General features: G+C 35.3%; 1 protein-coding gene across 1 annotated transcript; it reads left to right on the top strand.

Annotated features, from left to right (window-relative positions):
* Positions 1–14742: 14742 nt before the first annotated feature.
* Positions 14743–44709, top strand: LOC116854496 (rabenosyn-5-like). Its single transcript, XM_032836406.1, has 2 exons — positions 14743–14817; positions 43117–44709. Exons 1-2 carry the CDS (start codon positions 14743–14745, stop codon positions 44707–44709), a joined length of 1668 nt encoding a protein of 555 aa, XP_032692297.1.
* Positions 44710–72089: the final 27380 nt, after the last annotated feature.

Here is a 72089-nt window from a genome sequence, read left to right as displayed (position 1 = left end):
TGAAGGCCTCTACCATAGTTGGGAGGCTTCTTGATTAGGCCCCAATTCTGCTTCCTTGGAGGAGCACCCTGATCTATTATCTGGGGTATCTGACTCCATTCCTTTGGGGTTTCTTTTCGGCCCAGTTTGAGTGGGCATTGAGGCTTATGTTCTCCTGAGAATTTTGCTCTTTCTGCAGTCTATTTCCTGGTTTAGGAAGCACAAAGGATAGTTTTAAAGTAAAACAGTCAAAAACATTTTTAGTCCAGAAGCACAGGTTCTTTCCGATGTAATATGATTCTCTCAAAAACCTGTGTTGTTGGTGAGTGCTGTGAAGTTTGTAAACGTGGAGATTCACAGACCTGTACCCCTGGGGGAAAAAAATATATATATATATATATGTTTATAAAAAATAAAATTATAAAAAAAAAAAAACCTGTGTTGTTCCCCATCTGCTGTTTCTTGAAGCCCTATATTCTAGTAAACATCTCTAAAGTTCTTTTTCCTAGGTACAACTTTCAAACCTGATATTTCTTTGTTTCCTAGGTCTTATGGTTTTTCTTTTTTCTTTAAATGTAATGGTTGTCACATCAAGACTATTTGAGATAATGGATAGGAATCTTCCTAAATCTGATTTTTTTTTTTTTTTTTTTTTGGCCTCACAGTTGTTACTTGCTTGATTGAGAAGTTTTGGGGTCCTTCCTCACTAACTACCTTTCTGGGTCTTAATTTTATGGTTTCAGGTATAAATGCAGTTGGAATTTCTAATCCCATAGGACTCATGATCTCTGGGCAGTCTCCTTTCTATTTAATCTTTGCTTTAAACAAAATAACTTCTTGCCTAAGCTTGTGAATATCTTTTTTTCTTGTAAGGCCTTACTGAAGGCATCCAAGAACAGTCAACATATACTTATCCTCTACTCCCAGAGCTCAGGTTTAATAGTCTACCAGGTAACCTTAGGCATCTGAACAAATGCAGTGCCTCTGGATGGTATGGTTTTCCGGGGTTCTAACCCTGTGCTGTATAAATTCTGGGAGATTGTGTGTCTTTCTTCCAAACTTGTACCCTCAGAACTGTGACTTTCTTATTAGATCAGCTAGATTTTATTCATCTTCGTATCTCCAGTGCCTAGCCCATAAGCTCAGAGTGTTAGCATTTAATAAATATTTTTGTGTTGAAAATGAATAATCTTGGGTTAAAGAACTAGCCATTAGGTAGCTGGGTAGATCATTAGGAGGATTCTTATTTATACTTATCCATTCTGTTCTTTTTTTTTTTTAACCTTCTTAATTTGTTGTTTATTCTGATCTACATTTATTTATTTATTTTTTATTTTTTATTTCTTTTCAGCGTAACAGTATTCATTGTTTTTGCACCACACCCAGTGCTCCATGCAATCCGTGCCCTCCCTAATGCCCACCACCTGGTTACCCCAACCTCCCACACCCCCGCCCCTTCAAAACCCTCAGGTTTTTTTTCAGAGTCCGTAGTCTCTCATGGTTCACTTCCCCTTCCAATTTCCCTCAACTCCCTTCTCTCCATCTCCCCGTGTCCTCCATGTTATTTGTTATGCTCCACAAATAAGTGAAACCATATGATAATTAACTCTCTCTGCTTGACTTATTTCACTCAGCATCATCTCTTCCAGTCCCGTCCATGTTGCTACAAAAGTTGGCTATTCATCCTTTCTGATGGAGGCATAATACTCCATAGTGTATATGGACCACATCTTCCTTATCCGTTCATCCACTGAAAGGTGTTTTGGTTCTTTTCACAGTTTAGTGACCATGGGCATTGCTGCTATAAACATTGGGGTATAGATGGCCCTTCTTTTCACTACATCTTTATCTTTGGGGTAAATACCCAGTAGTGCAATTGCAGGGTCATAGGGAAGCTCTATTTTTAATTTCTTGAGGAATCTCCACACTGTTCTCCAAAGTGGCTCACCAACTTGCATTCCCACCAACAGTGTAAGAGGGTTCCCCTTTCTCCACATCCTCCCCAACACATGTTGTTTCCTGTCTTGCTAATTTTGGCCATTCTAAGTGGTGTAAGTTGGTATCTCAATGTGGTTTTAATTTGAATCTCCCTGATGGCTAGTGATGATGAACATTTTTTCATGTATCTGATAGCCATTTGTATGTCTTCATTGGAGAAGTGTCTGTTCATATCTTCTGCCCATTTTTTGATATGATTATCCGTTTTGTGTGTGTTGAGTTTGAGGAGTTCTTTATAGATCCTGGATATCAATCTTTTGTCTGTACTGTCATTTGTAAATATCTTCTCCCATTCCGTGGGTTGCCTCTTTGCTTTGTTGATTGTTTCCTTTGCTGTGAAGAAGCTTTTGATTTTGATGAAGTCCCAAAAGTTCATTTTTGCTTTTGTTTCCTTTGCCTTTGGAGCTTTTTTTTTTTTTTTTCTCTCCTTCAACCATATAATGAAGAGTTTGGATGATTAGACTTTCAGCCCCAGTGTTTTACATTTCTAATGGTCTATGCTTGTAATCTCGTCTTTTCACACTCAGTCAGCTTCTTACTGGATAGGAAACAAAAAGTAAGAGAAGTGAAGAGCAATGAAGAAAACCACGCATATGTTTTCTTTCCTTGTTTTCCTTTCCTTGCTCATTGACTTGTAATATATTCCTTTCTCTGGCTAAATTCTGCAAAGAACTTTCAAAGGTGAGTAAAACATCTTTCATGTCTTCAGTGCAGTCTCTTTAAAATTGTGAATATAGTCTTATTACCAAATTAGTATGTTCTAGCATTTTATGTGCCATTATAGGGATTGGTGCAAAGTGCCAGGGAAAGAAAGATTTTACCTTCCAAATGGAGATCAGGTAAGAATCGAGCAGAAAAAGAGCTGAGCACTGGAAAATAAGTAAGAACTTAACAAGAATAAAAGTACAGAGAGGGGCATTCCAGGCAAAGGAGTAGCTTGCACAAAAAAACAAAACAAAACAAACAAAGAAAAACACAAAAACCAAAAAAAACACATGGAATTATACAAATGAAAGGCTTTGCTTCAGGATTGAAATCCAGGTGGGGTGTGGAAAGACTGTGACTTGGAAATTTCTTTTCTTCTAAATAGTTTTGTTGACCTGTTTTTATTCATTCCTTTCTCTCATGTTCTGTCCTTAGTAAAATAAACACTGTGGCTTATGAAATTCCTAAAGATAGGTGCTTGTTTTTGGATAACTTCCATAATCTTTGATTTGATTTTTTTGCATATAAGGCTTATAAAAGTTCTTGCACGCTGATTCCAAGATGAACATATAAGGTACTAATGCATAGTATTGCATATTTAAGACAAAATTCATAAATCTAGCTTTCTTACTGTTTCTTCCCCTCAAGTGAATTTACTGTCCCTCAGCCAGTACTTCTGTGAGAAGAGGAGAAGGAGCAGGTAATAAGTCAGCATTTCCAAAGAAAAACAAAGTAAACATTTCCTCCCAAGAGGCCCATTTAGAAGGGACATGAACATCAGACAAATGATTCTGGAATAGAAGAACAATTTGAAAATTGGGATGGGTGTACAGAATTACTGCCACAAAAAACTTTTGGTAAAGGGGGATCAAAGTTGTCAGCTCGGATGTAAGCAACCAGGAGTTAAGAGCCATGAAATAAGTACTTCACGGTGCTGATTATCCTTCCCCTCTGCCCCCTTGGCCTATTCTATTTTTGGTGTGTTATAATCATCTATCTTGCAGACCTGCCTCCTACTTCTAATTAATTCCAGACTCCAATCTCAAGAGCCCATTTCCTTTCCACCTTGAAGGAGACTGAAAAATATCAGAAGGCATTTGGCTAGTTCAGGCTGTGACCATTGAAGGAAAACCTTCTGGGAAGCATTGATGCTACTGGCTGGCAGGAGCCAGATGGGAAATAAACTGGTTCAAAAACTCAGAGGCAAGCAATGGAGCTATACTCTCAGAAGGGAGAGCAAAGAAAAAGCTTTGGTGTTTGCTTTGAGCTTTTGAGCCGTGATATGGTGGGGGTTGCTGTGGGGTAGGACAGAAAGTGTGTGAAAAGATAAAGTAGAAAAACTATCCTCAATTTGCTTTGCATTGGCTGTCTCTGTTAGATGTCAGGAATTTCCAAAACTAAAGTGCATTTTCTCTAATCAGGCATTCTTATTGGCTCGACATTTAAGAATTTTGAGATTTTTCAGTATGAATCTGCCTGGCATTTATTATTTGCAAAATGAGGGCTCTGGGATGGTCCATTTTTAAGATCCTGCCTACAGATGTGATAAGAACACTCCTCTGCATACATGTGTTTCCAGCGATCCAAAGGAGAGGATAAATTCTTATTTCTTGAAAGTTTCTGGAGAGTTTTATGTCCAGTTTCTCGTGCTTGAAAATACCAATTATAATTATAATACCAATTAACCACCAAACTCAACTTCCTTAATCAAAAAGAGCTACAAGTATAGTATTGAGCAAACAAAAACATAACTTCTGCGTATATTCATTCTCTGTTTTGTAGGAAAAGGATTTCAAACTGAATATATTGTCAGTTTACTCATAGCATACTTAGTACTTTTCGTAACTTCACTTATTGTCTTTCTTATTCTCATGCACTGTCACACACATTCACATATCCTTTACACACACACACACACACACACACACACAAGGCTATTCTAGGGAAGAGGGAAATAGCAATGACTAATTCAAATAATAAGGTAGTAGCACACACACACACATACATACATATGTGTATATATATACATATGTGTACATATATATACATATGTATATATGTTCTGTGTTTCAAATAAGTTAGTCCAGTTTTTTTATATTTTATATTTATATATATTTATATTCTCTTGTGTTTCAAATTTTATACATGGACCAATCTCTGATTTTATCTGTTATAGTAATCAGAGCTTAAGGAAAACTGGACAACGAATTAGTATTTTCAGTAGTTTCTTACAGTCTGAATTTATCAACCAAATAGAGAAACAGATATCTGTTCATGATTGAATTTCATCTCTAATTTGCTAAACGTTTGCAACAGTTAATTTCATTAGAAATAACATTTTAATTGTAGCTCACCATTTATAACCAAGTACTTAATGACAAACAGAAAGAACTCAGTTGTCTAATATGAAGAAAATAAGGAAATTAGAAATGAAAGGGATGATTAAACTTGCTGATTAGTTTGAAGAAGGCAATATGGAAATGCCCACAATTGAGGAAAAAGGGACAAAAACAAGAAAATAAGTGTTTCAATAGGAAAAAAGTTTAATTTGGATTTCAGGGATAAATTCAGAAAGATCGGTATTCAAAAAGACAAAATTAATGAAGAAGAAGAAGAAGAAGAAGGAGGAGGAGGAGGAGGAGGAGAAGAAAGAAGGAGAGGGAGAGGGAGGGTGAAGGGGAGAAGAAAAAGAAGAAGGAAAATGTTACATATTGACAGAAGTAAAAGAAAAAAAATATAAGAAATAAGAAAAAAAATTTTTTTGAAAACAAATGTTTTTAAAATCTACCTGCATATAAATTGAATAAAGTAAGCAAATGTAGAAATGAAAAGAAACACTAAAACTGTATAAGATCCTGACATGAACACCCTTGCAGAAAATTTAAATTCTGTCATCTAGACTTTAATATAAATATATTTAGTATGGACTTTCTCAGGATTACAAAGAAATATTGATTGTGCCGCAAGCACTACATGATAAACACAATAAAACAACAACAACAACAACAACAACTCTGAAAGCCCTAATATCAAATGTGATTCAGGCAGAGGTGCCTGGGTGGCTCAGTGGGTTAAAGCCTCTGCCTTCGGCTCAGGTCATGATCCCAGGGTCCTGGGATCGAGCCCCACATCGGGCTCTTTGCTCAGCAGGGAGCCTGCTTCCCCTTCTCTCTCTGTCTGCCTCTCTGCTACCTGTGATCTCTGTCTGGCAAATAAATAAATAAAATCTTTAAAAAAAATGTGGTTCAGGCAATAGTGGATGCTGTGGTCTAAATGTTTGTGTCCTCCCAGAGTTCATATATTGAAACCCTAATGCCCAATGTGATGCTGGTATGTGGTCAAGCCTTTGAGAGATGATTAGGTTAAGGGTGGAGCCCTCACGAATGGAATTCATGGCTCTAAAGATAAAAGAGGCCTGAGAAAGCTTCTTTACCCCTTCTGCCATGTGAGGACATAGCAAAAAGATAGCCATCTGAAAGTGAGCCTTCACCAGAGCCTGAATATGCCAGTCCTCAGATCTTGGACTTCCCAGCCTCCAGAACCATGAGAAATAAATTTCTTTTGTTTATAAACCACTCAATTCCTGGCATTTTGTTATGGCAGCTCGAACCGACAAAGACACTGGACAAATTTTTTGGAGGTAGTTTGTTGGTGTTTTACTAGTCACGGAGGAATGCCTAAATCCTAGTCCTTTTTCACTCCTCCTTATGCAAAGCAAGTTCTTTTGAAGGAAAATAACAGCCAAGTGGGAAATGAAACATCTGGGCAAATAGCTGGTAACTCCCAGTGAATATATCTGGTGAAGACTCTGTTAGAAACTTGGCATCAAGTCTAAGTGAGCCATTCTGCTTACAGCAGCTTGTCAGATTACTTGGTTTAATGATGTTAGCCGGTGCAACCCAGCTGCGGGCACGCAAGTAGAGCAATGCACAGGGAGAGGTCGTGACTCTTGGGCCCTGTGCAGATATGTTCTACCTCATTTGCCTACTTAGGGGCACAGAGAACAAAGCCAGAATGTATGTTTCATGGCTGTTGACCTTTAAAATTCAGTAATCCAACACACCAGTAAAATGCCACCTCTACCCCCCCCATCTTTCTAAACTGATAGAGAATATAAATATCTTCTCTCTACTCACTGGGTCAAGGCATAGGGAGAAAATAGTCAGCATTGCTTCCCTATATAGTAAATTAGAAAAAAAAGAGATTGAACATACTAAATGGAGAGAAATAGTATGGATCAAGACACGAGAATGAAAGTGGTATATTTAGGGAAACTCCCACAGTCAAACTCCTTGAAGAGCTCTGGAGACATAGCAGATAACCTGCCTTACAGGTAAAGACACACTGTGTGTGATGAGTGATTACAAAACAACCATAAAAGTCTATTTTGGGGGGGGCCCTGGGTAGCTCAGTAGGCTGAACATCTGACTCTTGATTTTTGTTCAGGTCGTGGTCTCATGGTTTTGGGATTGAACCCCACCAAGGGCTTAGCATTGAGTCTGATTTTTCCTCTCCCTCTGTTCCTCCTCCCTCTTGTACTCTCTCTTTCTCAAATGAATAAATATTTTTTCTTTAAAAAGGCTACTTGTCTCCCTAAACTTTCTGTTCAGTGAATTTTTAATTGCACCTTTAAGTGCATCAAAGCCTTCATTGCCATGGTTAGATTTTCCTGCATACATATCACTGGAAAAGTTAACACATTGCCCTAAATACAATGCAAAGTACGAGTTAGAAATTCCAAAACATTTAGGCTTAAAGGGTCAGGAAAAAAATCAACAATAAAAATAGTGGAGGGTAACGACATACGTGGTTACCTACATTTTATTATAAGAAGTGAGTACATTAAAACAAATTTATACATATAATAATAATACCATTATGATGCAATAAGCAAGGGGTATTATATAAGACTGATGAATCACTAACTCTATCTCTAAAACTAATAATGTTCTATATGTTAGTTCAATGAATTTAAATTAAAAAAAATTAAAAAGTGTTGAAAATGGGGGAAAATAATAAGATCTTCATAGAATGGATATTCTATTGTGGGTAGAATTAGTCCATGAATTTATATGTGGATGAGTTGATAAAGTTTTCCCTAGATAGCTGGACTTTGTTTTTTGCTCTGCATACATAGTATAAATAGTACATATCTTCTTTTTCAAACTGAAAAGCAAAATATGATCAACAGGAAATCATGAGTAAAATAAATGTCAACTAGAATAAAAATCTTTTAGTCAATGAAGCAGCTTTTTCTTAGAAGTTTTTAGCCAAAAAGTTCCCAGAATATTTAGCAAATAAAATGAAATCTCAAGGATATTCATGTTTAATCACTAATGATAGGTCGATGAATGGTATCTGGATGTTATAGAAAGGAAAATCTAGCAGAGGTTTTGTCTGTAATTTATAGATTAAACAGTGCTTGAGAATTAAAAACAAGTTGGTCAATTTTCCTGCTTCTGGAAACAATTTATTTTAAAAAAAAATCAATCTGGGAGCACCTGGAAGACCAAATGTTAAGTAGAAGTGAAAACAGATTTGTCAGAAACAATTCCTCTCGAGCAATTCTAAATTTTGTCTCTCTCTAAATGATTTACTTTGTAAATGGGGAAGAGCTGGCACAAGTAAATAACATCCATTTCTATTTTAATAAGATATAATTAAAATATATCAAAATAAGCATAGAAAAAATATGGTCAAGTTAAACAGAATGATACTTGTATTGCAAGTTTCCAATTGCATCTCACACATGTAGGAATTATTGAAATTTATCCAACATACATACAAGAATGATGTCAGTATCTCAGTACAATATTAGACAAAGATCACAGATTTCTTTAAAAGTTTATTTCATTAGATTGGTAGAAACACTAAATTTTTAAACAATATTTTGTACGTTTATAATTCTTTTACATCCATAAAAAATTGAAATCAAAGCATAATTACAAAATGATTTTAACTTTACAAATCTATTATTTTATTATTTTTTAAGATTTTATTTATTTAAAAGAGAGAGATCACAAGTAGGCAAAGAAGCAGGTAGAGAGAGGCGGGAGCAGGCTCCTGCTGAGCAGAGAGCCCGATGCGGGGCTCGATTCCAGGACCCTGAGATCATAACCTGAGCTGAAAGCAGAGGCTTAACCCACTGAGCCACCCAGGTGGCCCACAAATCTATTATTTTAGTATCAATTGGTGATACAATTGGTGGTATAAATCTAGGTATCGAACCCTGGAAGAAACAGGGATGATACCACAAACTGCAACTTTTATTTATTTTTTTATTTAGTGCTTTCTTTGAATATATCAGTCCTCAAAATTCTCAGATATATTTTTTTATTCCCATATCCAATGGTCTTAAAACCAATCCATATTTCACCTCCTGTGATCTTGTCTCCCACTGATAATATTTTACATTTAGATAGAAATCTAACTGGAAAAGTACTAAAACCGTTACATATGTAGTTTACCCAACCTCTCCATTTGACAGATTCTACGTAAATGGGACTCAGGTTGAATTGGCTTAGCCAAATTCACATTGTAAAACTGTGATATGGTATTTATTTGGGGTCTTCTTATTGGAACCCTGTTGTCCTTCCACTTCATGCCCTTGAGCTAATGTAAGCCCTGGTATTGGAGACGGAAGTGGTGAAGGGAGAGGAAGGCATGCTTCTAAGTGAAACTTGGGGGTCTGGAGGAACCTGTCAGTCCATATTTTATCAGTTCACAGGTGCCACCTAGAGGTAAAGAGAATGAAAAAAATAAAACCATTGTTTTCCACATTTGTCTTACGTATTTGTTTTAGAGAGAAAAGAAACATCTATTGTCCAACTTCTTACATTCGAGGTGTAAAATACCACAATTAAAATGAAGATTATAGAAAGACAAAATATTGAATAGATTTTTATTAACTGTTAAGTTATCTTCACTGAATGCTTACTTTTAAGTTTTCTTTTGTCTAAGTATGTTTGTCTGGCCATTTTTTTAAAATCTCTGATCCACAAGTTTTAAGCAATTTCTTATTTTTCTTTCAAATTGAAGCTTCTTTCTCTATTGAAGTGTCTACTCTCTGTGTCACTTATATCTGTTCTGTCCCTTGAAGTTTGTTTTGATATGCCTTTCAAAAGGATCATATACCATTTCATTATATATGTATCTTGACTCAGCTCTTCATAACTCCAGATTCCTTTAAGTATATGGCTTTTTGGTGCCCAAACTTGTACTTTTAATATTGTAAAAGCATGAGCACTTTAGAACTAGAATAAAAATTCTTAAAGCGAGTTTCATCATCTTCTCTGGATTAGCTACTCAATGTCAGCAACTTTAACTTCCCATGTGAGTTATTAGAATGTTTAGATACCAACCTAAATATGAAAAACTTTATTTTGAAATAAAATTGAAAATTTAAATTTAAAATTTTGATTAAAAGTACAATGATATGAGGAAAAGGATTTTTTTTTTTTTTTAATGATAACTCAGCAATTCTTTCTTTGGTTCCTTACATGGAGGAGTAACTTGTATATGGAAAAAAATGCAAAGTGCATTGATCATAGTAGAGTTGGGTGAACTGTTCATATGTTTGCTCATGTGTCAACAATCCAGGTCAAGTAGACGACTTCTAGCACCCCAAATGGCTTCCTATGTTCTTTCTCATTCAATATTGTCTATCAGTGAGAACTACTATTTTGATTTCTAAAGCCATACATTAGTTTTGTCTATTACTGAATTTCATAAAAATTGGGTCCTGATGCTTCTATTGTATCTGACTTTTGTGCTCAATATTTTACATGTGAGATATAACCATTATGTTTCGTGTGGTTGTGGGCAGTGCGTTCTTACAGTGTGTAATATTTTGACAGCGGAAATCATGATTCAACATTTACATTATTTGTAGCAAAACATGAGAAAGATAATATATGTTAATATCAATATGTTAATCTATATGCTAAACAGTTTATGATAATAAAATCTTGAAACTAAGAAAACATATTTTACAAAAGCATTTTTAACATGATGCACTTGCTTTGTATTTCATTTTTTGTTTTTATAATTTTCTTTGTATTTTGGTAATAAAGTGTTTTGTTTACTTTCTCTCTCATGACTAGAGTTATTATTTTCATTTTTCTAGGAGAGACTATGAAAGAATTGATTGTTCCCCTGAGTTCTATTTAAGATGTACTTTCATTTGTAAAATGAGATGTATTCTTTATATGTTCTTTATATGTAGTATTTACAATACATGAAATTATCAGTAATTAAATAAAGGATAAAAGAAAATACAGTTTTTACGCTGGATGGTAACTGAAGTCTGAACATGCATTATGAGTATTATCTAACATACTTGTTAGACCATAAAAAAAATCAATATTAAAAAAATCACCTGATATAAAACAATGACTAACAATGCAGACATTACTGATGAAACCTTATTGTCAAAGATAAAAACTATTATAATGAACAAATGAAAACTTAGGATTGATCAAAATGAGGGAAAAATAAGACAGATTATTCTTAAAACTGCACACAGTTCAAACTTCAACCCAAGAAAATTTAACTATGCAGAAAAAAAAATTCCTAAAATTTACTCAAAATGGAAGAAGTTATATTTGGTAAAATCAGATGTAATTTAATAAATTGATAAATGTTTTATTGAAAATACATTTAGAAATAATTTACCCAGAAGAGTGTTTTGTAAACTTCAAATAAAAATAGATAAAATTAAAAATTATCAATCAGAAATCAGTTCTATAGCAAACAACTAAAACCTGCTTATAATCAGTATAACTGGTGAATGTTTGTTTCATGTAACAAAGTGTAAATTTAACTAAATTTGGTTTGGACCGCAATACTGAAAAGAATCAACCTTCTTCTATTTTCATGCTCCAAGACTTATAATAGTTAATATATTGTATTCTTCAGGATGGTAAGGTAGTTGCTGCTTCTCCAGTAATCCCAGCCACAAACAAGGTAGAAAAATAGAGAAGAAAAAAGACACAAAGTACAAAACCAAAGCAGCATTCTAGCTAAGTCTATCCCTTGAAAAGAGCTCTCCTATAATACTCCTCTGTATCTTCCTTTTATATTCACTGGCTGGAACTAGATCACATGGCCACTCTTAGCTGCAAGACAGCGGGACAAGTGAGTAGTACAATTTTCCCATGTGGGTAGCAGAGGAATGTAGAGGAGAAGGGGACTCTGAATGATTTAGGGCAAGCAATTCAGTGTCTACTATAAGGTTCCACTGTTCTCTTTGGAAGTCTGAACAAAAGATTAAATTGGCCTAATTTCACCTTACAGTAAAAAAAAAAAAAATTGTATTAAGGTTTGAATAGTTTTTTCTAAATATCCTTCATAAACACAGTAAAAAAAAAAAATTCACATTGTAAAGTGGCAGAGTAGACACTGGTCCAAATGATGGGCAAAAAATGGGAACAAGTTTCTAAACACTTGCTAATTGTAAAAAAAAAAAAAGCAGGATTTTAAACCTCTTTAGTGATAATCAATGAAATTACAGAGTACAGTAAAAACTTATCAATTTCAGAATCCATGAAAACAAATTATTTAGAGAAATAGTGGAAGCCACGGTAGATGGTCTTCCTATAATAATGCATCAAATATAGATGGAGGGCTACTAATTTCTCCTAAATGTTAATTGTCTTTAATTTTGTAGCTGTTTAGTGCCCTGTATCATGAGTACATGGAGATAATACTCTGTTTAGTTTACTTGTTGGTGATAAGTTTGTATTACTTGTCTTGCTGACTTTATCCATGTTGACATACACTGCTTTGCTTTGCTATCTCACGTTTTCTGTTAGTTTGTTTGTTTTGCTTTCATGACAGCTTGCCAGTAAGTGATAGGAGAAAGATAATAATTTTATTTCCTTAAAATATTTATAATCTTTATTTATCTTATCCTTAGGAACCATTCAATTTTCTTTTGTTAAGGACATGATGCTCTGTACTTATCTATTTCTAGCTGATATTTTTATTTTAAGGTCTCTGGGGATTTGTTTCTATTACTAGCACCCATGGAGAGAAGCAGAGTATCTCTTTACCTAATTTCATAGCAAGTCATTAAATTCTTCTTCTTCTTTTTTAAAGATTTTATTTATTTATTTGACAGAGAGAGAGAGAGAGACAGAGAGAGAGAAAAAAACAAGCAGGGGAAGTAAGAGAGGGGGAAGTAGGCTTCCCACTGAGCAGGGAGCCCTGCTCAGGTGATCCCAGGGTCCCAGGATCATGACCTGAGCTAAAGGCAGATGCTTAATGACTGAACACCCAGGTGCCCTTTCAAGTCATTAAATAAATCTTCTTGAGATAGTTTTGAAAGATGTATTATTTCCTATATTGATGTTCATAGATATGCACTATTGATACTGAATTTAATAAAATTTGAAGAAACATACGAGGAACTACCGTTTTCTTAAATTCTAGTGACACCTAATAAAAACCATATGTATGCACAATAAGAGTATGCCGTCTAAATAATCACTACTTGAAAGGATTATTGAGTTCATAGAATCAAATGGATTTTGTGAAAATTTCTTTTTTTAATTGCTGACAGATCTTTTTATTTTACTCCAAGAAATGGGGGTCTTTATTAGATAAATAAGGAGTTTTTCCCCCCTAAAGCATGAAAGAGGAAACATTCATTCTGATATTAAATAATGTGGTTTTTGTATTACCACTCATTTGAAAGTTTGTAAAAATGGTATTATGTATAAAAAATTTATTTTTCTTTCCAAAGGCCAATGAATCCAGAACCTGGAGAATATGAATTAATTTTAGGGATTTTACTAAAGACTATTAACATATGCCTTGTTACTTCCAGGATTCATTCTGTTATCTGAGGCAGCATTAAATACCAGGTGATTTCTCTTCATAGATCCAGTAAGAAGTAACATGGAAAAAAGTAGAAAAAAAAAAGAAGCAGAAACTGGAGTTGTTTGAGGCACTCCTTGCATTCAGTGAAAAGTCCCAAATGTCCTGCTTGTGTGAAGAGTCCTTAGAATATATATCAGAAATGTGTTTATGTGCTACTATGTGTACATGAGAGCATGTGGGCTGTAGACCTTGGGGTTTGGTATGCATAAGGAACCTAGGGTTCTCAAAATAAAAGTAGTTAGATATATTGGGGAAGATGGGATCCTCCAGTGCCAGGATATCAAGATGCATAAATCACCTGTTACGGCTCCCAACACTATTTTGGTTGGTTAAGAACCACAACTTGGGAATTCAAACCTTGGACGGAAAGATCAGTAGGTTACATAATGGTTCATTCCTTCATTTACCCAGCAAATAGCTGCAAGGAAAAAGTCAACAAAATTCCCACTATCCTGGGCTTATATTCTAGTGGGGGTAAATGTGGAAAAGACTGGAAGTAATACATGTAGAAGGGGAAAAGTTCTTAAAAATTATACAGATTGATATGATGAGGATGCATTTTTTTTTTAATTTCTTCTAATATTCCAAGGTTGAGGCAAAATTAAAATCTTACTCTCTGGGAATCTGCTCTCAGAATTTGTTCCACAGAATAATAGTTAAGTCTGATGTAATGATTCATAAAAATAAGGAAAAACAATCTTTTAAAAAATTGGGAAACATTGGGATAAACAAAATTAAAAAGTTTTGTTTTTGTTTTTGTTTTAACCATATGACTTCTCAGAGTTTAAGTTACTAAAGTGCATGGTAAGTCACTATGGGAAAAAATAAATAGTCTACATTGATCTCAAACTCATTTGACTGTAACAACCTTTTACTTCTAAGGGAATCTCATGAGGACAGTTTCCATTTGAGGAACTACTGCTTTAATGCAGACCCAGAGAGGCCTGTAAAGTCCCAATACAGGCTGAGATGCTGACTGAAATCCTAAAATATGCTATGGTCACAAGGTGCTTAATATTAATTTCATTCTTCTGAGCACCTAAGACTACATTTTTGAGACACGGCATTTCAGCTGAGACCAGCTAGGCTCTTGTCAACAGATGGGAAGTGAAAGTGATGTATTTGCCTGTCCATATGAAATCCTGCTTGATCTCTCACATTTTCTCTTCTCTTGTCGCCATGGCCCTGAAGGCTATGCTGAGGCTGGTGGCATCACAGGATGATAGGATCTGGATTGCAGAGTCACTGTCTGGTGTACATCTGCATAGGACAATGGTCTAATCTTACTTGTACTGAGTAAGAAACTTAATGTCATAAGCCCTGAAATTATGGAGTCTAATGTAACTGCATCATTATCTGGCCAACACTGCAATTCCATTTAATTCAACCCACTGAAGACATACCATGTTCCTAATATGGGAATGTTTCCAAGGCATTCTGTTAGTAACACAGCTGTTAGTAGCACAAAAAACAAATGAGCCAATATTCTGGCCTTCAAGGATTAGCAAACACAGATGGCTCACACTCTGGCTCACTCTAGCGTTTTAAAACACAAGCCTTTTGTTTTGGCTGTGTTGGCTTCAGATTGCATTCTGGCCCTTCTCCCCTCTTGCAATAGTCTTAAATAAGGTTTATTCCTCACCTGTTTAACTTTACCAGTGCAATTTTTGCTTGACAAACTAACTACTAATATTATGCTTTAAATCGGGAAGTATGCTACTTGTCCCAAAGTGTCTATATGTCCTTCTGAACGAGTTATAACAGAAAGATACCTTATAGTCACATTCTGGCTTTGTGTACCTATTGTTCATGGTGGAAAATATACTATTAGTGGCTTTCAGTATTTTCGACCCACTGTTTAGGACACACGACTTCAGTTCAAGACGGTTGGGCATAGTGGACCAGCTGGGCTGCTCTGTGAATCCTTGCCTAGACTGTCACCCTGATAAGACAAAGCCTAGATATTGAACCTGGGCCTATTTTCTGAGGATGGGGGTGGAAACCGTAGTTACGCATGCTAGACTATCAGAATGCAGAGTATGGAGTTGAAATGGGATGAAATAAAATTGGAAATTAAAAGCAAATTCAGGAGACATTTGCTGACCCTGGAAGGCATCTTCATAGTGTCCCCATGGATTGGCTCTGGGTAAAGAGCTCTTAGGGGAGTTGTATTGTCAGATAAACTCTCCTAGCCCATTCCATTTTCTCTTCTGTGAATTGTTCTACGAACCCATGCTCTTGGTTTCTGCACACTGGCTGCTCTGCAACCACTGCTGGAAAAATCCAAATAGTATGGCAGGTGAGTACTGCTAAAATAAAATTAGGGCTCTACAGCTTATTCTGAACTTTGCTATTGTTTAATTAATTTTAACTGTTGTCATATGTTTGTTTTTTTCAATTTTCTAGTGTGGCTCATCTAAGTCTTTTTCTTTTTCCTCATTTTCAACAAGATATAAAAGCTCAATGGAATAAAGTCACAGTATGCTCCTCACCTCTTCTCCGCTAAATTTATTTTTATTTGAACATATTTTCCTTTTTTTTCCTCCTCCAGTCCCAAAGCATTCCTTTTCCCCTACCTTCACTGAGACCTTATTTCATTCTTTCATTTCCTCTCTTTAATATTTTAATTCATCACCTGATTCTTTCCAATTAGCATAATTATTTTCCCTCCCTCCACTTTCCATTCTTTCTCTCTACCTCCCTCTTTATGTATTTACAACCCCCAAACACACACATACACTTTATGCCTCTTCTATTTTTTTAGTAGTTTTTCATTTTTATTTTTATACTACTTTATTTTTTAGCTTTTATTTTTACTACTATTTTTTAGCTTCCTCTACAATTTTTTTAGACCTGCCTTCATGGTAGGTCTTTGGAAAGAGTAATCTACATTTGTTATCGTCACTCTCCTACTTTCTTCTTAATCACAATTTATTGTCATTTTGCTTCTACCTTAAGTCCACTGAAACTACTACTGCCATCAGTGCAAATGATCTTCCTTGTACTAAAGCCAATAGATCAGTTTTTATCATTTTACTTTATTTTATTTTATTTATTTATTTTTGATGCTTTGCCCATTTTGGTAATTTTCTTCTTCCAGCTCTCTCTTTCCTTGATTTGTACCATAGAATTAAATCTTCATTCTCTTCCTATTTAATTGTCTTTTTTTTTTTTTTTTTGGTTTTTAAATTATTGTTGTAGTTGTTTCCTCTCCTTCTACCTATGTTTATTCAAGTACTGAATTTTGATTTGAGGTTCTTTCTCTAGCCCTGTCCACCTTTTCATATTCATACCCTCTGTTGGCCACATATTCATTGCCTGTGTGCATCTTTGAAATCTATTCCTTCCTTTATATTCCTTATCTGGGATACTGGCCTGTTCATTCACAACTCAAACAAAAAACTAAGAAGGATTAGAAACCTAGAATATCCTTGTGTGATACTGTGATTTATAATTAGGAATATATAATTGGTCCTCATCATGGTTCCAGGCACACAGGTCTTAAAACCCTCCCAATTTTCAATACAAGAGCCAGAGAAACCTTATTTGTTATAATACTTAGTTTTGTTCCCTGTTCCTGAAATAGCTCCAGAGCAATACAAGTGAAATGGATGTTTTTTGTTATTTATAACAAGCCTCTTTCAACCATACCTGTTTATGTTAATATTGTGACAGTTAGAAAGTCACTAAGGAGAAGGAATGGTTGCCAGGGAAACCAACCTAGTGATTAGAGGGTTGGGATTAGGAGACTCCAGGTTGGTGAACAGGAGATGATGGGAGAGTAACACACCCAGAACAGGTAGGGAAGCTCGGAGCCCCTTCCATATAACTTGCTCTATGCATCTTTTCCATGTGACTTTTTCTAAGTTAAATCATTTTATAATAAACTGGAGATCTAGAAAGTAATATTTCTCTGAGTTCTGTGAGCCACTTTAGAAAATTAACTGGACCCAAGAGGGGATCATGGGGCCCTTTGATTTATAGCTAGGAGCACAGGTAACAGCCTGAACTTGCCATCTGCATCTGAAAGGTGTCTAGAAGCAGTCTTATAAAACAGAACCTTTAACCTGTGGGATCGGACTCTATCTCCTGGTAGAAAGTGTCAGACAGAATTGAGTTAAATGTGTCACAACTGTTGGCAACATATGCACTCAAATCACTTCTTCTTTTAATCTTCTTTATTTGAATGACTAGAACCCCTTTGCACAGAGCAATCCAAACATAAAATCTGAAGAATACTGAAAAATTAATTATATATATTTTTACAACTCCTATATCTTCTTGGTAAGAATTCCTTAAAATGAAAACTTCTGCTGCACTCCCAGTCTCTCTTACACTATTCTATTTTCCAACATAACATACAATTTACTTTTTTAAAAAATTATTATCTATAAACTGTAAGCTTCCCAAGGACAAAAATGTTTTGACTTTTAGTCACTGAAATATCTTAAGGATCTAGACCCTAACCCCTATCCTAACCCTAGCCTGGCACATTTCAGTGACTCAATAAATATTTGTATAAAGTGAATTTGTAGAAAGAATGAATATTTGTAGACTGTAGAATGTGTGGTGTAAATGCATTTTTTTCTCAGTTGCTCTTACAGCTTACACTTCTTTGAGGTCATGGGTGCTTATTAAATATCTGTTGAATGAATTGATGACAACTAAACAACTCAATTTCCATAAACAAAATTTTCATGGACTCCTCAGTGCCATGGATTTTAAGTGAGATAAACTAAGTAGACATAATAGCCATCATAAACTACAGAAATTATACTACGATTTAGATTTTGTCGTTTCTGCTTGAATTTTATTTTCTAATTATCTAATAAGCAACAGATACTCTGTCATCAGTAACTGTCTCATCTATATGTGGTGGTAATAAATATATCAAACATTTTCATAAAAGACTTAGGCATGTAATTTCACTCTATCCTTTGATCTGGATGACAAATGAAGTCATATTTTGTTAAATATGCATCAAAGTTTGATTTTACAAATTTCATTCATAAATTAGCCAGATATGTTTTACTCCTAGTAGTCAAAAGTTTGGATATGAGAAATTATTATTATTACTACTAATAATAAAGACAGTGTGCATGCACCAATGGAGGGAAGGGACAGATGGAGAGAGAGAATCTTAGGTAGGCCCCATGCCCAGTGCAGAGTGGTTGTGGGGTTCCATCTCATGACCCTGACCTGAGATCAAAACTGAGTTAAAACCAGAAGTTGGATGCTTAACCGTCTGAGCCACCCAGATGCCTTAAGAAACTATTTTTTAACACATTTTTCATTCTATTTGAAAAATAAACTTTATTTAAAATGCAACATATCTGACTTTCCTGAATCTGCTGTCATTTATCATAAGTATTTTTCAACTCCAGTTGAAAATATTGGAGACTATATAATCTGTCATCCAATTTGGGACTTATTTAAGAGTGAAAGAAGACACAACTAATTATTCTGGGGTTCTGGGTTTACTTAGACTGTCCTTAGGGAACAGGGATTTCAGATAACTTATTGTTAAATCATTTCATTTGCATTTTGGTCCATGATAAGACAGTAGCACAGTTCAATTACACAATGGTTTTCATATAAACCATTATAAGCTAGAAGAATAATTGATGATTTTCATGTTTTGCTTCAACCAAAATGTAATAAATATCGTCTTCTCAGCACAGCTTACCATGTTATCTCAAGTGGTTAAAATATACATATGAATTTTTTAAAAAATAATTTAATATGATTTATAAAATAAATTTATCCAATGATCATTACATTCAAGCTATGATAGGTATTTCAGGACCCAAGAGCAGTAAGGGACTACTAAAGTACAGTGTTTTGTGAGGATGGTAATATTTTATTGCCTTTACTTTGGTCTAAATGCCAGAAATCAAACTATGATGAAATGAATAAGTTTTTAGAGGATAGATATTTTAAGAGAAGTGAGTCCAGTCAGTATATATGAACAGAAACCAGTGTTGCCGAACAGTGCAGAAGAATAGAGGAGCTCCATGTCATTTGTTTTGCAAAGGGAAAAAGTGACAAGGACAATTCTGATTGATTTCATAGTTTGCTCATTCTTAGATCTGTCTATGGGTTAAATATTATTAATCTTTAAGAAAGCCACTCTTTATAATTCACTTCTCTTTTTACTTAAACAAATCTTGTTTCAAAGAGCAAAAAGTTACATTTATCCAATTCTTTAAATTTTAACATACTGTTTTCTATTTCTACAGGTTTGATTGCATGTATCTTCACATGTCAGTTCTGCAAATAGTTGACGAAGCATAGTGAGTACTAGATAACTGAAATAAAATGGAATGACTCCATTTGATCTGCTTATACCCAATGGGATTACATTAGGATTTCTCGAGTTGTCTGTAGTTGTATTTCAACCACATGCTTGATTTTTTTTTCCTTTTTCTTTTTTAAAAATTTTTATTTATTTTTTAAAATTTCTTTTCAGTGTTCCAGAATTCATTGTTTATGCACCACACACATTGCTCCATGCAATACGTGCCCTGCTTAATACCCACCACCAGGATCACCCAACCCCCAACCCCCCTCCCCTCCAAAATCCTCAGTTTGTTCCTCAGAGTCCACAGTCTCTCATGGTTCATCTCCCCCTCCGATTTCCCCCAATTCCCTTCTCCTCTCCATCTTCCCTTGTCCTCCGTGTTATTCCTTATGCTCCACAAATAAGCGAAACCATATGGCAACATGCTTGGTTAATGATTAAAAAGATAACGAAAATGCATATTCTAACCTCTATTTATTGTACTTAACATGTTAAAAGTGGATTTCTTCGCTAAAGAATTCCTAATTTTGGTTTCTTAATATTCAAAGTGCAACACAGCCTAAAGGGCATTTATTTTTCTGGGTCAAAGCTATAACACATACTGAGCTAAGCTGACAAAAAATGTAGACAAAATCCTCCAAAAACAATGTAACTAAAATAGAATTATATTGGAGCCCCGGGTGGCTCAGTTGGTTGAATGTATCATTCTTCCTTTTGGCTCAGGTCATGATCTGGGCTGTGAGGGGATCAAAAGGAGGGTAGGTTCCTTGCTTGGTGGGGAGTCTGCTTCTATCCCTCTGTTTTTCCCCAGACTAGAGTGTACTCTCTTTCTCTCAAATAAATAAATACATTTAAAAAAATAGAATTATATTAATTTGAGTAAAAAGCATGTAAGCTGCAGTTATGCTCAAGACTAATGGAGAGATACTAATTAATTTAGAGCACAAAAACACTTAGGTAATTTAAGATGGAAACCTTATATGGCATGTTAGTATTAAAAAAGTAATCTATAAAAGAATAGTATTCAATGTTCATTAAAAAAAGGGAATAAAGAAAACTTGATAATTGACAGAATTCAGAAAGGGAGTAAAATAATAATAGAAAAATCAAATAATAGATATAGATAAATAACAATGAAGAGAATGGAAATGAATCCATATACATCATTAATAAAATAAATGTAAATAGAACAAACTGGCTTATTAAATGATAGTGATTGTCTGATTAGATTTTTTAAAATCAAGCTATGTGCTTTTAAAAATAAAAAGGCCCTGAAAGCTCAAAAATAAGATAATAAAAGACGATACATCAGACAAATAATCATCAATGGAAAATTGGTAGAGTCACATTATAAACAAGTTAAACTTTGAAAGAAAAGGAATTTTTTGGATTAAAAATATTTAGTACATATTAGAAAAAGAACAATTCAACAGAAGGACACAATAAAAGGGCAAATATGTATATACCTAATATCACTGTTACTTAAGCACAAATTATTAGTTTTACAATGAATTGTTGAAAAATCATAACCAGAGGGTTGTATAATAAAACTTTCTGAAATATCAAGTAAACAAATACGGGCAAGGTTTAGAAAATTTGCAAAAGACCATTAACAAACTATTTCATGACCATACACAATCCTACAAACAATAATCAGAGTGAATACATTCTTTTCAAACACTTATGGAATGTTTGCAAAATTTAAATGCGTACTGAACCAAAGACTTTTGTTGTATATTGGTTGGATATAAATTTAAATCCACTTGTTTATGACAAAAATAAAATTTTTCTTAAGAGTACAGTTGTTTTGATTAAGAATAAAGTAAGCCATGACAGGCTATCATCATGATCTCATTTGTTGTTATTGATAATCTCTCATTAACTCAGCTGCTGATGGACCTGCTGAGGGCTTATCAATAAAAATATGAGGAAATAACAATAGCAAATAAATACCCAGAGTTTGTGAGAACCGTCTGAGGTTGGGTCTGGGTAAGATGACTCTTTGCTGGTCTAAATAACACTCCTGAAGACCTTGGGTCAATTAGCTGCTGCCACAGTAAAAGGCAAATCTTACTGGCAGTGATGAAAACCTGCAGTTGCCCACTAAGGAGGTCTTCTTGCCTGTCAACACCAGGGTGGTTGTTCCCTAGCAACAGCAGACTTTTACTTTTTTTTTTTTTTTTAAGATTATTTATTTATTTATTTGACAGGCAGAGATCACAAGTAGGCAGAGAGGCAGGCAGAGAGAGAGGAGGAAGCAGGCTCCCCATGGAGCAGAGAGCCTGATGCGGGGCTCGACTCCAGGACCTTGGGATCATGACCTGAGCCTAAGGCAGAGGCTTTAACCCACTGAGCCACCCAGGTGCCCCAGACTTTTAATTTTGTGCTGGCAGCTGGAGGTCAGCTTTTAATTGGCTAAGCCTCTCTCCCTAGAACCAACTCCTATAATGATAGACCTCAACCAAATTTGGACTTTATTCCTTTCATCTCCTGTTGCCTGGAACAACAGTGTGATTAATCTATCATTGGTTTAGAGTATGTTATTTCTTTATTGGCTTACTACAAGGCATCATCCTGAATGCTATTGCTTGTGAAATTCCTGCAGTAAACATGTATTAATAAACTGCTGGCAAAGACAAACTCTGAGCGTTAATGTGTCCCCGAAACAAAACATGTATCTTAGTAACTATGTGAGAATTGTAACTATTCAGAGCTAATTCTATGATCTAAAATCAATGAAGATAGAAAAGAATTACAAAATAGCAGACCTTTGGTATTTCTATAATACTTATAAATACACATACTTATAAAAAGCCAATTGGTCAGAGGACATTAAAATGTATATAAGAAATACAGAGCTGTGGGAAAGATTGCATTTGACTTAAGTGAATATGCTATTTTACTAAAAAATGAAAGAAAAATTAATGGATGAGGTATCTGATTTAAGAAATAGAAAAAGAATTATGAAATAAATCTCCAGGAAGCTGAATAAAGAAAATTATAATTCTAGTATGCATAGATTTGAAATAGAAAACTGAGGTATAGTAGAAAGTATTAATAATCCCTTTATATATTTCTTTTTCAAAAAGACTAACAAACTAGATAGAACTCTGGAAATTAATAAAAAAAACATGAATTCAGCAATGGTGAGATACTTGAGTATAGATGCAGGATAGAATCCTATACAATCCTATAAAAATCAGAAGACAATAATATCCTATAAAAATCAGCAGAGAATTTAATAGATAAAACTCTGGAAATTAATTAAAAAAAACATGAATTCAGCAATGGTGAGATACTTGAGTATAGATGCAGGATAGAATCCTATACAATCCTATAAAAATCAGAAGACAATAATATCTTATAAAAATCAGCAGAGAATTTAATGCCACTGTGTTTGGAAATGTACCTGAAATGGACTTCGAATAAAAACATATGTCAAAGCTAAAAAAAAAAAAAAAAAAAAAACACATATGTCAAAGCTAAGAAAGCAATAGATGACCAAAATATACCAGCAACCATTGAAGAAATTGTGTCAATATTTTAGAAAATCTCTACAAAGTCCAAAACATTATGCTGGCCTGTCACTGTAAAAAAAGACATAATCTCAGTTGTTGTTGTTTTTTAGATTTTATTTATATATTTCAGAAAGAGAGCACAAGTGGGAAAAGGGCAGGAGAAGCAGAATCTTCACCTCACATGGGGATCAGTCCCAGAACCCTAGGATCAGACCTGAGCTGAAGCCATCCAGGCACCCCAAAATAATCTCAGTCTTAAGTGAAGTATTCCAGAGAGTAAAAGTGAGAATTCTTTTTTTAAAAGTGAAAGTTCTTATTTTATTTTATGAGGTTAATATATGCTTCTTACTCAAATCAGTTAGATACAATATGAGAATAGAGAAGTAGTGACTAATTTCATTTTGAACATGACACACAATTCTATTTAAAATCTTGCCAAATTAAATAAAATTATATATGAATATGCAATACAGGCAAACACACACAAACAACCGCTATAGATAGAAGAATTAAGTGGAATATATCCAGGAAATGAAAGCTGGTTGGTTGTCCTTCTTGAATTCCCCTAATAATACAATTTTAAAAAAGAAAGAGTATGCAGTCAGCCTCAACAGGTGCATACAAATATTTGATAAAATTTATAACTTATAATGATATAAGAATCAATATCTTAGCAAACCAGCAATAAAATGGAATTCCCTTAACTTGAAAAGTAAGGATATTTTCAAAGGTTTTTTCTGAAAATTCACAACAAAGTATGAAATTAAAATGCGTTTTCTTTAAATTTAGGAAGAATAAAAACAAATATGCTTTTATGGTTTTTATCTGTTAGAATATTTAGGCAACAAAATAATAAAAAAAGATTTAAAAGTTAAAATAATTAGAATAAAACTGTCATCATCCAAACTTTTATGAATGAATTAATAAAAGTCCCTTTCCTGACATTTTTCCATTTCTGAAACTAATTTCACAGATATTTTCCTTATCATTCCAGAGTTAAAAATTTTTTTTGAGAACTTTAAGCTGGTTAGCTAAAAGTGTTATGATAGCCAGGGGTTTGATGAATAAATCTCTTCCATTTCAAAGGCAAGATCTCCAATGGGCAGGTTTTAGCATTAGTGAAGAGCAACATCAGTTTGACCATTACTTGACATTGCAAATTGTACTTCATCAAAAACTGCATGATGGGGTTCTGCTATCTGGACAGCGAGTGATCCAGTATCACACCATCATTCATAGAGTCTATTTCCTAGCATCACTTCTGTTACTAATTCTCTTAAGTCCCAGAAACAGATCTTAAGTTGAGGATCCTAATGCAAGTGGATTATTGAAGAAAAATAGAAGCTAGCAAACTTGTATCTGCATGCATTCTATTAGTCTTTTCTGAAATACCTGATGTATAATTTAATATAACAATATTAAACAAAATTAAATAATGGCATCCTTGGGGCATCTGGGTGGCTCAGTCGGTTAAGTTTCTGCCTTTGGCCCAGGTCATGATCCCAGAGTGCTGGGATTGAGCCCCGCATTGGGCTCCCTGCTTAGCGGACGCCTGCTTCTCCATCTCCCACTCCCCCTGTTTGTGTTCCTGCTGTTGCTGTCTCTCTGTCAAATAAATAAACAAGAATCTTAAAAAAATGGCATCCTTATATGTTGTACCTTGTGCCACTTTCTCTCCTCTTTATGGTAATACTATACCCATTCCTTTGCAGAACCTTGCTACCAATCATAGATATTAAATAATGAACATGTAACCCAGGCATATTCAACCAGATGACTACTCCATAACCCTGGTCATAATGATTGGACCATGGATGACCATTGAACACAAATAAAGTTGATCTAAGTCCTTTGGGTTATTAGCAAAAACAAAACAGTTTTATCCATTAGTGACTATGGAGATGTTGAAATCTGGGCCATCTATGAGCATACTTCTCTTTCATGCCACACTAAGAAAGAAATTTGAATAAATACAGAAAGAATCAAACCAGAAATGGAGAGAGGATAACTCCCTATGTGCCCTGGATACAGTCCTGTTGCCAGTATGGGGGCTGATTTAGTGTACTTTTTGTTTGTTTGTTTGTTTGTTTTTAAAGCTCATTTGTGAGTTTTGAGGGTGAAATGGCAAGATTACTATGCTTAATAAGCTGAAACTGTTAATGTAATGATTAATTATAACTGAATGAAAATCCAATAAAATCTGGAAGAAAATTGAGTGACACACTTAAGATGATGAAAGAAAATAGCTATTAACTTAGTGTTATAAAACTAGCAAAAATATCCTTAGAAGATGGAGGTGAAACTGAGATATTTTCAGACAAACAATTTGAGAAAATTTGCAATGAGCAGACTTGAATTCAAGAAAATGTTTAAAGGAGTTGTTGAAAGACAGGAAAATGATCCTAGACATAAAAAGAGAAATGCAGAAATGAATACAGAGCAGAATAAAGAGTGACTATGTAGAATAATTTAAATGAATGTTGACTGTGCAGAATAATAAAAAAGCCTTTCATGATTTAAAATCAAACCACACATCAAAAAATGATGTAAATGTGGGAGTAAGCAAGGGTGCTTAAAGTGTTTTAAAATCTTTATATGTTTGTGAAATAATAAAAATACTAATTTATATTAGGAGTAAATAAGTCAAGATTTCATGTTAAATCTTTAGGGAAACCATTAAGGAGTAGTAAAAAAATGTGTAACTGGCAAACTGACAAAGGAGAAGAATTAATAATAACATTTCATTCAATTATTCTAAAAGAGAACTAGATAAGAGAGAAAAAGAAACATAGTATAAATTGGAAAAGTACAAGATGCATTTTAATATGGTAAATTAAGAGTCATTAAGTATAATGGGCCTAATGTTTCAAGTAAAAGTAAAAAATTCAAAGACACATTAAAAAACACAGAGCTGGATCTCCTAGGTGGCTCAGTTGGTTAAGCATCTGATTCTTGATTTTGGCTCAGGTCATGATCTCAGGGTTGTAAGATCAAGCCCTGCATTGGGCTCCATGCTGGACGTGGAAACTGCTTATGATTCTCTTTCTTCCTCCCCTCCACCACTCTCTCTCTCTTTCTTTCTCTCTCTCTCAAAAGAAAAAACAAAAAAACTAAAAAAAAAAAGAAATACAAAGCAAATTATATATAGCTTATAAGAGTCATACTTTAACAAAAAAGAGAAAAATAAAGGTAAAGTGATGAAATATATACCAAGCAAAACTATACCATAGCACTCCTATCCCATAGAAAGATGTGGCTGCCTAATATAAGATAAAATTGACTTTATGGCCAAAAACCTCACTAGGAATTTATATGTTCTAATAATGTATATCAGCAGTCTGGAAAACTATGGACTTGTTCCTGTATTTGTAAATAAAGTTTTAATGGAACATAGCTACATCAATTCATCTTATGTATTGTCTATGGTTACGTATATATTGGATGGCAGCTTTGAATAGTTGTAATACAGACCATATGTTCCATATGAAACATAAAATATTCATTAACTTACCCTGTACCAAAAAAGTTTCGCCACCTCTAATGCAGACTCAAAATACAGAAATTATCAATGTAAAGATTTAAACAGAGAATTAGATAAATTCACGATTTGTGAAATTTTAATGTATCATAATTATACAAATCAAAGAATCACTAAGTATAAGTAAAATTAAAATAAGCAAATTGCAAAACAGAATTAATTTTTTTTAAATAGAATGAATTTATACATTTATAAAACAACATTCAAAAACTACAGAATTTTTTCAAGTGGACATAAAATATTTTCTAAGTTTTGTTATATTTGGCCCATATATAAGTTTTTAAAAATATTAAAGGATTAAAATAAAATAGCATACTTTTTTTTAATTTTTAATTTTTAATTTTTTATAAACATATAATGTAATTTTTATCCCCAGGGGTACAGGTCTGTGAATCGCCAGGTTTCACACTTCACAGCACTCACCATAGCACATACCCTCCCCAAAGTCCATAACCCCACCCCCCTCTCCCAACCCCCCTTCCCCCTAGCAACCCTCAGTTTGTTTTGTGAGATTAAGAGTCACTTATGGTTTGTCTCCCTCCCAATCCCATCTTGTTTCATTTATTCTTCTCCTACCCCTTTAACCCCCCCCATGTTGCACCTCCACTTCCTCATATCAAGGAGATCATATGATAGTTGTCTTTCTCAGACTGACTTATTTCACTAAGCATGCTACCCTCTAGTTCCATCCATGTTGTCGCAAATGGCAAGATTTCATTTCTTTTGATGGCTGCATAGTATTCCATTGTGTATATATACCACCTCTTCTTTATCCATTCATCTGTTGATGGACATCTAGGTTCTTTCCATAGTTTGGCTATTGTAGACATTGCTGCTATAAACATTCGGATGCACGTGCCCCTTTGGATCACTACGTTTGTATCTTTAGGGTAACTACCAGTAGTGCAATTGCTGGGTCATAGGGTAGTTCTATTTTCAACATTTTGAGGAACCTCCATGCTGTTTTCCAAAGTGGTTGCACCAGCTTGTATTCCCAACAACAGTGTAGGAGGGTTCCCCTTTCTCCGCATCCTCACCAGCATCTGTCATTTCCTGACTTGTTAATTTTAGCCATTCTGACTGGTGTGAGGTGATATCTCATTGTGGTTTTGATTTGTATTTCCCTGATGCCGAGTGATGTGGAGCACTTTTTCATGTGTCTGTTGGCCATCTGGATGTCTTCTTTGCAGAAATGTCTGTTCATGTCTTCTGCCCATTTCTTGATTGGATTATTTGTTCTTTGGGTGTTGAGTTTGCTGGGTTTAGGGTTTCTTTCTTGTTCTTTCTCCAGCTCCTTTAGGTGTAGGGTTAGGTTGTGTACTTGCGACCTTTCTTGTTTCTTGAGAAAGGCTTGTACTGCTATATATTTTCCTCTCAGGACTGCCTTTGCTGTGTCCCACAGATTTTGAACCGTTGTGTTTTCATTATCATTTGTTTCCATGAATTTTTTCAATTCTTCCTTAATTTCCTGGTTGACCCATTCATTCTTTAGAAGGATGCTGTTTAGTCTCCATGTATTTGGGTTCTTTCCAAATTTCCTCTTGTGATTGACTTCTAGCTTCAGAGCATTGTGGTCTGAAAATATGCAGGTAATGATCCCAATCTTTCGATACCAGTTGAGACCTGATTTAGGACCCAGGATGTGATCTATTCTGGAGAATGTTCCATGTGCACTAGAGAAAAATGTGTATTCTGTTACTTTGGGATGAAATGTTCTGAATATATCTGTGATGTCCTTCTGGTCCAGTGTGTCATTTAAGACCTTTATTTCCTTGTTGTTCTTTTGCTTGGATGACCTGTCTATTTCAGTGAGGGGAGTGTTAAAGTCCCTTACTATTATTGTATTATTGTTGATGTGTTCTTTGATTTTATTATTAATTGGTTTATATAGTTGGCTGCTCCCACGTTAGGGGCATAGGCATTTAAAATTGTTAGATCTTCTTGTTGGACAGACCCTTTGAGTATGATATAGTGTCATTCCTCATCTCTTATTATAGTCTTTGGCTTAAAATCTAATTGATCTGATACAAGGATTGCCACCCCTGCTTTCTTCTGATGTCCATTAGCATGGTAAATTGTTTTCCACCTCCGCACTTTAAATCTGGAGGTGTCTTCAGGTCTAAAATGAGTTTCTTGTAGGCAACATATTGATGGGTTTTGTTTTTTTATCCATTCTAATACCCTGTGTCTTTTGATTGGGGGCATTTAGCCCATTAACATTCAGGGTAACTATTGAGAGAGATATGAATTTAGTGCCATTGTATTGCTTATAAGGTGACTGTTATTGTATATTGTCTCTGTTCCTTTCTGATCTATTACTTTTAGGGTCTCTCTTTGCTTAGAGGACCCCTTACAATATTTCCTGTAGAGCTGGTTTGGTGTTTGCAAATTCTTTCAGTTTTTGTTTGTCCTGGAAGCTTTTAATCTCTCCTTCTATTTTCAATGATAGCCTAGCTGGATATAGTATTCTTGGCTGCATGTTTTTCTCGTTTAATGCTCTGAATATATCATGCCAGCTCTTTCTGGCCTGCCAGGTCTCTGTGGATAAGTCTGCTGCCTATCTAATATTTTTACCATTGTATGTTACAGACTTCTTTTCCTGGGCTGCTTTCAGGATTTTCTCTTTGTCACTAAGACTTGTAAATTTTACTATTAGGTGACGGGGTGTGGACCTATTCTTGTTGATTTTGAGGTGGTTTCTCTGCAACTCCTGGATTTTGATGCTTGTTCCCTTTGCCATATTAGGGAAATTCTCTCCAATAATTCTCTCCAATATACCTTCTGCTCCCCTCTCTCTTTCTTCTTCTTCTGGAATCCCAATTATTCTAATGTTGTTTTGTCTTATGGTGTCACTTATCTCTCGAATTCTCCCCTCATGGTCCAGGAGCTGTTTGTCCCTCTTTTGCTCAGCTTCTTTATTCTCTGTCATTTGGTCTTCTATATCACTAATTCTTTCTTCTGCCTCATTTATCCTAGCAGTGAGAGCCTCCATTTTTGATTGCACCTCATTAACAGCTTTTTGGTTTCAACTTGGTTAGATTTTAGTTCTTTTATTTCTCCAGAAAGGGCTTTTATATCTCCTGAGAGTGTTTCTCTAATATCTTCCATTCTTTTATCGAGCCCGGCTAGAACCTTGAGAATCGTCATTCTGAACTCTAGATCTGACATATTACCAATGTCTGTATTGATTAGGTCCCTAGACTTCGGTACTGCCTCTTGTTCTTTTTTTTTTTTTTTGTGGTGAATTTTTCTGCCTTGTCATTTTGTCCAGATAAGAGTATATGAAGGAGAAAGTAAAATACTAAAAGTGTGGCAAAGACCCCAGGAAGATACACTTTAACCAAATCAGAAGAGACCCCAAATCATGGGGGGGAGAAAGGGGATAAAAAGAGGTTCAGATTAAAAAAAAAGAAACAATTAAAAAAAGAAAACAAATAAAGAAAAATATAAAAAAGAAATATATATATATATATATATATATATATATATATATATATATTAGATAACCTAGTTAAAAAAGTTAAAAAAAGGAAAGGGTAAAAGTTAAAAAAAAATTAGCAGAAGAAGAAAAAAAATTGAAAAAAAATTAAATTAACTGCAAGACTAAAGAAACATGAGGAGAAAGTCATGAGTTCTGTGCTTTGCTTTCTCCTCCTCTGGAATTCCGCTGCTCTTCTTGGTATTGAACCTGCACTCCTTGGTAGGTGAACTTGGTCCTGGCTGGATTTCTTGTTGATCTTCTGGGGGAGGGGATTGTTTTAGTGGTTCTCAAGTGTCTTTACCCCAGGTAGAATTGCACCATCCTTACCAGGGGCCGGGCTGAGTAATCTGCTCAGGTTTGCTTTCGGGAGCTTTTGTTCCCTGAATGCTTTCCGTAGAGTTCCGGAGGATGGGAATGAAAATGGCGGCCTCCCAGTCTCCGGCCCGGATGAGCTGAAAGCTCAGGGCCCCACTCCTCAGTGCACCCTCAGAGAATAGCGCCCAATCACTCCCGTCTCCCTGGCCTCCGGCCACTCTCCAAGCTCACCCAGCCTGCGACCAGTTCAAGGTAACTCCGAGCTGAGAGCTCACTCCTTGGCTCTGTCTTTGTAGCCAGCTTCCCCATTCTAATACCTGCAAGCTCTGTGACACTCAGACACCCCCGATCCTTCTGTGACACTGCAGGACCTGGGGCCACGCTGACCCCGCATGGGCTTCACCCCGGTTTAGCCTCTGGAGCGATGTCCCTCAGTGGAACAGACTTTTAAAAGTCCTGATTTTGTGTTCCGTTGCTCTGCCGCTTGCCGGGACCCATCGCTTTGGATTCACTTCTTTGCCAGTCCTACCTTTCTGAAAGTGGTTGATTTTCTGTTTCTAGAATTACTTTTCTTCTTCTCTTCGATCTCCCGTTGGATTTGTAGGTGTTTTCAATGTTTAGATAAGCTATCTAGCTGATCTCCTGCTACCTGATGTCATCTCAGCCTGTTACTTCTCCGCCATCTTGACTCCTCCCCGCATAGCATACATTTTAATCACAAATTAAGCAAACAAGATAATTATAAAATCTTTAAATGTTTGGAAATTAAGCAATATATTTCTAAATATACTATGTATCAAAGAAGTTACAAAAACTAGTAAAGTATGTGTTAAATAATAATGTAAATATTATATATCAAAAATTGTTGGATTGAGCTCAAACTGAATACTTCCTGGGGCTCATTTAAGGTGAAGCACTTCCTAGAGTTCACTCAAGACGAGAAATAATTATGTTCCTATCACCCTGAATAGAAAGACCTTGTTAATATAAGGAATTTGGGGAAAGACATCAAAGGGTAGTGCGTCTCAATTAGCCTTAGACTAACTGCTGTTCTAAATCTGATGTGAGGAAGCTTGAAAGCACATCTCAGAAGGATCAGATTCCAAGTAACTTAGCTGCATGCCAGGACAAATTCAAAGGGACACAACAAAATTTAACATTCAGTAATGTAAAAATCATAATGAATGAGTGCAATAAAAAATCAGCAGACTTGCAAAAAAGGAAAATAACATCTATAAGAAGAAACTCATACAACAGCAGAAGCAGACTCAAAAATAAGAGAGATCATTTGCATATAGGGTCAAAATAAAAAATAATGACAATAACAAATGATGGTGAAGATGTGGAGAAACTGGGTTATTGGTGATTTCTGTGGAAATGTAAGATGATGGAACCACTTTGGAAAACAGTTTGACCATTTATCAAATTAAGCACACAATTACCATACCACCTAATAATTGTGTTCTTGGGCATTTATGTCTGAAAAATAAAAGAATTATGTTCACTCAAAAATCTGTCCCCAAATGTTTATAGTAAATTAACTTTTAGTAGCCAGAAAGTGGAATCAATACAGATGTTCTTCAAGTGAATGGTTTAACACCTTGGTGTTTACATTCCAGGAAATGCTGTTCAGAAATATAAAGGAATAAACTACTGATGTGAAAGGCTAATCATGAAAAATTGTATAGTAGAATTCCATATATATCACATTTGAAAAATGTTATATAAATTTATATGAATTTTGAAATGTCAAAGCTTTAGGAAAGAACAGATTACTGGTTTCCAGGGATTAGAAACCAGTAATTTGTTGTGGGCAAATAGGAGGCAGGTGTGGTTACTAAAAAACAACCTAAGGGATTCTCATATTGTTGGAGTTGTTCAGTATCTTCGCTATGGTGGTGAACACAGGAAGTATAGAGGTGACAAAATAATGTAGAACTTAATGCATGGACATGCACACACACACACACACACACAGACACACACACACACATAAATACGTACAATTCAAAATCTGAAAAAGATCAGTGGATTGCATGAATGCCAAAAGTCTGAGCATGATGTAATGCTACAGTTTTGCAAACTCTTAGCACAGGGAAAATTGAGTTAAGTGCACAAGGGATCTTTTTACATTCTTTCTTAAAACTCCATGTGAAAAATTATTTCAATTCAAATTTCAATTACAGAATTGGGATAAGTCATGATTTCTCATAGAGGACAAAAAAGTTCTAATGTCCCAAATAATTAGCTAGCTGGAATTCATCAAAACTAAAAATTCTTTTATCAGTAGACATTATTAAGGAAATTAATCAAGTCTTACACTGGTGGCCACAAAACATGTATCTGATATAGATTTTACATCTAAAATATTTGAAGAACTCTACAAATCTAATAAAAACAACCCAATAAAAGTAGGTCCCCAGAAAGCACTGAACATCATTAGTGATTAGGAAAAAGGCAAATATGCCAATTAAAAGTTCATTTAGTACCCACAAGAAATTGAAAATACCAAATATTGATGAACACGTGGAACGACTGAAACCATCATGCATTTTCTAGTGTAAATGTAAAAGAGAGTTTGAGAGTGTCTTATAAAGTTAGTCATAAACCTAACCTATGGCCCAGCTACTCTACTTGTAGCAATTTATCCAAGAAAAACAGAAATATTTCTCGACAAAAATCTAATACATGTGTGTTTATGACATCTTCATTCATAATAGCTAAATGTTACAAATATCTGTCAAAATTAGAATGTATAAATCATGTTATAATATACTCATATAATGAAATAATGCTCAGCAATGAAAATGTATGAACTGTGCATGCAGACAGTAACATGAATAAACCTGAATAAACGTGAATAAACCTGAAAAAAGCATTATGTTGAAAAAAAATTTCACATACAATAGGAGAGCATTTATATAAAGTTTAAGAACAGGCAAAACTAATTTTTGTTTTTAAATCAAAGTGTGGTTTGATATGATGATGAAGATATACTGGAGGGGGACATAGAAAATTTTCTGGATAGGTAGAAATGTTCTATATCTTGATGAGGTGATGCATACATTTATCCAGTTTTGGCCCTAAGAATTTTTCATTTCACTGTATGTAAGTTTGAATGCATTTTTAGTTTTAAAATGCATTTTTTATTGAAAATAAAGCATTCAGTAAGTTTTTAAAAATAGTTATTATAAATATGGTCCAATTATTTGAGAAGGTAGAAAAAAGAATGATCATGATGATGAGAAATGGAAAATAAAAAAGATCCAAGTTAACTTTCTAGATATGGACTCCTGTCTCACAATGAGGTCTTTTATCCATTTTGAGTTTATCTTTGTGTATGGTGTAACAGATGGTCGAGTTTCATTCTTCTATACATAGCTGTCCAATTTTCCAAGCACCATTTATTGAAGAAACTGTCTTTTATCCACTGGATATTTTTTCCTGCTCTGTTGAAGATTATTTGACCACAGAGTTGACAGTCCGTATCTGGGCTGTCTACTCTGTTCCACTGGTCTATGTGTCTGTTTTTGTGCCAGTACCATGATGTCTTGATGATCACAGGTTTGTAATAAAGCTTGAAATCAGGCAAAATGATGCCCCCAGGTTTGTTTTTCTTTTTCAGTATATCCTTGATGATTTGGGGTCTTCTCTGGTTTCATACAAATATTAGGGTTGTCTGTTCTAGCACTTTGAAAAATGTTAATGGTATTTTGATTGGGATGGCATTGAAAGTATAGGTTGCTTTGGGCAGCATAGACATTTTTAACATTGTTTATTCTTCCAATCCAGGAGCATGGAATGTTTTTCCATCTTTTTGTGTCTTCTTCAATTTCTTTCATGAATGTTCTGTAGTTCCTCAAGTATAGATCCTTTACCTCTTTGGTTAGGTTTATTCCAAGGTATCTTAATGGGTTTTGGTGCTACTGTAAATGGAATTGATTCTCTAGTTTCATTGTTAGTGTATAAGAAAGTTTCATTGTTAGTGTATAAGAAAGCAACTGATTTCTGTGCATTGATTTTGTATCCTGCCACATTACTGAATTGCTATATGAATTCTAGTAGTTTGGGGGTGGAGCCTTTTGGGTTTTCCACATAAAGTATCATGTCATCTGCGAATACAGAGAGTATGACTTCTTTGCCAATTTGAATACCTTTTATTTCTTTTTATTGTCTGAACTTTTGGGACTTAATCAGGATAAAAAGCTTCTGCACAACAAAGGAAATAGTCAACAAAACAAAGAGGCAACCCACGGAATGAGAGAAGATATTCACAAATGACACGATAGACTAAGAGCTGATATCCAAGATCTATAAAGAACTTCTCAAACTCCAAAAAACATGATCAGGTCAAAAAATGGGCAGGTGACATGAACAGGCACTTCTCCAGAAGACATACAAATGGCTAACAGAAACATGAAAAAATGTTCATCATCATTAGCCATCAAGGAAATTCAAATCAAAACCACACTGAGATACCACCTTACACCAGTTAGGATGGCCAAAATTAACAAGTCAGTAAACAACAAGTGTTGGGGAGGATGTGGAGAAATGGGAACCCTCTTACACTGTTGTTGGGAATGCAAGTTGGTGCAGCCACTTTGGAAAACAGTGTGAAGATTCCTCAAAAAATTAAAAATAGAACTACCTTATGACTCAGCAATTGCACTACTGGGTATTTACCCCAAATACACAGATATAGGGAAAAGAACGGCCATATGCACCCCAATGTTTATAGTGGCAATGTGCATAATAGCCAAACTGTGGAAAGATACGAGATGCCTGCCCTTCAACAGATGAATGGATAAAGAAGATGTGGTCCATATACACAATGGAGTATTATGTCTCCATCAGAAAGGATGAATACCCAACTTTTGTATCAACATGGACGGGAATGGAGGGGATTATGCTGAGTGAAATAAGTCAGGCAGAGAAATTCAATTATCATATGGTTTCACTTACATGTGGAACATAAGGAATAACATGGAGGACATTAGGAGAAGGAAGGGAAAAGTGCACTGGAGGAAATCAGAAGGGGGAGATGAACCATAAGAGATCATGGTCTCTGAGAAAGAGGCTGAGTTTTAGAGGGGAAGAGAGTGGAGGGTTGGGTGAGTCTGGTGGTGGGTATTAAGGAGGGCACATGCTGCACGGAACACTGGGTGTTATACATAAACAATGAATCTTGGAAAACAACATCAAAAACTAATGATGTATTGTATGGTGGCTAACATAACACAGTAAAAAAAAAAAGAATAAAAATAAAAAAACTAAAATTTCTAGATATGAAAACCACATCCAAAATTTTAAAAATACTCTTGATATGATTAACAAATTGGATATTGCAGAAAAAAAGGTGAGTGAATTTGATAATATGGTGTTAGAAACTATTCAAAATAAATTAAAAAAAAAGACCAAAGAAGGGGTGCCTAGGTGGTTCAGTAGGTTGGGGCCTCTGCCTTGGCTCAGGTCGTGATTCTGGCATCCTGGGATCAAGCCCCGCATCGGGTTCTCTGCTTGGCAGGGAGCCTGCTTCCTCCTCTCTCTCTCTGCCTGCCTCTCTGCCTACTTGTGATGTCTGTCAAATAAATAAATAAATAAATCTTAAAAAAAAAAAAGACTAAAGAAAAATACTGAACAGAGTATCAGTGACTTATGGAACTATATAGTGTTCTAACATATATGTATTTGGAAAAGGGAGAGAGAGTGAGAGGAGAGGAAGCAGGAAAACATTTTGAAAAGGATAACTGAAAATTTCCCCATATTTGATGAAAACAATAAATGTACAGATCCAATTTAGTTTAATTATCCCCAACGGGGGGAAAAAAAGAAAAAAGAGAAAAAGAAAACCACATTAAAGTGTATCACAAGTAAATTGGTGAAAATCTTAAATGCAGCCAAAGAACTGATATATTGTGATTTGAAGGTGGACTTAATTGTTTAAATGCAAATTTTAAACACTAGAGTAACCACTAAGAGATTAAAAATTTTTTTTATCAGATTGCCTCGGTGTCTCAGTCGGTTAAGCATCTACCTTCAGTTCACGTCATAATCTCAGGGTCCTGAGATCGAGCACCATGTTAGTTTCTTGTGCAGCAGGAGTGCTTCTTTTGACTGCTTCTCCCTCTCCCTCTACCCCTCCACACTACTCATACTTTCTCTCTCTCTCTCTGTCTGAAATATATAGATAAAATCTTTAAAAATTAGTAAATTAAAAAATTAAAAAATAATTATAAATGATGTGCTAAGAAGGAGATAAATATGAATAATATATAATAACCATTAAAACTAGAGAAGAGAAAAAAGAGGAAAAAAGAAATAAAGAAGAGTACAAGAAATGGAAAACAATTACAAAGATGGTAAATATTAATCTAACTATATTAATTGTCACTACAGGGGCCTTAAGTGGCTCAGTTAATTAAGCATGTGACTCTTGGTTTCTGCTCAGGTCATGATTTCAGTGTTGTGAAACTGAGCCCCATGTCAAGTTGGGCTCTGTGCTCACTGGTTGGGATTCTTTCCCTTTCTCTCCCTCCCTCTCTGCCCTCTCCTTGCATGCTCTCTCAAACAAGTAAATAAAATCTTTAAAAAAGTAGTCACTGTCGGTGTGAATGCCCTAAAGACACTAGTTCAAAGACATAGATTGTCAGAGTGGATAAATAAACTAGATGCAACTATGTGCTATCTATAAGAAACCAACTTCAAATACAAAGGTTTAGATGGGTTGAAATAAAGAGATGGAAAAATAGACAATGCTAATACTAATCAAAAGGAAGTTGGACAGATTTCCGAACAAGAGACTATCATGGATAGAAGGTCATTCCATAATGACAAAGGGACCAATTCTTCAAGAAGATATAAAAATCTTAAATGTATTTGCTCCTAAAAAGACTCAAACAAAATACTGTAAGCAAAATTTGATAGAACTAGAGAGCAAAATAGTCCAATCCACTATTATAGTTGAAGATTCAATGTCCTTCTCTTAGTAACTGATAAAGTAAGCATCCAGAAACTAGTAGGGATAGAGATGACCTGAAAACTACCACCAAACTGATTTAATTGATATTTATGTAGTACTCCATTTTTAAAATGACATAATACACATCTCTTTTTTTAGTATAATTTTATTGTTTCAGTGTTCCAAGATTCATTGTTTATGTACCACACCCAATGCTCCATGCAATACATGCCCTCCTTACCACATCTCAAGCTCACAAGACTTATTGACCAAGATACACCACATTGTGGGCCATAAAACATACTGTGACACATTTTGAAGAATAGATACAATAATAAATTGTGTTCTCAAAACACAATGCAATTAAACTAGAAATCAATAACAGAAAGTCAGATGGAGAAATCCCCAAATATTTGGGGATTAGACAACATATTTCTAAATAGCACATATGTCAAAGAGAAAGTTTTAGTAGGAATTTCAAGAAATATTTTGAACCAAAAGAAAATAAAAATAAAATTTATGAAAATTTGTAAGATGCTGCTAAAACAAAGTTTAGAGAAAAATTTATAGCATCAAATGTGTATATATTAGAAAAAAAGAGAGATCCAAAATCAGTAACCTGTTTCTGCCCTAGAAAACTGGAAGAAAAAAGTGTAACTTATGCCCTTAAACCAGCAAGTGAAAAAGAAAAAAAAAAAAGAAAATAATGAAAACTAGAACAGAAATTATTTTAAAAGGCAAGAAAACAGTAGGTAAAATGATTAAAAAAAAAATCTGGCTCTTTGAAAAGTCCAATGAAATTAATTAACCTCTAACCAGGTTAACCAAGCAAAAAGAGAGAAGACAGAAATTACCACTACCAGAAATTAAAGAGGAGGCATCACTATTGATTGCATGGATATTATAAAAATACGGGGATACTACAAGTAACTATGTCCACAAGTTTTGTAAATGGATGAAATGATCTGAAAAAAAAAAAATTCTAGATTTTCTGAGTTAAACTGTATGGCTGTATTCAAATGTCTACAACAGAAGTGCATACTGTGAGAAGAAATTCAATAACAAAGTATCTTAGTAGCAATGCATTCTTGAATACAATTCCCTGGCTTTGAATATAAACTCCAACAGATCCAAGCCTTTTACCTTGATTAAGATGTTAAATTTCTCTAAACCTTGGTCTTAATTGCATGTAAAAGAACAATGATGGGGTGCCTTGGTGGAGCCTTTGGCTCAGGTCATGATCTCAGGGTCCTGGGATTGAGCCCTTCATCAAGCTCTCTGTTCAGCAGGGAGCCTGCTTTCCCCCTCTCTTTCTGCCTGCCTCTCTGCCTACTTGTGATCTCTCTCTCTGTGTCAAATAAATAAATAAAATCTTAAGAAAAAAATTTTAAAAAAGCAATGAAATAGTATTTTTTAAAGATTTTATTTATTTGACAGAGAGAGAGAGAGAGCACAAGCAAAGGGAGGTACAGAGGGAGAGGAAGAAGCAGGCTTCCCACTGAGCAGGGAGCTCCACGGAGGGCTCAGTTCCAGGACCGGAGATGATAACCTGAGCCAAAGGCAGACACTTAAATGATTGGGCCACCGAGACACCTCTATAATAGTATTTTTTTTAAAGTAAGGATTAAATATAAGAATGTACAAAACCATTGAATATATGCCTGAAACATGATAAGCAATACATAAATATGATTATTAATAATAATAAAAGAATACCAAAAATCATAAACATGGTTAAAAAGTAATTAAAATTTGTTATTATATCTAATTTAAATGTACATACTATTTAATGCAAATCATATTTAATGACCCGGGTGGCTCAGTCAGTTAAACGTCTGCTTCTGACTCAGGTCATGAATCCAGGGTCCTGGGATAGAGCCCCCTTTTGGGAATCCCTGCTCAGTGGGGAGTCTGACTCTCTCTCTGACCCTTCCCTCTCTTGTGCTCTTTCTCTCACTCTCTCTCTTCCTCAGATAAATAAACAAAATCTTAAAAATAAATAAAATTGTTTTCTAATATAAATATCACAAACACTCTAATTTTCCTGAAATACATTAATTCCACTCACAAAAGCTAAGAATTTTTTTCAATAGATTAGTTTAAACTCCATATTTTTTAATGATTTAGTTAAAAATTGATAGTTTTCTTAGAATGCCAACATGAATATTGTACATTTACACCCTTATATGATGCTCAACATAGTTAATCATCCAAAAGCATGGTACCAACCAATCAGAGTGATGTATGGTCCAGGAGGTATCTTACTTTGTTAAGAGGTCACTCTAAGATGGGAAGTCCTAGTGGAATTATAGGGAGGTGCAAGGTCATTGCCATATTGAGACCAGTGAAGAATGGCACATTTAGGTTGTGGAAAGTAGCTATTAACCTGACCATATTTGTACAGCTGGCATGGCCATATATGTTTGTACTAAATGAATATTACACAAAGAAAACCAACTCTACCCTGATTTTTTATAAAAAAGGTAGTTATGCAAAAGTTTCATTGATAAATTTTAGTTATTCTGATAAGTGTAAAAGAAAGGACAGCCTTTTGCTTGTAGTCACATCAGGCCAGAATTAGAGAAACTTAAAAAACTTGATCCAGGACCATATTTTTATAATTGAAGAAATTTTGACCTAGAAAGTTTTCCCACAAGACATTTAGTTTGACAAAAGAACAAGTTTTGGACTTCATATCTTCAGACATATTGATTGACCCTATTTTTCTGATAGCAAATTATAATTAATATTATTCCTATTATCAATGACCTTGTGAAAACAAGATTAATTATAGAGAACGCAATTCTACTATTAAGGAATTTATGTTTGTAATCCCCTTATAGAAATATTTGTTTTGGATTGTTAAATATCCTTCCAGAGAAATCAAAAGGGGAGGCTTAATAACATCCTTCAGTCTTAAGAAGTTGAAAAATTGTTCCTTAATCAAACCCCCAGATTTTGAAGTATAGCCAATATATTATATTACAGGGGAAATAAGGCAAAATTATGAAAATTTTGTCCTTTTTTGACCTTTTAACTTTCTGGAAAATAAAGTAAACAAAAGGACATTAAGTGATCTTACAATTTAAATGTGACTTAATGAATGCTGTATGACTGGTCTCACTAAATGACATTTAGTAATGCAGGCAGTCCTATCAGATAAATAATCTGCTCTGTAACCATAGCACTGGGCTACAGTACTGGAAATTGTTGTAAGTGTCAAAGGATCCTCTTTTTTTAGACACAAGGCAAAATGTTAAAGCAATAACGTGTTTTCATTATAATTTTCCCTATCATTAAATCACTTGGTTCTCCTTTTTTTACTTTAAAAATACTGACTATTCAAAAATGTACTCCAAGTTTCCTAAGCATTTTCCTAAGCCACTAATAGTGGTCATAAGTGTGTTTTGGGAGAACCACATTCTACTGGGACATTTCTAAGACTTGTCAGAATTTAATATACAGTTGTTATGTAGGGAAATGTCTGTTTTCTCTTCTATCCTAAATCAGGACCATCCTTAGACACAGGCAGGATCAATCATTATTCCTGCAGCACACATTAAATAATTTAAAAGAATAGATTGAAGTCTCAGTTTTTATTAGCTATTTACAATTTGATTTCTTATTGTTTTAATTTATCAGGAACCTGAATACCAAATTATTTGCACTTAAGGAATTAATAAGGAAGTGGAGGCAAAGTATGTCTGTGAAATTATGCCATGAAGAAGACAGGAATAGAATCATGAGTGTCTATAGAGAATAATTCTTTTTAGAATGTGTGAACATATTTTTTATACATAGTAAAAAGAGCCTGTTAAGAGGTGGAGATAAAAATGCAAATAAGACATAGCTGAGTAGTCTGTTAATGCTGTGGAGGATAAGATCTATATAGCAAAATTGTTGTCCCAGCCAGATCTAGGAACATCAGCTTCTTTCACTGTTCCTCAGGTCCTTCATCCTTTGCTGCTAATGGTTCCCATCTGTGACCTTTGGAGGATAACTTTTGATAACTAGAACTGGAAATGGACTTCTGAGAAAAAACCCAACTCCTTTGCTCCAGAAGGAATACATTTCAAGGTAGAATTTATTCTTCCAAGCTCCCCTGAAGACCAATCTGAGGCTACAAGTGCATCTGACATTATTCCTCTGTTTAGCCTCTTTCCTTTTTCAGTTCTCTTCCTTCAGACCCTTATTTTTTTCTCCTGGGAGAAATTTAACAAATGTTATGCACAAATGTTTTATCTCAGGGTCTGCTTTTAGAAAAAACAAGCTAAGCCTGATACATTTCATCATTTGATGCAAAACTGAGACAAAGGAGAGAAGGTAAAGATGCCGAGTACTTTGAATTTTAAAGGGTAAGAAATCCACGATGTACACTAAAGTTTATCTTAATTTCATTAAAATAGATAGCAAGAAATCCATCAAATTGTCATAAAAGGTGGTTTGAGACAGCACAATTTTAAAGGTTCTTCCAATAATAGTAGAAGGATTTCATAACCATTATTGGAATCCAATGAGGGTTTTAGATAATAGATGCTTTATAAGGGTTGGGAGGTTTGTGGTAAGACGGTGAGATGGTATCAAAAGTAGAAGTAATTTAGACCATGGAAGGGACAGAGGACAGGCTTTCATGGTGCAGTGTGATGTGCAGTTCAGGGACTAGAATGTACCATAATGCAGTGGGGGTAGCTGGAACCAGGTGGAAGGTAGAACATTCTGTGATTGTGCGTGGAAATGCAGGAAGAATATGTGGAAGTACCGAATAAATGCTTATCCAAAAGTTAATTTTTTAAACTAGACTTGACTGCCCTCTCCAAAGTATGGCTACTTACTCTTAAATGGAATACACTTAGTAATTTTGGGTGGAAGTGGCTCATTTTAAACTTCATAACATGAGAATAAAGATTAACTATACAAGATCCATTATGCCTTATTCATAAATGGCCAATAACAAATCAAAATGTATTTTTCCTTTTATTTAAACTTCAACAATACCCATAACTTATCAATTTGCTTTTTTCCCCTTTGTGATCTGTATTAATTTAAAAAATCCTTCTCTTTATAAAAGCAATAGATTCAAGTCTGACTGAGGGAGATGATCCTGATGGGTATGCATTTAATAGAAACTAAGTACATTCAGTAGCTTGGTCACTAATCAAGGTACTCTTTGGTACCCTCCCCACATAAAACCCACAAGGAATCTCTATTTTTTTAAACTACTTTACAGCAGTATTCTAAACACATATTGGTCCTCTCCGAAAATGTACACATGAAGGGGCACAAAATGAGGTTGAAGTGAAATGGAAATAAATAGAATGAGGGAGAGTGAGCCTCAACCACCATATTCTCTCTTTCTTTTTCCTCTCCTCATACTAAACATCCATCAAGAGACTATACTTTATTTGGATAATAATGAACTCCGATCCTTAAGTCTGTAGATAGATAGAAAAGTCCGTGGTGCCTTGGGCCAACGACCAGGATGTCCCTTTCTGCCCAGACTGTGGGAATAAGTTCAGCATCCGTAACCGCCGCCACCACTGCCCCCTCTGTGGGCCTATTATGTGCAAGAAGCGTATGGAGCTCATCAGCCTCCCTTTTGCAAACAAGCTCACCAGTGCCAGCAAAGATTCCCTGAGCACCCACACCAGCCCCAGCCAGTCACCCAACAGTGTCCATGGCTCCCGCCGGGGCAGTATCAGCAGCGTGAGCAGTGTAAGCTCCGTCCAGGATGAAAAGGATGACGACCGGACCCGCTGCTGTACACACTGCAAGGACACGCTGCTCAAGAGAGAGCAGCAGATTGATGAGAAGGAGCACACCCCCGACATTGTAAAGCTCTATGAGAAATTACGACTTTGCGTGGAGAAAGTTGACCCAAAAGCTCCTGAATACATCAGGATGGCAGCATCATTAAATGCTGGGGAGACAACCTACAACCTGGAACATGCCGGTGACCTTCGAGTGGAAGTGCAGAAAGTGTACGAACTCATAGATGCTTTAAGTAAGAAGATCTTAACCTTAGGCTTGAACCAGGACCCTCCACCACATCCGAACACTTTGCTGCTGCAGAGGATGATCAGATACTCAGCTACACTTTTTGTGCAGGAAAAGCTGCTGGGTTTGATGTCACTGCCAACCAGAGAACAGTTTGAGGAACTGAAAAAGAAAAGGAAACAGGAAATGGAGAGGAAGAAGATCCTGGAGAGACAGGTTGACGTGGAGTCCCAGCGACGGTCTGAGGAAAGGCGGAGTGACCTGGCGTCTCCTGCGGCCAATGGGGAGGTGGTGTCCCTTCGAGGGGGACCTGCCCCCCTGAGAAAGGCTGAGGGCTGGCTCCCACTGTCAGGAAGTCAGGGGCAGAGGGAAGACTCAGACCCCCTTCTCCAGCAGATCCACAGCATCACATCCTTTATTAGACAGGCCAAGGCTGCCGGGCGGACGGACGAAGTGCGCACACTGCAGGAGAACCTGCGGCAGCTGCAGGCTGAGTATGACCAGCAGCAGACAGAGAAGGCCATTGAGCTATCCCGGAGGCAGGCTGAGGAGGAGGACCTGCAGCGGGAACAGCTGCAGAGGCTTTGTGAACGGGAGTGGGAACGAGAGAGGGAGCAGTTCCGGGCTGCGTCCCTACATACACGGACTCGGTCCCTGGACTTCCGAGAAATCAGGCCTTTTCAGCTGGAGCCTAGCAGGGAGCCTCCTACCCACCTTGCTTATGCTTTGGATCTAGACTCTTCCTCGGTTCAGAGCAGTGCAGCCTTGGAGACCCCTTCGCCCATCTCAACTCTCGAGCCAGCCAGAGTGTGGTCTGGGCCTCCAGCCATCGGGCAGGAATCCTTCCCCCAGAGCATCATGTCACAGCAAAATGAGCTGGCCTCCCTGAACCCCTTCGATGAGGAAGACCCCTCCAGCCCCACAGCAGAGGGCACTACCAGCCCTCCTGCTACAGAGCCTTCCTTTGGCTCTAACACAAGCTTTTATTCAGAATTTTACTCTCTCTCTCTGCATTTTCATACACCATCTTGTAAAGTCTGAGCTCTACTGGATATTCTCTGTCCAAAACTTCAAGACATTTTACTTTTTGTTGTTTCACAGGGAAAGAAGCTGAAGATTTAGAGTGGCCACTGACACAAAAAATACTGTGAATTAGTAACTTTCATAATGGAGAAAATCACTCTTATTCTATATGTGGAATCAGTGAACTAATTTAAAAATATTAGCCTCTGAAAATTATCACTGCTCTTTTGTGCAGGAATAAGTATTACATCTACTCCATTACATGGGCTACCAATTTGAAAATATCACTAGGATTGTATCTAGCATACTAGTCCTTTCTGTCTAAAGAACAATTTCCTTCAATTTTCACTTACTTTTTTTTTTATTCTCTTTGCAATGAAAAAGCATAAAAAAGTAACTGTTCTACAGTCTAACTGCATTAGTTGGGAATATTTAATGGAATTCATATTTCTAGACTTCTTTTACCCATTTACTTTTTATTTTATTATTCTCAGTCTCACAACATGCTAAAAAATTTTTCATCATGGAGTATGTGAAGTCCTTAATAATAATGTGCTGGTTGATCAACAGGAGTATCTAAAGATATTTCATTTCTCTAGCTCTGATTATAGTGCCCAGGAAACTCCCATCCTCCATATCCCAACTATACTCTCTGGTTGGAGGAAAGCAACTAATGAGATGATAAATCTTGAGATCGATAGAAAGAACACCCTCATTTTCTACATACTTCATGCTAGTAAATAGTATAAGGCCCCTTTCTTCAATAATTTTTTATAATAAAATTGAAGAGATAACACATTTTGATATTGAATATGAAAAGTAAAAAATTGCCATTGGAAAAATTAGTCCTGTCACATTTTTTAGGAAGTGTGCTTCGTATAATATAATCAGATTTGTTTAACTCATGATATACTCACTGGGGTGAATTTTTATTTGGGAAAGATTATGAATAAGTGCTAGCAAACTGTTCCAAAATGATGGTTGCCACTTTATATCCATACAGTTTCCTCATGCACTTTGAAATGGATTTGAGATATCTCACACACTCAAAAAAAGATAAGACAGACTATATATTTAACAGTAGTCATGAGAAAGAATCAGAAGGATTGGAAATTTCCAGGCAGGTATGATGAAATAATTAACACAGTTAGAAACTTCTCTTTATTTCGAGTTTCTTGGAAATTAATCAAAACTAGTCTGTGTGCTATGTTACATATTTTTCAGTAGGAATAGAATAAATGCATTCATATTAATCAACAAAGTTGTTTTCTTGGAACTTAGCTGAAGGAGAAGTCTGTGTGGGTTTGCATATGAACAAGATTGGGGTATATTGGGCAATAAGTTTCTAAAACACTATTTTTAAAAATTCCAGTGGGAGACACCCCACTCCCTGCTTTCAAACAGTACTACAAAGTTAAAGTAATCAGGGATGTCTGTGTGGCTCAGTCAGTTAAGTGTCTGCCTTTGGCTCAGGTCATGATCCCAGGGTCCTGGGATGGTGTCCCACATGGAACTCCTTGATCGGCAGGGAGCCTACACCTCCCTCTGTATGTCACTTCCCCTGATTCTGTTCTCTATCTGACAAATAAATAAATAAAATCTTTAAAAAAAATCTAAAGTAATCAAAACAATATAGCATTGGCATAAAAACACATATATAGGTAAATGAAACAGAACAAAGACCCCAGAAATAAACCCATTCATATACAGTCAACTAATTTATGGCAAAAGGCCCAAGGTTATAAAAGGGGAAAGACAGTCTCTTTAATAAATGGTGTTGGGGGGGCGCCTGGGAGGCTCAGTGGGTTAAAGCCGCCGACTTCAGCTCAGGTCATGGTCTCAGGGTCCTGGGATAGAGCCCTGCATCGGGCTCTCTGCTCAGCAGGGAGTCTGCTTCTCTCTCTCTCTCAGTCTGCCTCTCTGCCTACTTGTGATCTCTCTCTCCATCAAATAAATAAATAAAGATCTTAAAAAAAAATTAAAAAAAAATAAATAAATGGTGTTGGGAAAACTGTACAGCCACATGAAAAAGAATGAAACTGGACCACTATTTTATAGTATACACAAGAATCAACTAAAAATGGATGAAGATTTGAAAGTAAAATCTGAAACCATAAAATTCCTAGAACAAAAAAAAGGTGTGATAACTTTCTTGATGTTAGTCTTGGGGATGACTTTTTGGATTTGACACCAAACAATGACAATAAAAGGAAAGATGAATAAAAGGGACTATGTTAAGCTAAAAATTTCTGCATAACAAAGGAAACCATCAACAAAATGAAAAGGCAACCTACAGAATAAGAGAAACTATTTGCAAATTATGTATCTGATAAGGAGTTAATATCTAAAATATATTAAAAAAACTCATACAACTCAGTATAAAAAAATCTTAATTCAAAAGAATGAACAGAAGTTTTAAATAAACACTTTTCCAAAGAAGACATCTATGTGAACCGCATGTATGGGAATAGATGTTCAACGTCACTAATCAGAGAAATGCAAATCATAATGACAAGAAGATATCACCTCACACCTCACACCATTTAGAATGGCTATTATCAAAAGCACAAGAAATAACAAGTGTTGGCGAGGATGTGGAGAAAAGGGAACACCTATGCACTGTTGGTAGGAATATAAATGTGCAAAACAGTATGTAAGTTTCTCAAAAAATTAAAAATTGAACTACCATATGATCCAGGAGCTCTACTTCTGGGTATTTATCAGAAAGAAATTGAAATTTTAACTGGAAAAGATATATATACCTAATGTTTTTTGTAGCATTATTTACAGCAATCAAGACACGCAACAACTTCAGCGTCTACTGATGGAAGAATGGAAAAGGAAAATGTATCTATACACAATGGGATATTATTTAGCCATAAAAGGGAATAAAATCTTGTCATTTTCAACAGCACGGATGAACCTTGAGGGTATTGTGTTAAGTGAAATAAATTAAACAGAAAAAGGCAAATTCTGTATGATCTTATTTATATGTGGAATCCAAAACCAAACCAAAACAAAACCTGGCTTGTAGGTAAAAAGAACAGAAGAAGAACCCCCAGAGATCGGGGTTGCAGAGTGGGTGACATGAGTGGAGGTAGTCAAAATGTACAAACTTACAGTTATAAATTAAATAAGTCCTGAAGATATAATGTACAGTATGATGAGTCTATTTACTGATACTATATTGTATACTCAGAAGTTGCTAAGATTAGATCTTAAAAGTTGTCATCACAAGAAAAAAATGGTAACTATGTGTGATGATGGATGTTTACTAGATTTATCATGGGGATCACTTGTAAGTGATTACATTTAACAAATAATTATGTTGTATACCTAAACCAATACAATGTTATATGTCAATTATATCTAAAAATGATCACATCACAATGAAAAGATATGCATTTAAGCATGCTTGAATAAAAATCTTCCCATATGTTATAGAATATAAGAGAAATCAAATTGAATAGAAATCTAAGTAAATATAAATTGTGAAGTCAGGTAAAATATTTCTTTTTGTAAAGACATTTCAACAAATATAAGCCAGAATAAAAACCATAATCTCCATTTCATTCATTAATTCATTAAGTGCTTATAGTTCTTCTAGCCTTGTGCTAGATGTGATAAATATAGAGAGACATGCTGTCCTTATGAGATCTAAGTTTGAAGCAGAAGGCAGACACTGAACAAATAATTCTAAATATGACACAAGAATTGCATATAACATGGCAAAGGATACAAAATGCCAATAAACACAGAAACTGTTCACTCTTAGAAATGATAAAAGAAATGCAAATTTAAAATAAGACTAAAATGTTCTTCTGTGAAGCTGTCAAATTAAGTAAAAGTGATAATGATAGATATTGACAAGAGTAAAGTAAGATTGGCCATCTTATATATTTCTATTGAATGTATTGTTTGATACCATATTTCTAGAAAGCAATTTGGTACTATGTGAAAAATACTGTATAAAAAATGTCATTTTCTCAAATTCTGTTTAGGGATCCTTAAGGAAATAATTATATATGGATCATTCTTTATGTAAAAAATGCATTAATGCTTGTTAAAGTTTTATATGTAATTATGAAAAATTGGAACTAAGTCATATGCCAAAATATAGACAGTTTGTGGATAATTTACACATTTATTTCTGAATAAAAATTTCAAAATCCTATGTAGGAAAATTGGTATATTTTATAACTTAAAACTATTACTATTGTTTGCATATTTAAAAGTCTTAAAGGAAACACATGAAATGCCAACCTCAGTGTTGAATAGACCAATTCTAGGTATACCAATCAAATGTGTCTTTGAACTCAGAAAGGAAAATATAGAAAAATATAGACATTAGCATGCAATGCTTACTCGCATTATTGTAGAATCCATTCCCAGGGGAGTATCTTCCCTTTCTCCTCTGTGTCCACACCTGCTCACCCACTTGCCCATCTGATAAGCAGACTCCCAACTTCTTTTTCCAAACATTGCTGCTGTCCTGCCAGGCGTGTTTATGTGCTCAGTTCTGTACTTCCACTGCACCATGTCTATACCACTTTCTCTAGCTGTCTACTTACATTTTCATTTTCTCATTATATCCTCAGCTTCTTTGAAGGTCACACAGTCCTCTCATTTAATTATCTCAGCACTGAGGTTAGCTGAGATTATTAAATATAAATAAATAAATATTTAATGAATGAAATTCAAATTTAGTATATCTTCTTTTGTACTTAAAAACAAATAACCTGGAGAGGAGGGGCAAAATGGCAGAGACATAGGAGACCCCATTTCAACCAGTACCCTATAGTGAGTTAATTGTCTACCAGAACATCTGAACACCCATGAAATCACCCTGGGATGTAAGATTATGCACTTCTGGATCTCTATGGGGGCAGAAGACACCAGTGGAGAGTGTTTCTGTGTATTTGTTTTTGTTCTGTGGTGTCTTCTGATTGCTCAGAAGTGTTTCAGGGTGTACCTTGCCTGGATTGTGGTTGATATATTGAGCTACACATCCCTTCAACCACCTCTCACCAAAATGACTAGGAAGAGGAACACCAAAGAGAGGAAAAATTTAGACTGTGCCTTCTCCATCAGAACTATTGGATATGGACATAAACAGGAATTCAGGGTAACAATTATCTAGGCAATGGCTAGGTTGGAGAAAACCATTAGTGACAACATGGAATCTCTAAAGGCAGAAGTGAAAGCTGCCCAGGAAGAAGTTAAAAAACTATCAATGAGATCCAATCTGATCTAAATACTCTAACAGCTAGGGTAACATAGGCAGAAGATAGAATTAGTAATCTGGAGGACAAACTGATAGAGAAAAAGGATCAGGAGGAGACATGGAAAAAACATGAAAACCATGTTTCATAGAAACCATGAAAACAGAATCAGGGAAATAAATGATGCAATAAAACGTTCTAATGTCAGAATTATTGGGATCCCTGAGTGGGAGGAGAAAGAAAGAAGACTAGAAGATATAGTTGAACAGTTCCAGTGAAATTTACCCAATCTGGAGAACAGAACCAGCATTCGTGTCCTAGAGGCAGAAAGATCACCCCCCAAGACCCATAAATCTAGAAAGATCTCGAGATATTTGATTGTGAGACTGATGAATCACAGTTTAAGACAGGAGCTCCTGAGGGAATCTAGGGGAAAGAGATTCCTTACATACAGAGGAGGGTCCATCAGAATAATGTCAGACCTGTCCACAGAAATCTGGCAAGCCAGAAAGGGCTGGCAAAACATATTCAGGGCACTAAATGAGAAGAACATGCATCCTTGAATACTTTATCCAGCAAGGCTGACATTCAAAATGGATGGAGAGATAAAGAGCTTCCAAGACTGGCAATATTTAAGAGTATATGACCACCAAGCCAGCACTACAAGAAATATTAAGGGGAGTTCTATAAAAGAAGAAAGAACACAAGAGTGATGTAGAACAGAAATTTACAGAGACAATCTATAGAAATAAGGACTCCTCAGGCAACGTGATGTCAATAAAAATGTATCTTTCAATAATTACTCTCAATGTGAAAGGCCTAAACATTCTCATAAAATGACACAGGGTTGCAGATTGGATAAAACAACAGGACCCATCCATATGCTGTCTACAAGAGACCCATTTGGAACCTAAAGATACATCCAGACTGAAAGTGAAGGGATGGAGAAGCATCTTTCATGCCAGTGGGCCTCAAAAGAAAACTGGGGTAGTGATTCTCATATCAGATAAATTAGATTCTAAACTAAAGACTGTAGTCAAAGATAAAGAAGGATACTACATCATTCTTTAAAGGGTCCATCCACCAAGAAAATCTAACAATTGTAAATAATTATGCTCCCAATACAGGAGCAGCCAACTACATAAGACAACTATCAATCAAGATAAAGAGTCATATTGATATACACTAATAGTAGGGGATCTTAACACTCCACTCTCAGTAATAGACAGATCATCAAAGCAGAAAATCAATGAAGAAATGAGAGCATTGAATGACACATTGAACTAGATAGACTTCATAGATATATACAGAACATTCCACCCTAAAACAACAGAATACTCATTCTTCTTGAATGCACATGGAATGTTCTCCAGAATAGACCACATACTGGGTCACAAATCAGGGCTCAACTGATACCAAAAGATTGATATTATTCCCTACATATTCTCAGACCACAGTGTTTGGAAACCAGAACTCAATCACAAGAAAAAGTATGGAAGGAATTCAAACACTTGGAAGCTAAAGACCACCCTGCTTAAGAATGTTTAGATCAACCAGGAAATCAAAGAAAAACTTAAACAATTTATGGAATCCAATGAGAATGAAGACACATCGGTACAAAACCTATGGGACATGGCAAAGGGGATCCTAAGGGGGAAATATATAGCCATTCAAGCCTCTCTCAAAAAAATGGAAAAATCCAGAATACACCAGCTCTCTTTACAGAATTGTAAAGAACTGGAGAACCAACAACAAATTAACCATCCCACACAAAAGAATGGAAATAATCAAGATTAGAGCACAGATCAAAGAGATAGAAACTAGAGATAGAGTAGAACACATCAACAAAACTAGAAGCTGGTTTTGTGAAAGAATCAATAAGACTGATAAACCACTGGCCAAATAAATCCAAAAGAAAAGAGAGAGGACCCAAATTAATAAAATTATGAATGAAAAGGGAGAGGTCATGACTAACACCAAGGAAGAAGGAATCATCAGAAATTATTACCAACAGTTATATGCCAATAAGTTAAGCAGCCTAGATGAAATGGATGCATTCCTGGAAACCTATAAACTTCCAAAACTGAATCAGAAAGAAATTGACAACCTGAATAGACCAATATCTAGTAGTGAGATTGAAGCATTGATGAAAACAAAACAAAACAAAACAAAACAAAAACAAAAACCTCTAAAAAAACAAGAACCCAGGACCTGATAGATTTCCTGGAGAATTCTAGCAAACATTCAAAGAAGAAATAATACCTATTCTCCTGAAGCTGTTTCAAAAGATAGATGCAAAAGGAAACCTTTTTATGAAGCCAGCATTAACCTGATCCACAAACCAGGCAAAGACCCCACCAAAAAAGGAGAATTTCAGAACAATATCCCTGATGAATAGGGATGCCAAGATTCTCAACAAGATCCTAGCTGATGCGATCCAACAGTACATTAAAAAGATTATCCACCATGACCACGTGGGATTTATCCATGGGATGCAAGGGTGGTTCAACCTTTGCAAATCAATCAATGTGATAGAACAAATCAGCAAGAAAAGAAAGAAGAACCACATGGTCCTCTCACTTGGTGCAGAAAAAGCATTTAAAAAGATACACCATCCATTCCTGACTAAAACCCTTCAAAGTTTAGGGATAGAGGGAACATTCCTGAACTTCATAAAATCTATCTATGAAAAAACCACAGCGGATATCATCCTCAATGGGGAAAAGCTGACAGCCTTCTCTTTGAGATCAGGAACATGACAAAGATGTCTACTCTCGTGACTGTTCTGCAACATAGTACTAGAAGTCCTAGCAACAGCAGTCAGACAACAAAAAGAAATAAAAGGTATTCAAATTAGCAAAGAAGAAGTCAAACTCTCTTTGCAGATGACATGACACTTTATATGGAAATCCCAAAAGACTCCACCCCAAACTACTAGAACTCATACAGCGATTCAGTAATGTGACAGGATACAAAATCAATGCACAGAAATCAGTTGCTTTCTTATACACTAACAATGAAACTTTAGAAAGGGAAATTAGAGAGTTGATTCCATAAACTATAGCACCAAGAACCATAGGATACATGGGAATAAACCTAACCAAAGAGGTAAAGGATCTGTACTTGAGCAACTACAGAACACTCATGAAAGAAATTGAAGAAGACACAAAAAGATGGAAGAGCATTCCAGGTTCATGAATTGGAAGAATACACATTGTTAAAATGTCTATACTGCCTAGAGCCATCTATACTTTCAATGCCATCCTGATCAAAAGTCCACCGGCATTTTTCAAAGAGCTGGAACAAACAATCCTAAAATTTGTATGGAACCAGAAGAGACCCTAAATTGCTAAGGTTTCAGTGAGTAAATATTTTCAATTTAAAGTTAGCTGTAGATAAATTTATAATTTTTTGTTTTCAGCTGCCTTCTTTGCTTTGGTTATTTTCTAGTTTTTTCTCAGATCTGGCATTTCCTCCATTCATTTCTTGGCCTCCTGGCTAGATTTAATTTTCTTTATAGTTCTGTAGAAGCAATGCATATAGATTCTAGAGACAAATGCATGGATTAAAATCCTGTCTCTGTTAGTAACTAGCTGTAAAAAGTTGGGAAAAATCACTGAATTTTTCTAAATTTGTTTCCCCATTTGATAAATATAGGTAATATTAGTGCTTACCTCATGAGGTAGTTGTCAGCATTATATGAATTATTCCATTTAAAACTAGTACCAGATTATTTACTATTTAATAACTCTTTCAAAAATGTAAAATATCAATATCATTTTTACACAACTTTCTATGAATATGGAGAATGACACTTGTGATTTGTATTAACAAAACTGTGTGACAATACAATATAGCCATTTTTCTTACTTCCCCTTTTAAAATATATATTCAAAAATAAATGGCATTGAAAACCAGTTTTGAACCGAAATCCTTGCTAAATATTGCCTCTCAAAGAAATCACAAATCTTGTGAATGTAAAGTTATAAAAAAGGCTTCCTAAATTAGATTAAGACTAAGAATGCGATGATTGATTACATTCATAAAGATGACAAATGGTTTTATTTTAACTAGAAAATTTGACACATCATTAGTCCACAGTAATGTGGTCAAATGACTTTCCTTAGTTGGGGAAATATACAGGCTAGAGGAGTGATAAATGGATGCTTTTTAAATGCAAGTAGTTCAGAAACTTTAACTTGCATGGCAAAATAAAAACTGAGTATGACTCAGAGGAATGACTCAGAAGAACCTGAAGATAACTTTTACATTTTGTACCAAATGGAAAAATGCTATTCTTTGCAAGGATCTCTGTTGATGTATTATACCTGTACATTGAATGCATAATGAAATCAATTATCCCTTGCTTATTAAATACAGTATTCCTATTTGAATATTTTAGCACAAAACATTCTCATCTGTACATAGAGGCCAGTTCAGGTCTGGGAGTAGCAATGCATGAGTTCAGTGGTGAGGGCTCACTGCAAATAACTGTCCCCTAGAGCTCTTGGTGTCTTGGCAATTGAGGAGAGAAAGGGGACCCCCTGTGTTTTTGAGTACCTCTCCTCTAACACCAATGCAAGGGAATAGAGAATAATCTTCTACTGAGGGATAGATATGAAGTGTAGGAAGGCCTTTTCTCTTTGGAGCATTCCCCTTTAAATTTTGGCTGTTGCCCTAAGTATGTGCAGCTCTGCATGCCTCTCTCTGGGTAAGAAAATCATATTTCTTCTGCCTTGAATTCTCTGCAGACTAGGTCCATGAGGAAAAGAAGGAATCTGAGTCATTTCAAATTTAGCATTAAAGCTGCTACTTTTCCAGGGCTTGGATACATTTTTTTTTTAATTTCCATTAAATGCCCCCCTCAGAAAAAGTGGCTTGGAACATGGTCATTTAATCATTAACATTCAATACTGTGGAATAGCTACAGGTCAGATGGAGACATCTTTCACGATTATATTTTATTCAGTTCACACTGTTATGAAACCAGAACAAAGATAATTCGATTTCTAGCAATCTTCTGCAGTACTGTTTTCTGGTAGTCATTAGACAACTTGTCAAACTAGAAAACAACAAAGTTATAATCAACAATAATAGACAACAAGCTATCAGACAATGGATATTTTATGGGCTGACCCAGGTTATTTCCTAGTGTAATGGTTGATCTTGAGAGAAACAGGGCAAGCATAAGCCAGAGGCCAACTGAGGGGTAAAGAGAGAGAGTTGTCATTACCTGGCCAAAAACACACTTTTCTAATTAAAGAAACACTGTGGAGATGAAAATGATCTGCAAGGGATTCAAGGAATTTATACAAGGTGAGGATGGTTTTAAATGAATGAATTTTACATGACTGTACGCTACATGGACCATCTGTAAAATTCCTTGTAGAAGAATTTCAGAGTGTGGAACTCATACCCCATTTGTTCCCTTGGCTCTCAGCTTCATTCCCACCATCCTTTGTGTCTTGGGGACATCAGTAGAGACTGCGGGCTCCAGTACCATTGGGGATGGAGAAGAGCAGAAGCTAGATGGCAAACTCCTGGTGGTTTGTTGCCATGCAATTCAGTGGCAGTGGATGCCCAAGACAAACTTTTCACATGGTAGTAACAGAGGCATGACAGCACAGTCAGAAAATTGAATTGCTTAACTTTGTTTAGATCTGGCATGCCAGCAAACGTGCCCTGTTCTTTTGTCTCAGTACAGGTATTCTGACTGAGCCCAAAGTCAAGGACTAGGGAAATCTGTGGTAGTCCTTCAGTGTGGGAAACTGCAAAGCTGTATGGCAAAAAGGATCAAGGATTGGGGCCAATAACGCAATCTGTCCCCATACTCCCTGTGTTCTTAATTCGATAATACCTGATGTTGCACGCAAATGCGAGAAACATCTTATCATGATCATCTGGCTTGATGGGTACAGAGTGCTGTTTTTCACCTTTTCTGTTTCTTTACAGAAAACAGCAAGGAAAGAAAGTGAAGATTCTGAAAAGACAAATTGCACCTGAACAAGGCTATTATAAATGTTACACTTAATCAAGGAACAACAGATAAACCCTGTGAAATCTAAATTTTTACACACTCAGAATTATTTTTGATGCTAAATATAAACACAATGTTAAGAAAAACTGAGGTCTGTAAATATCATATTTGTAGGAAGTAGTGATATCTATCAAATGTTTTTTACACTTACGTGTATGGTGATAAAGGATATGAAAGATATGAAAATATTTGCAATCATATTAGTTTGTTTTTATTTTCCAAAAAGGCAATCTAAAATATCAAGGATGATACCTGTATTTTTATAACAATGAGAAAAACCATCATTCTGAGAAGAATCTTACATAAAAATCAGGGCTCCAAGACTCTAAATAATGAAAAAAATGGTAAATTTCTGCAAAGAAAGGCATGAAAGAGATATGAAAATCTTCAAAGGGACAGAATTTTATCTTATGCCAAAGTGTATCATAGAAAAAAATACAATAAATTTCAGGATTTTTTAACTATACTTCTATTCAATAAAGATTGTGGCTATATTTCTACTTTCTGCTATTTCAACTATTCAAGAAATTACAGAAGAAGGTCTTATAACTCTTGGGACTGGGGACAATTGCAGGAGGAAAGAAATGCAAAAGTCTAGAAGGTATTTTTCTTATTTCATATCTTGAAATCTGCACCAGTGAACTAAAAATACTCAACACATGTGAATACAGCCCAAATGGAGTGACTCTGAAAGTGGGGGGAGAGGAAATCAGTTGATTAAAAGTATCTCTAGAGCCATCTGAAAAGAAAAATGCAGATTTGACATGGTTTACTCCAGTGTCCAAAGACACAAAACAATTGAATATATGTAAGTTGAGATTTAACATTTACCAATTATTTCCTGTCAAAAAATATCTTGGATTACCATCTTTCATGGTGAAATGACCTTCCCGTAACAGAGCCAGTACTTGAGATTAAATATTCAGTCGAGAAAACTTAATTCCAAACACAAAGAAGTACGTTCACTGGAGGAGCAAGAGAGCTCTGATATGTTTCAATGCATTTGTATTCCATGATCAGGTTTTAGGCACAGGAGAAGTAAAGTCCTAAAATTTTGAAAAAAAATTCTAGTTCTTGTTTGTTTGTTTGTTTTTTGTTTTTTTAAGATCTCTGCTTCCTGCTCTGATGGAGTAACAAGAACTGGATTACGTTCCTGCTATGAATATGTACATACATTGTATATACATATGTGCATCAGAAAACAAGGCAAAACCAGAACCTATTCCAGGTAAACAAATGTCCAGTTCTTTTCTCCCTTGGAGACACCTGTCTCTCTCTAGATTTGGGATTAGTTGTTTGTCAAGCAAATTGGCTTCTGATGGGTTCAAGAAAAGTTGCTAACTGGCATGTTATCCAGACTTTTGTATAAATGTGAGAACGATGTTCTTGCTAGTGTTCCACATCTCTGAGCTAAACTGGAAATCTCCATATTCTTTTAAGCCTTATAGTATACTTTTATATTTTACAATTTTCTTCCCTCTTTCAAAGAAAGTTATCTAAGCATCCCCTTTTTTGTCTTTTTAAATTAACATATAATGCATTATTTGCTTCAGGGGTACAGGTCGCTGATTCATCAGTCTTACACAATTTACAGTACTCACCATAGCACATAACCTCACCAATGTCCATCACCCAGCTACTCCAGCCGTCCCACCCTACTCCCATCCAGCAAGCCTCAGTTCGTTTCCTGAAATTAAGAGTCCCTTATGGTTTGTCTCCCTCTCTGGTTTCATCTTGTTTCATTTTTCCCTCCCTTCCCCTATATTCCTGTGTCTCAGTTCTCAAATTCCACATATCAATGAGATCATATGATAATTGTATTTCTCTGATTGACTTATTTTGCTTAGCAAAATACCCTCTAGTTCCATCCACATCATAGCAAATTGAAAGATTTCAGTGGTTTTGATGGCTGTATGATATTCCATTGTATATATATGCCACATCTTCTTTATCCATTCATCTGTTAATGGATAGTTTGGCTATAGTGAACATTGCTGCTGTAAACACTGGGTTCAGGTGCCCCTTCGGATCACTACATTTGTTTCTTTAAGGTAAATACCCAGTAGTGCAATTGCTGGGTCATAGGGTAACTCTATTTTCAACTTTTTGAGAAACCTTCATACTGTTTTCCAGAGTGGCTGCACCAGCTTGCATGCCCACCAACAGTGTAGGAGGGTTCCCCTTTCTTTGCATTCTCGCCAACATCTGTCATTTCCTGACTTGTTAATTTTAGCCATTCTGACTGATGTGAGGTTGATATCTCACTGCGGTCTAAGCATCCCTTGATATTGTTTAATTTAGAGTGAAATGATATCTCTCAAATAGTAAGCATATCTATCAGGAAGCACGATACCTTTGTGGTTATTCAGGCTTTTATTTTTGCTCTCAGTAAGGTATTTTCACTCCTTTTTTATACAAGATATATAGTTCTTGTCAGGTATGCACTTTATAGCAAGGAATTTTTTTTGTTTTTCTTGTTACTTCAAGTATGAAATTTCATCTGATTACATTTTCTGTTTGGTCATTACTCTGTATAAAAATGTTTTATTCTTGATTTGTTTTCTGTGTCCCTCCATTTCGATGCATTCTATTTGGCAACTTCTCTTGAATTTTCTGTGTGGATAGTCATAACATCGACAGATAGATAGAATGCCATTCTATTTCCAATATTAAAATGTACTCTTTTTTTCCTGTGTTTTTGTTTGGTTATATCTCCAAAACAATGACTAATGCTTGTACCAGCTTAGGAGTAATTGTATTATTTCTACTGGAATTGGAAAGTCTCTATTATTTTAACATCAGGTGTAATATTTGCCATAGATGTTTGAGAATCAAACTTTATCAAGCAAATTTCTTTGTTTTTAAAATCCTGAATGAATATTACATTTTATAAAATACTTCCCACCTTTCTTTGAGAAAAACATTTGATATTCCTCCTTTAGATTAATTTAATAATTTACACTGAAAAAATAATCTAGCTTTGAGCAAGTCTTGCAATTTTAGATCATCTTACCTGGTCATAAAAGCTTTTAATTCATGGTGATCTGTACTACTTGGTCATACAAGCTTTTAACTCCGGGTGATCTATGCAACCTTTGTTCTGTCTGGCACTTGTATAAATGAAAGTCATATAATGGAGTTGTGTTCTGTACTCTGGAATGGTTTCCTAAGACTGAAGTTTTCTGTATTCTAATCCTTGTAGGAATGCCCTGCTCACAACCATCACAACTAGACAAGCTAGAGTAAAGTCAGACCTGAGGAACTCTGTAGATTACTGGCAAGACTAGCACCATCACCTGTCCATCCCCTCCCACCCTAACCTGAACAACCACCCTACTACAACTTGCCTCCATGATCATTGGCACTGATCCTCCAACCTTTATTTTCTTTCTTTTTTTTTTTTTAAGATTGAATTTATCTATTTGAGAGAGAGTGAGTGAGAGAGAGAGAAATCATGAGTGAGAGGGAAAAGTAGACTCCCCACTGAGCAGAGACCCCCAATGAAGGATTCCATCCCAGGACCCTGGGATCATTACCTGAGCCGAAGGCAGATGATTAACCAACTGAGCAACCCAGGTGCCCTATTATTTTTTTGTTTGTTTTTAATTTTTTCTTTTTTTTTTTAAAATCTTTTCTACATTGTTAATGAAGAGGCCAATGACTTCCAGGTCACCACGTATACTTGATTCACAAAAGACTGTGTACAAGCTTCATATGCCTCCTCTCCTCATTCTTCACCAAACCATGAACTTTGCCTTCTGAAACTCATAATCAGTCAATAATAGAATTCCCTATGTCCTCATCTTCTCTGAATTTTTTTTTTTTTAACTTATAACCTACCTTATTCTCTCTGATAACACTGGTTCCTCTTTGGCTCTTTCAAATGGTGACTGATTCATCTCTCACAATAGTCATGGCACTGGTCCATGAATAGAGAATTGTCTTCCTCTGTCCTTATTGTCACAGACAATTCTGAGAACCAATTATTTTGAAGGTGATTTCCATAATGTTTACACCAGTGTGTACAAATCTCTTTTCATTCATATTTTAGTCAATCTATAGACCTCACTATTAGTCCTTTTCATTTTGTGAGATTTTAGCTTTTGTAACTAACACTATTGAATATTAGCTCATAATTTTGGTTATATAAATATTCATTTAGGTAATGCCTCTCACTGCAGTTATCTTTCTCCACTCCTTGACAATTTTTGCTGTAATAATCCTCCATCCAATGAAAGCATACTACTCCTAAGTTCATAATGAAAGCTGTGTTAGAACCAATAATTGAACTCAATGTGTGTATGAAATATTAAGCACCCCAATATTTCCTGTTTGCTGTTTACTTATTCTAGGATTCTGACTCCAATAATTCTTGAATCTGGTTGAGATCTATACTTCATTGATTTTGCCATTTACTTACTGATATTCAACACCTTTCCGTCTTTACCTCCCATCCTTCTGCTTAGATTCCATAGTCCAAGGGTGCCTGGGTGACTCAGTCAGTTGAGTGACTCTTAGTTTTGGCTTAGGTTGTGATCTCATGAGTCATGTGATTGAGCCCCACATTGCACTCTAAGTTCAGTACAGTCTGTTTGAGATTCTCTTCCTCTGTCCCCCACCCCCATGCATGCATTCTATCTCAAATAAATAAATAAATCTTTTAAAAATAAGATTCCATAGTCCTTAGTGGTAATCATCCCTCTACATATAATTCTAAATCGTTGGGCCCTGCTTCTCTTGGTTGAACCCACCTAACATATTGCTCTTCTGGTTGAATTACAGCTTTTTGTCTATCACAGAAGGAATGTAGTTGGAAAACAAACAAGCAAACAAACAGTGATGGTTGGTTTCACTTTAAATTTATGATCCTTAACTTCAACTGAGCTTATCAGGCTTTTCCAAAACCAACCCTATTTTCTCTTCTCTCCTCACTCCCCATCTCACTAGATGACTAATTCACATGCATGTTGAAAAACAACCTTATCTACCTTCCCCATCTTATAGTCTTACTTCTTACCCCCATTACCCTTTTTTCTTTTCCCCCAATAGTCATTATCTCCCTAATGGTCTAATATTTATAATTTTTTCTTCTTTTCCAGTCTGCAAACTACAATATAAGCTCTATGATACCAGGCCATTTGTCTATTTTGTTAATCATTAGATACTTACTGCATAAGGTAGTGTCTGGCATAAAGTATTGGTAGTCAGCTCTCTCTCTCTCTCATATATATATATATATATATATATATATATACATACATATATATATGTATATATATATATTAATATCTACACCCAACATTGGGCTCAAACTCATGCCCCTGAGAACAAGAGCTGTATGTTCCTCTGACAGAGCCAGCCAGTTGCCTAGGCACTCAATTATATTTGTCGGATGAATTTAGGGATTGAATTTTTCCTTCAATAATTTCAGAAAATGTGCCAGTTAACCTAAAACTATTATCTTCAGGAGGGATAGATTTTTTTGTTACAATTGGCAAGATCTAATAAGATCCTGTGTACAGGAAAATGATTTGTGTGTCACACCATTCTACTATGTGTAAGTCAACATTAATGTGTATTTCTTAATTTTGTTTACTTATTTATTTACTTATTTTTAATTTTTATTTATTTATTTTTTTGAAAGACAGAGTGTGTGAGCATGTGTGCATAAGAGGGGCAGAGGGAGAGGGAGAGAGAGAGAAAGAGAGAGATAATCTTAAGCAGGCTCCACACCCAGTGAGGATCCTCAGAGGGGTCTTAATCTCACAGCCCTGAGATCATGACCTGAGCTGAAACCAAGATTCTAGCACTTAACTGACTGAGCCACCCAGGCACCTCATATATTTCTTAATTTTAGATACAAATTATTAATTGACTAAGAGTGCATGCACTCTCTTACATATGGAAATTTTAATCCTGGGCTCTGCCAGTCCCTTTAAGGATGTGAAACACCTGAGTATCTCAAAGACAATAATATGTGTCTATTTCTAAACAGTCCCCTATAAAATTTTTTTAAGAAAATACACATTTCCTACCTCCATCTCATCATCTTCCCTCCTTTCTCATTTCTAATTATGTATTATACTCCCATGTTTAGTGACTGTCCTGAAGAATGAAAGAATCTTTGAGGTAAGTCAGCTTCTGGCAAGTTTGTGTTTTGCAGAGTAATAACTGGTCTGGCACACTGCATTAACCCTAAAACGGCTTAGCCAATGAATGACCCCACCAAACCATCTGTGAGATATAATCATATAATCTCTGGGATCAATTCTGAGGAAATTATCTTATCATCATAATTACTACAGTTGGATAAATCATTACTTTGGGGACTAGTGGAAGGGTGGAGATAAAGAAGCTGGGAGTTACTTCTTTTATGATCTTCCAAAACAAAGGTGCAATTTAGTTGTTCTAAGCATGTCACCAGGCAAATTCAAAACTGACATGTTACAATATTAAGAATTATGAAAACAGTTTTCTTTGGTCAGTGATGTCAGTTTCCATATTTACTAAAGTTGTGTCGTCCCCTCCCACCCCCACTGAAGCAGCACCTGTGGTGTAACAATCTTCTGACCTAATTATTTGCTGTGTCTAAGTGAGATTTTGACAGGCTCTTAGAAAAATTTATCTCCTTGAAAATCATTCATTTTCTACTAGAGTTAATGTTTAGCACGACAGATCAGAATTTTGCCTATAAGCCAGGAGAAAATAATTTGGTTTTCATTATATGTGGATAAATTAATTTTGTTAAATTTTACTTTAAATACATTAATGAGGGTTGTGATTTCAATTATTCTGAAAATAACTGTATTTTAATGCTGGTTCCACTATTTATAAACTATGATCCTAGGTAAGTGTATTAATCTTTCTGCACTTGAATTTTTCTCCTGTATAAAATAGGGCTAAATTATGATTTGAAGGTTAGCCTATGCTTGCTATCTTTTTTACACCTTTATTAAATTTTCAACCAAATTACCTTATATTCTTTCATCCCCACTCAACCAAATTGGTTCCTATCATAATGAATCAGATCTCTTAATTACCAAATTCAAAGATTCCTCCCAGTCTTCATTCTCTTGAGATATCCTTACCACTTGGCATTATGATCTTCTTTTAATCAAAAAATTATTTTTCTTGGCTTTTCTGATAATAGTATCTTCTATTATTATTCTGTTAGAACTCTTTCCTCCCTTTAAATGCAATTATTCTCAAGATTTCATTCCTGATCATGTTTTATATCTAATTTAACGTACTCACTTAAGTAATAACTCCGGATATTACCTATTTAATGGTTACCTTACATTTTAACCTCCAGTCTTAATCTTCCCTGAATTAATCCAAATGTCCTACAGACAGTAATCATTTCTCCAAAATTCCAGACTATTTCCCCCTTTGTCGAAAGTTTTCTAGGCTGAAAGTCTGATTATTTTCTAAATACCACCAACATGAGTAGTAACATCATTATCATCATCATCATCACTGTCAAAATACACTGTAATATACACTTTTTATTTAGCATCCACTATGACTAAAGATTATTAAATGCCTTAGAAACATTACCTCATTTAATACCCCCAAATATGCTATTTCACAAAAGAGGGGAAAAAAGATAAATGAGGTTATACTGATTGCTTCTCGTCTCATAGTAATTAGGTTGGAAAATTTGAAATGGTAGCCTAGATTTATTTGACACCCAAGCTTATGATTTCAACTACCACAGTCTACTGCCTCTCTCATTGGACTTAACTGTTTCCAGTCACTTCCTGAGGATACTTATTTTGTGTCTTATATGTATCTCAAACTTGTATCATCCTATTGTTATTGTTCTACTTCAGACTTTTTATTCTTTATTTATTATCACTTCAAGACAAGTCAACTTGAAACTAATTTTACTTCAAATCAAATTTAAATAAATACAGTTCTTTTTATATTCCTGGATTTTCAGGAAGGCATTTTTTTTAATGTCAGCTTTATTTTATATATGTGTGAAGCATGTGGTCCATTATATTAGGAGAAATAAGGAATAATTATGCAATTTATACAAAATGGAATATGGACTCAATCATTGTTTGGTATGATCATATGAATGCTGAAGATATGGCATACATATTATTAAAAGTTAGTCTCATCCTATTAGATTAGTAAATCTGGTAAAAAATATTTAAATCCAATTGGGATTCAAACATTTGCTTATGTAGTGAAAGAAAATATACAGAATATAATCCATAGTACAATCTTACCATTTTATATTATGATTTTTTTTAATATAAGAAGAAAACATGATTTACTTTGGGTTTGATCCTCCAAAAATAGTGTCATTTTAATGTTTTCTGACTCGTGTACTTATGACATCCTTGCTTTTTGACTATTCTGGACCTGAAAAATTCTCTTTTCTATGAAATTCTTTTAATTAATAGGTGTTGCCTCGGTTATAGGGTTGAGTAGACCAGTGGATAAATATACTTCTTAGTATATTTCTAACATTTTTATGTTTGGTGTGCATTTATTTTTAACTTGAGTGAGATTTATTTGCTTTGTTTCAATTATTTCACATTCGTATTTGTAACCATCCCTCAGAACAACATACTGTTTAAAATACAGCTTATGAGAAATTATACCAAGCATGCTTAGATATAGCCTTAAGAAAAACAGGTACTGGCAACAGGCCTCTGGGGGAGAGGACGATATACATCCTTGAAGCCAAGCAGCTGGGAATGTCTGGCTTGCTCAGGGTGGAACGCTGCTTGCTTCCTTTTTCCGTTATCTCCCCTTCCCCAGAGGGCATCGGCAGTTAGTTGGACAATCCTTTCATTTGAGCTTGCTCACTGTAGGTCATGTACTACATGACCAGACATGTTTTGCCTTTCTTCTTTTGTATGTACAAGATTCATGGTCAATGTGTAATCTACTCTGGCTTTGTTGATTGTTACTCACTTTCTAATAAATATGGGACTAAGGAGTTGTTCGGGGTGACAGTCTTTTCTACTGTCGGCCCCTGCTCCTATTCTCCTTTTTTTTTTTTTTTTAATTTCTTTTCAGTGTAACAGTATTCATTGTTTTTGCACCACACCCAGTGCTCCATTCAATCCGTGCCCTCTCTAATACCCACCACCTGGTTCCCCCAACCTCCCACCCCCTGCCCCTTCAAAACCCTCAGGTTGTTTTTCAGAGTCCATAGTCTCTCATGGTTCACTTCCCCTTCCAATTTCCCTCAACTCCCTTCTCCTCTCCATCTCCCCTTATCCTCCATGCTATTTGTTGTGCTCCACAAATAAGTGAAACCATATGATAATTGACTCTCTCTGCTTGACTTAATTCACTCAGCATCATCTCTTCCAGTCCCGTCCATGTTGCTACAAAAGTTGCGTATTCATCCTTTCTGATGGAGGCATAATACTCCGTTGTGTATATGTACCACATCTTCCTTATCCATTCATCCCTGAAGGGCATCTTGGTTCTTTCCACAGTTTGGCGACCATGGGCATTGCTGCTATAAACATTGGGGTACAGATGGCCCTTCTTTACACTACATCTGTATCTTTGGGGTAAATACCCAGTAGTGCAATTGCAAGGTGATAGAGAAGCTCTATTTTAAATTTCTTGAGGAATCTCCACACTGTTTTCCAAAGTGGCTGCACTAACTTGCATTCCCACCAACAGTGTAAGAGGGTTCCCCTTTCTCCACATCCTCTCCAACACATGTTGTTTCCTGTCTTGCTAATTTTGGCCATTCTAAGTGGTGTAAGGTGGTATCTCAATGTGGTTTTAATTTGAATCTCCCTGATGGCTAGTGATGATGAACATTTTTTCATGTGTCTGATAGCCATTTGTATGTCTTCATTGAAATGTCTGAGAAATGTCTGTTCATATCTTCTGCCCATTTTTTAATATTATTGTCTGTTTTGTGTGTGTTGAGTTTGAGGAATTCTTTATAGATCCTGGATATCAACCTTCTGTCTGTACTGTCATTTGCAAATATCTTCTCCCATTCCATGGGTTGCCTCTTTGTTTTGTTGACTCTTTCCTTTGCTGTGAAGAAGCTTTTGATCTTGATGAAGTCCCAAAAGTTCATCTTCGCTTTTGTTTCCTTTGCCTTTGGAGACATATCTTGAAAGAAGTTGCTGTGGCTGATATCGAAGAGGTAACTGCCTACAAAGATAAACTCAAAATGGATAAAAGACCTCAATGTGAGACAGGAATCCATCAGAATCCTGCTCCTATTCTCTTGCAGCTGACTTGTTTGTGCTTCATTCTTCTCCTGTCCCCTGTCAGGAAGTGGCACCTATTTTTTTAATCAGATTTTTAATTCTGGCCATGATGGACTACAGTCACAGAACTTAATCTCCCAATAGAAACAGAAAGCTGGAAAATATTTAAAATACCTGTTGTCAGGGCAAGGGAGAGCAGGACTGTGATCCTTGAAATAAGTGAATCATATGAGATGAGTTCAGTGAATGTCCCAGCTTCATGCCTGGCAGCAATTCTGGACCATGGATACAAAAAAGGTGGAGGCCGGAGTCTCTGGTTTCTCTGAGTAATGTAATAATAAGAAATTTTGAGTCAAAATGAGAATTTTTTCACTCAAAGAAGCTACTTTTTTAGGTAAGATTTAGAAATTCTGTCAATATTTCACCATATAAAATAAAATGGAATAACTTTTCAATGTTCAAATATATTTTTTATTGTAAAAATCCAATGAGAGCCCATTTATTGTGATTCCAAGTTTCAATTGTTCTTCAGATGGAATTACATCAGGGCTTCCCCCCGCCCCAACAAACATGCTGACCTAGGTTAGCAAGGCAGCTGTGAGGGACGGCAGTATGTGAACATTCAAATAGCTTAAACTCTGTTGCAACTTGAGAAGGAGCTGATTCTCCTACCCATGATGGCTCAGACCAAAAGCAGCCAGAAGCTTCATGGAAGAACCTTCATGGAAGCAACTAAAGGAAAATTTTAAAATTTTTTTTAATTTAAATTCAACTTAACATATAGTATATTATTAGTCTGTTTTTTTGTTTGTTTGTTTACATTCAGAATTAATTCCTAATACCATGGAATAGTGTGTATAAGCTATGAAATGTCTATTTCTTCCCAGGGCAAATATGTAGCCATACTTCTTTATAGAAACAGTACTGAAATTACCCACTTTAAATATTTCAAATTCATCCTACAGAATGCAATCTAGTATTTTTTTAAGAGTTTATTTATTTATTTGAGAGAGAGAGCATGGATCCTGATCCCTGAATCCTGGGATCATGACCTGAGCTGAAGGCAGACGCCTAACTGAGACAAGGGTGCCCCATAATCTAGTATTTTTTTTAAGTACTTTATTGTATATTACTAATGCTTGGTGATACTGATAACCAGAAAAATAACTCTTATGTTATATGCCAATTGTATTTTAATTTAAAAAAAGAAAAACTGTATTAAAATTATTTTATTCCTGATGGTGCATCTTTGTACTTGAGATATCAATCATCCGTAAAAAGCAACCTTTACTGAATGAATCATGTGTCATTAATACATAGTACATCTTTCCCATTTAAAGTAATGCTTTCTTATACATCTTGTAAGTCAAGTTTATAATCAGTAGCATTTGTTGAGAGCTGGGTTATTGTTAAATATTATTCTAAGCACTTTATAGGAATCAAACTATTTAATCTTCACACCAGTCCCAATTTAATGGTAAGGAAAATGAGAAACAGGAAGGTTATACGATTTGCTCACAAAGAAAGCCCAAGTTTTATTATCCAATCCAGAAACACATTTTTTTTTAATAGAGAGAATCAAGAAACATAGATCTTTCTTAATGTTCCTAACATTGGTTACTAATGCAGTTTTTCTTTTTGTATTTATCATTAATGTTGACAAGATCTAAAGGAGTTAGTGGGTGGTATGAAGTTTGACCAGGGCTATAATTGATCTTATTATAAACCACATTAAGAACAGAGACTTCTTATACTGTCAATTTAATGACAGTGAAAAAAATGTATGCTGATTTATGTGCCGGTTGAGTCCAAAATCCTAGAACTTCTATGTATCAAGGACGTTCTTGTCTGAAAAACAGACCAACAATCCTTATTTATAGTTGCATTTATTTAAATTTTACACTTTTTGCAATATAATGATCACTGCATCACCTGATATTTCCCTCCTTTGTTGAATGGGGGTTAATTTTTCCTTGAGGTAAAATTGTTTCTGAAATGCTCATATTACCAGGGAAATGGTTAGAACTGAAGCATTCAGTCTTAAGAAAGATATCAAGCAGTGAGTCTTCCAAAAATGGTTCTGAACTCTTAGTCTGTTAACCAGTTTTTTTTGAAACATGATTTAGAAATAATCACTGAAGATAGCTTTTTCAAACAAAGACAGGCAAAATGGACAAGATAACTAGGAATTCAAGCAAGTTAAGACAGACAGATGGATTTATTTTAATTTATTCCATCTTAATGTATTTTTTTTAATTTAAAAATTTTTAAGATGTTATTTATTTATTTGACAGGCAGAGATCACAAGTAGTCAGAGAAGCAGGTAGAAAGAGGAGGAAGCAGGCTCCCTGCTGAGCAGAGAACCCTATGTGGGGCCTGCTCCCAAGACCCTGGGATCATGACCTGAGTGGAAGGCAGAGGCTTTAACCCACTGAGCCACCCAGGTGCCCCCATCTTAGTGGTTTTTGTCAAGTACTTTTTCTTTCTTTTCTATTTTTCAGGATTTTCTTTCTCTTCCTTCAAAGTAAAAAAAAAAATTGAGACCTTTTTTTTTTTTTTAATTTGCTAGGTATAATTGCTTAGAATTCCTTTGTAGCTCTAATACTTCATTAAAATAGACTCTTAAGAAGAAAATGATAGTCCAGATGTTCTATATACATTATTAATTCCTTGAGTGCTGCCTTTATTCTTCACTCTTATAAACTCTTAGTTGTATTGAATTCGCATTTGCAGTCTGCAGCCTTCTTAGAATTCATCATAATCACCTAGCAACATCACCAAGCTAAATCATCCCTCATTTCTTAGCTCACTTCATAAAATTCCTGCTTCCATCAATAGTATTTTGAAAGAATATGAAGCTTGTAAAAAAGATAATTTTTCTTTCCTGAAATTTTATTATATCTGAAGTACTATGAACCTAAAATTTTCTCAAAAGTTTTTGGGTTTCAAAGTGCATGAGACATGCCTTTTACTCATGTGTTTTATTACTAGCTGTCTCATGGCATCATATTTTTAGATCATCTGAATGACCTCCAAGTAAGAGGGGACATTTTGGATATCACATACACATAAGGAAATGAAGCACAAATCAATAGCACTTTTCTAAGGTAAGGTATGGATTTGATCCTTATTGTAGAACTGAAGATAGTCTCTTGAATCAGTTGATTTTTCTAAGGAAAGTTTTGTTGCATGACTTATTAAGGCTCTCACAAAGTACCTAGGAATGATATCCAGCATAATGTAATAAACTTTCCTTTTTCATTTGTTATATTTGTCTCAAGAGAGAATATATGATCAGAACCTAGATTAAGTTTAAAATGGATAAAAATTTCATTAGAATATTATGTATTTAGAAAATCTAGTTGGGGTGCCTTTCCTAAGGTGCAGACTTCAGAATCTGAGAGTGAACTTTAAAAAGAATAAAATAAATATAGGATGAGTATAAACAACATAAATTATGAGGAAACTTGCTAGTGAAGAGGAAATGATCAAAAGGATTATACAATATAGCAAAAGCTTATGAGATTAAAATTGAACTTTCAAATTGGAACCCCTAACATAGGGGCAACTAGGTGGTTTTTGGTTGGTTGCGGAACTGCCTTCAGCTTGGGTCATGACCTTGGGTTCCTGGGATCAACCCCCGAGTTGGGTTCCCTCTCAGGGGGGATTCTGTTTCTCCCTCTCCCTCTGCCCTCCCCCACCCCATTCATGCATGCTTGTTCTCTCTCTCTCTCTCAAATAAATAAATAGTAAATAAAATCTTAAAAAAAAAAACCCTCAAAGTAGTGACATCAACCATTACAGGCATTGTAATAGCAATTTATGTAATTTAATATAACACATTATCTGATCATGATGTTTTTCTCAATACACTTATGAAAGAACCAGCTTGTATGATGTTCTAGTGGCATTTTTTGATTCTTAATCCAAGTGGCTGTAAGTTGACCTTCTCACTTTCCCTACTGAGTCCATAGCAAATGGAGACAGAATATAAATGCAGTGCTCTGATCAAGGGACCCTGGAAGAGAGCCATGGGATCAAGACAATGATTAGGCAAAATCGTACTTAGCAGATGATTCTGAGCTTCACATATTTTCAGTATTTTAATTGTTCTAATTTTTAATCAAGATGAGATAGAGATAGATAAACTACAAAGCCAAAATTAAGAAGTCAAAGAAATTTTAAAAAATAAATAAATTTAAGTAAGCCAACTCAGAGTAATCACTGGTAACATTTTGAAATACTTATTTACAGTCTTTAGTCTTTTGATTCTTTTAAAAGAAATTTGAATCTTGGGCACCTTGGTGGCTCAGTGGGTGAAGCCTCTGCCTTCAGCTCTGGCCATGATCCCAGGGTCCTGGTATAGAACCCACATCAGGCTTTCTGCTCAGCAGGGATCCTGCTTCCTCCCCCCACCCCGCCACATGCCTCTGCCTACTTGTGATCCTTCTGTCTCTGTCAAATACATAAATAAAATCTTTAAAAAAAGAAATATTACTCTCAATAAAATATACATAGGCTACTTATTACTTACTCTTTATTACAATGATTATAATGGCATAGTTTTACTATCATTGATCCAAAATACTTCATTCCTGCAATAATTAGGTAACAGACCCATTTTCAAATAAATTCCATCTTTTTTGTGTGATAAGTGAATGAAATCATCTTACAGTCAGCATTCTCTTTTCCTTTATTAATGAAGATGCATATCCATCTCATCCAAAAGTAGTATTTCCTTTTTCCCCCAAAACACAATTTTGAATCATCTGCCTGGAGACGTTCCTTGCCTACACTGATTTTTAGTGTCATTATGTTTTTGTGTGTAGTTCAAAATATGGGGAAAGGAGCCAATTGCTAGAACTGTGTGTAATGTGAAATCGTATATTCAGGAACAAGACAAGAGGTTCAAGGCCAAAGAAATACTGGCAATGAAATTGCTAAAGAGCTTTATTATTGAGCCCAGATCTGTTATATCACCAGAGCTTAAATACAATTTGGAAAGATCAGAATTGCTCTTCTGTTGTAGAATGATTCATACAGGAAGCAAAGTGAGAAAATGGTATGAAAGATGAAGGCTTTCATTATTTTTCCAAACCTTAAGATTCTGAAATCGAAATAGAAAGGTCTTACAGTCAGTTTTGCCTTAACACCTGTATTGAAAACACAAATTTGTTCATATGTGACTCATTTATTAAGGAAAAATTTGAGCATAATGTGAATTTGATGTTTGTTTATACATAATTTCTGCAAGAAGCACTAGGTAAGCTAGAACACTATACCTAGCTGAACTAAATAGCATCAAACCTCAAAATACACGCATGCACTCTCCTCCAGCACCTATCTGCTACCACAGTTTATCATGCATGTTACCCACTCGCATTGGTATTAGAAACTTCCATCATATTTCAAATACCCCCTGTTATCACTTCACAAAAATTCACAAGCTGTAATCCTTCTGAAGACAAGTTCCAGTCCATTTCCAGGTAAAATGTCATATTTATTGCAGTATTTGTATATTTTTTATTTGCTCTCTACTTTTTGTATCTTTAACCATTTTTTAATCTATCATCATCTACCTATCATCTATCATCTATCACCTATTTCTCTCTCTCTCACTCTCTCTCTTTTTCTAAATATATGTATATATGTTTATATTTAGTGTTGTGCTGATTTTTCCTTATACTTCCCAAAGTTTTATTATTGATTTTGGATAGGACAGAAATCGTTAGGAATATCTGTCATGTTATTGCAGAACTGCCTGTATTTTATCTTGAGTATATTAATTAATGTATGAAAATTTACTTATTTGTTAAATTTAAAAATATATTAAAATAATTTCTAAACAAAATAAAAATTGAGTATATAGATTACTATATGAAAATTTTGCTTACTTTAAATTTAGGAAAGACTAAAGTAACTTTAGACTAATTT

Source organism: Lontra canadensis, unplaced genomic scaffold (assembly GCF_010015895.1).
Source record: "Lontra canadensis isolate GAN:19392208 unplaced genomic scaffold, GSC_riverotter_1.0 scaffold92, whole genome shotgun sequence".
NCBI lineage: Eukaryota > Metazoa > Chordata > Mammalia > Carnivora > Mustelidae > Lontra > Lontra canadensis.
This window is presented reverse-complemented; position numbering and strand designations above follow the sequence as displayed.

Bases quoted from the DNA above. Each gene is read 5' to 3' on its own strand.
- LOC116854496 (XM_032836406.1), top strand. From the start codon at position 14,743: ATGGCCCTGAAGGCTATGCTGAGGCTGGTGGCATCACAGGATGATAGG. The intron at 14,818-43,116 runs GTACATCTGCAT...GTCTGTAGATAG, and splicing joins TTGCAGAGTCACTGTCTGGT to ATAGAAAAGTCCGTGGTGCC.